This window comes from Coffea arabica, chromosome 5e (assembly GCF_036785885.1).
Source record: "Coffea arabica cultivar ET-39 chromosome 5e, Coffea Arabica ET-39 HiFi, whole genome shotgun sequence".
NCBI classification, from domain to species: Eukaryota; Viridiplantae; Streptophyta; class Magnoliopsida; order Gentianales; family Rubiaceae; genus Coffea; species Coffea arabica.
This window is the reverse complement of record NC_092318.1, coordinates 43,441,677-43,510,969: the sequence shown is the minus strand read 5'-3', so window position 1 is coordinate 43,510,969 and position 69,293 is coordinate 43,441,677. Positions and strand designations below refer to the sequence as shown.

Sequence of the window (69,293 nt, the reverse complement as noted above, 5' to 3'; positions counted from 1 at the left end):
AAAAAAATTCTGCTGCCGGGCTGTGTCATGTCAAACCAAAAAAAATTTGACTTTGCTTTTCGGTGCCGGGCTGACACGCCCCGGCACCCATAAGTATGCAATAGCCCACTGTCAGAGCCACAGATGACCGAACTTTCTTTTCCTCAGCAATAATCTAAGTAATTAGCCGCTTTCGGAGGAGAGGATACGAAGAAATCTAAGGATAATTCGAAATGGATTGAATCACCGTCAAATCACACGGATATATTATATATTTTAATCAAATAAGTGTACAGCTATTACTTTTACTGTTTTACATTGCAATAACACTACGACTGCAGAATTTCTGTACTACTTCAATCAAAATGTGCCACCCACTTACTGCATGCATGCTGGCTCATTGCTCGTGAAAACCTATGCTGAAGTCTTGAACAAAAAAAGGTCTACTTATACTTTCAGAAACCTCCCTTGAGGTGTCTAACATTTTCACTTGGTGTCCTTAAATTTTGAAAAATCTCGCTTAATTTCCCTGCTTTAAACTTTTTGTAACATTTGATACTCATTTCAGAAGATAATATTAAAAAACTCATTTTGGGAAAGAGAATCCAATTTCATTCCAAAATTACCCTTTTCATGTGATTTCTTAATTATCATAACACATCAAATTTATCTCTTAATTTTTGTAAATTGGTCGATGTAGTTCTTTAACAAAAGTTGACTGTAAGATTGAAAAACTCTTTAATGTTTTTGTGTCATTGGTTTGAACAAGAAATGCTAGTTACTTAAATTTATAAATGATTTACAATATTCTTAAAAATAACTAATAATAATTTACAACTACGAGAATACCTTTATGCACCGGCTTAAAAAAAACACAAAACAAGTTTATATATAATTTTATGATGCTGTATCCTTTTAGTTTTCAAACCATTGACTTGGAAAAATATTTGAAAAATAAAAAATATGTAAAAGATTTACAAAACTTCTTAAATTAACTTTAAACACTTCATAGTAAAAAAATATTATCATTATAACTTGCAAAAAATTCAAATAAACTTTAAAATATTAACTTTTGGTATTCAAAAAATACAATATATTTTATCCAATCAAAATAAACATTCATTCATTTTTTTGTTTTTGTTTGTTAATAATATGCTTGCTATTTTGGTAATAAAAAGAAAGACAGCAAAAAAGCAAATTTGGAATGAGAGTATATTTACTCTCCCAAAATGACTTCTTTAATATTACATTTTAAAAAGAATTGTAAATGATATAAAAAGCTTAAAGTAAAGGAGATAAGTGACATTTTCTAAAGTTTGAAAGTGACAAATGACACCTACCCTATTTGAGTACGGTCGAAAGTAAAAGTAGACAATATATTCCATGGTAAAACCCCAACCTTTATGTAAACCGGACAGCTTGCCAACTACTTTCCCACGAAGTTCGCCTGCACCCAGCGGACTACCCCTAACAAAACAAAAGACCCCCCGAGTTGCTGGGAATTACGCCATAATCGATCCATTGTGGACAATGATTGTTGTGTATAACTTCTTGTTTTTTTTTTTATTCTGTTGATTTTTTTTTTCTTTAGGGTGTCAAGCAGTAGATCCCGCAGATCTATTCCCCACTCTCCACAACTTGCTGGCAGCAAGATTCGAATCAAAGACCTAAAGCTCCATCTTCAGCAACCTTAACCACCCGTCCAAGCCTCGGAGGACTTGTATAACTTCTTGTTTTTTTGGTAATATATTGGATATTAATAGCAAGTTAGTAAGCAACTTGATTACAACAAATTAAAAAAAAAGTATTAGGAAGTCTGCTTCGCTTTTTTTTTTCTTTAAAGGAAATTTTGATTGTTACTTCTTATGAAAAATATAAATGCTCTGCTAATCCTTCTACTATATATTTGGAGCAACAGCCAATATGCTATAAAATCTGATATTAAATTGATCACAAATGTAAAAAATTAATAGGAATTTTAGAACAATACGGAAAGGCTCCCACTACTAAAATTTATAAGGAGTTTGCCCCAAATAACTCTTTAAATCGGCAATGAATATAATGATCCTGATCATGTGTAGGCCTCATATACATATGATTGGAGGTTAGAATTTATTTATTTTTTGATAAAAACATAAGCCAATATTATTAATAATCTAGCTGGAAATCATCCAGCACGATTTGTTTGACAAAGTAATCTGGTAGAAATACATGGAACATGTCACTGATATATTTGATCTGAAAAATCATAAGATTTGACAGAGTTACAAAATATAAAAGATTACACTATGAATCACAAAACATCAAATCTGACCAATTGAAATAACCGCTCTATAGATATTTGTGTATGTCTATTCCCTTAGATCTACTATGTTCAACCTCAAAACTGATGTTGAGATTTGACGAGAAGATCCAAGAAATTTTAGATCTAACATGTAGATCTGAAAAAAATTTTAGATCTGAGAAAACAAATAACAAAAAAAACAAAAAACTAAACAAACTCTCACTAGGATAATTTGGGAGAGGAGAAAACTCTCTCTAGGATATTTTAGGAGAGACTTTATTAAATAAAAATAAGAACAAAAAAAAGGGAGAACAAAGGAAGAGGAAGGGAGATCTTGTCTTGGTTTAAGGCCAAGATCTCCTTCCTATGAGGCGTCAACTACATATTTGGATTTACCCACTAAGTGCTCGAATATTTTCTATCAACTGACCAATCAAATCAAATATTATAGTTATTTTTCTCTCCTAAAATCAAATTTTTAAAAAAAATTTCTTTCTTCTAACAACTTTTATCTCTTCAATTGGCTTAATCTCCTGACCATATAAAGTAACAAAGCTTATTATATTTTACAATTGACATCTTGGTACATGTGATAATTCTTTATACGGTCGGATAATGTATATTCATCAAACTTTTTGTTCAACTCAAAAAAAAATTTTTAATCTGCTTTTCTATAGGATGTCCCTTCATAATGGATAATCCAACAAATATATGGAAGATAAAATTACACGCAAACGACTCGTACCCTTGCATTAAGAGTAAAATTCAAAGACTGTAGTACATTCTTCTCTAGTATAGGTTCGTCTAGTAGTTGTGTAAATATTATCGATTAATAAGAAGGAAAAACAATAAAAAGGGGGAGATATGAAACAGATGCACCGGTGCTAGACAGGCATGAATATTACCCCAAAAATGGGAGGCCAATGCGGATAACTGCTTAGGCCCTACCAAGAGCATCATCTGAAACATTTATGTCCTACCACAGCAGCTTCTAAGTATTTACTTGAAGAACTGAACCAGTAGGTCCTCTTGCAAAGGACACTGCTTCTTCTTTGACTAATTAATTTTACCTAGATTGAAAATTTCCACCATTTACTCTACCTTAGTTATGTGGTTTGACTTCTGCTGCGAAATATCAGAAACTAATCGAGATGGCAAAAATTAAAGCAGGCATCAACAAGCTGATGAGCAGTCCTGCAATGAATGAAAAGGCAGAAAATGAGCCCGCGATTGTGCTAAGTAACTTGCACTCAAAGAACAACCCTGATTGATCTCAACGAATGGAGCATTTTTTGGGTAAAGAAAAGCCAAAGATTGGTATTGATTGAACAGAGCTAGGTAAGTATAAATTTCAGACAATATGACCCTCAGGAACTATTTGATTCTTGTTCCACTGACTTCTACTGAAACTTGAGAAAATAGCTACATGAAAATGAGATTCTCATTGTGGATATTTTCACACGACCGAAGTTATAGAAGTTAGGAATCACATTACGAAATCAAAGCAGGCAGCACAATCTAGTGCTTGGCAAGCGGTAAAGGACTCTATGCTTTCGCAACAGAGACGTGTTATTCAGATAATAACAGTTCGGTAATATTTCTTGTGAATTGTGACCATAGTCCTCAACCATTAAAAGGAAATGGTAAAGAACTCTCTACCATATTTCAGTAAAGCCCGATTTGATGGGAGGTAAAATTTGAACCATTGACCTTTCACATTGAACCAGTGACTACTCGATCAAAGGCTCAATGACAATATTATGCATATATAAATAAAGTCAAATAAAAAAATAAAAATAGAATTGACCCCTACGGCCACGGAGCACTAGCAGGGGTATTTGGGTAGAGACAGACGAGGATAGGCGAAGGCTCCCCACTTCAAGCCTCCCTTCAACTTCATGGATTTTTCCTCTCGACAATGTCGTGGTCGTCAACGTGAACGGCAAAGTCTTTCCCCTTTTCGGTGGTGACCCGCTATTAATAATGGAGTGTTGTCGCTTTTAGTTGTCCGTGCAATGATGAAAAGTGAAGAGCAAATCATCTGGAATTAAGCCAAAACCTTATCGCTTGTTAAAAGGGATAATTTCAGAAATCTCCCCTAAGGTTTCCAATAATTTCATTTGGCTCCTCTAAGGTTTCAAAAATACACCTACGTTCCTTGTCTATTTAAAATAACAATACTAACCTTAATGTTTTTAATAAAACTCTCTTTTTGCCATATTTATGCAAAGGATGGATTTTATAATTTTTTTACCATTTTCCTTCTTATTCGTTTCTCTTATATTTCATTAGAAGTATAGAAGAACTATTAATATTATCCCTAATATCTATCCAAATTAAATATTAAACTAGTAATATTTTTTTGATAACTTTTAATATCTTCCAATTTTTTTTGTGGCTCCTTTTTTGGGTATCAAAATCAAGGATAAGTCAACAATGATTAAAAACAAATAACCCAAAATTATTACCAAGTTATGATAGTCCATAAACTTTAAAAGAAACAAAATAGCACTTTCTTCTCTATCTTAAAAAGAATTTATATTCCCAATAAAGTACTATAAAAAATACCCTATTATATTATAGCAAAATATTTATTGTTATAACTTGATACTCTTTTGTTTAGAAGAACAAATTGAACTTTGTAAGATAAGGGTATTTTAAGATATTCATTAAATTTTTTACTCTATTTTAAAGTTTGGTTACTCAAATATCAAATCAAGAGAGGTAAGTGTAATTTTTAAAATATCAAGGGACTAAGTGAAATAGTAAAAAACCTCAAGGGAGGTTTCTGAAATTATCCCCTGTTAAAAGGTCATTCCAAGTAAACTTTGAAAAAGAGTAAATGCAGTTTTGTTAATCAAACCTTGACCTTTAAGTGATTTTGGTAACCAAACTTTGGATGAAAATAAATCTAGTACATTATGTTATAATATTTAAGCACGTTTGGTATCCTTAATAGAATTTTTGAAAGGGTTAATCACAATTAATCCCCTTAAAGTATACCTCATTTCTCATTTTACCCCCTAACCAATTTTTTGTCTCACTTTATCCCCTATTGGACAAAATTATTCTGCTAATATTCTAAACTCTTATTTTTCTCTTTTATTTTTTTTCTTTCCGCTTTTGTGCTCTTTTATTTTCTTGGCCTCTTTTTTCTTTCTTTAATTCTTCTTCTTTCCCACAAAAAATCTTCATCTTAATGATTGAAATTAAAAAAGAGGAATTGCAAAGATCTATTTTCTCCTTAAATAGTTACAAAATATTCAAATCACTTTCCTAAAATACAATTTTTTTAGCCATTCAATTCTTTTAATTTTGGTTTTTCCTATTTTCTTTCTAGTTTCTCATTTTATTCTCAAGAAAATATCATAAGATGAAATTGTGACCTGATTAATAATCATCAATTGAAATTTGTGACACATTGCATCATACAAAAAATCAAAATTAGTTTTTGATGCCTTTTAAACCTTCACCCAGAAATGCAATTACAAATTCAAGATAAAAATTTCCATTGAGATGGAGTTTTTTATTAGGAAGGATGAAAGAGAGAACAAAGAAGAAAGAGAAAAAGAAATAAAAGAGAGAAAAAAAGATAAATGAAAAGTCAAAATAATGGAAGGGTAATTTTGTCCTATAGGGGTTAAGTGTGCAAAATTAAAGGTTGGGAGGTAAAGTGAGAATTGGCTATACCTTATGGGGACCCTTTTTCAAATTCCAACTAACAAAAAAATCATTTGCTATGTTTGTCCAACAACAAAATTTTTTTAAAATAATTTTCAAAAAAAAAAGGCTAACATGGTGCCTAGTTTAAGGAATAATAGAACGTGGATCACTTAGTTAAATATAAAATAACTTGTTCTAAGAAAATACTAAATGACACTAATCATACATGCTCAAAACTCCTCTCTCCTCTCCATACTCTCTTATAAAAAACCAAAGGAAAAAAAAACTTTGAGACCCTCATTTCAACCAAATGTTTATGGATTTAACCATGAAATCATAAAAAAAAATTGTGAAATATAGTTTCACATGAAGAGCTTGAAGTGACAATTTGAAAATCCTTCGATTAAGTATAAACATGAAACCTTTTTTACAATTTCATTGCTGCACATGTGACAACACGTGATTTGGGTGCTAGAAGCACTCAAGGGTCAAAGTTTAGATACCAAAATTGCATTTTACTCATTTTTTAAAATTTGTCCACATACAAAACCCAAGAAAAGCCCTTTCAAAGTTTTATTTGAAAATGAAAAAACAATGGTGACAGCATTGCATTCTCATGCCTCATGCTTATGTTTTAAAGTTTTTATTAAGTTGTGGTCACTTAGATTTTTCTACCGATCAATTTGTCTGAGAATTATATAACATGAACAATAATCTCTATTCAAATAGCTTCCGAACAAAATATAGTATACAATTAAAAGATGCTACCACTTAATTACTTAACATGAGTGCTGAATCAATATGCATGTGAATTAAGTAGTCGTGTAATGTTTCTTATAATTGGAGCACACTATCTTAAATTTTCTCATAGCTTGGAAATAATTTTTAAGAAATCATATTGCATAAGCAAAAGGATAAATACACATTTACATACTACGGAAACCACCGATGGCATTTAAGTTAAATTTGTTTCTATCCTAGCATTTAGTGTACGTAATAGACATTTTTTGAAAAGAGCGTGCTCTACTCAATAGACAGTCTATCTAAACTTTCGAAGGTATACCACTGCACATTATTTAGATTTAAAAGTAAGTGAAATTCTCTAGAGTTGGAACACACTCTCTGAATTTAAAAATATGTACAATTCTTTGGACGCTAAGTAGTAAAGTTTGAGCTCTTGATATGTAACTAAAGTTGTATTTTATATTTTGCATGGTGGCCAACTAACCTCAAGCAAATTGGTTGATGGTCGAGGTATTTAACCACTGCAATTCCAGTGGCCTTTCTTTCGACCTTTCCGGAACTTCCTTCTCGAGGGCCCACTGTCATGAACGCTTAGTCATTGGTGCTCAGAAAGGCGAAAAATCAAATGGACGAATTACCTAAACAAAGCCGGCATTTTAAGGGACTTAGAATCCGTTTGGATTGGCTGTGTATGTGAAAATTTTTTTTTGAGATTTTTATAAATTATTTTTATTTATATATTACTATAATATTGTATTTAAAAAACTTATTTTTACAAAGTAGGAAAATCCAAATGGAGAATGAAAGCCCGAAAAATCACGAGAAGTTACATAACTTTTGTTGATTATAAAATTAAGGGCAAAATGTATTTTATCCCCTTGTGGTTTAGCACTTTTTCACATAATCCTTTATAATTTCAAAAACTATACATAACTCTCTCATAATTTGGATTAAAGTATCAAACATTCCATAACGGAGTCAACTAAACTGTAAAAAATACCCCTATATAAAGTTGAAAATTACTCCCTCCGTTCCATTAAAAGTGTCCTATTTTTCATTTTTGTTATGAAACAATTAAAAGTATGGATGTCCCTTTGTATTTCCAAGAAGATTAATTCTTGATTTATGGCTACATTATGTATAGAAGTTACAATCCATAAATCTATTCATGTAGTGGAAGAACCGTTTCATAGGTTTTTTCATATTCTTGTAGTAGTGGGTGTTTAATAGGATTAATGTTCCTTTAATCTTGTAGTACCTATATATAGAGGTACATTGACACCCTTTTGAAAGACTTTTGTATCTTGTTGGAATACAAGAATATCATTCTCTATTGCTCTACTTTTCCTCTAATATCTCCATTCATACTATAGTAGTTTATTTTGTTTTACAACACGTTATCAGCACGAGTCTCTATTTTTGAGCAAAAGGTGAAAACGGAGCCTCTACCGTGAACAAAAGTGAAACACAAGGTTTTGCCAAAATTCTGCCCGTATTTCTTCAAGTAACTTCTGAGGTAAATCTCTGACCCACAAACTTATGTCAATTTCTTATGGCTAACATTTGAATGATCGAAAAATACAAGTGCCTATTGCTAAGCAACCATTAAACACAAACATATACTGTTTGACACCTTTGAGGTAATATTTCTTCTTTTAATTCTATTTATTTACATTTATAATTATTCGTTATAGATACTTATATTCTGATGCATTGAATTTTGGAGATGCTATTATAGAAAATCAATTATATTTGAGGATTCATTTGTCCTTTGAAATACTTAAAGAAAAAGATTCGACCACCTGAAGATGGTCGTTCTTTAACGAAAATATTTGACCACTAGAAGATGGTCATTATTTCAAAAGCATGGTATGATAAATTTACCTATGGCTACAAGAACATAATTCTGATATGTTTAGAATTATTTCTTAGTTGAAAATAATATTCTTTACATATTTCTCAAATATGCTCTTGTAGTAGCAATATTGAGAGAAATTTTGAGAAGTATTTTGTACTTATTGCATAGTAATTCTAGTCCATTCCTAGAAGTGAATGCGACTAAATTTTAATTTATTAGTTATGGTTGCTGCCATGACTATGATTTTGGTAAATATATATTTTACCATGACAAAAGAAAAAATTACCACTTGAAGTGGGATAATATTGATGAGGACAAGAAAATAAGAATCTTGAACATAAATGTCCCGAAATACATTTGACGAATCAAAATTATAATATCATCTTCACATGGCCAATTTTTTTAAACACCCTGAAGGTGTATGATGATTAATTTAATTAAATTTTTTCCTGAAGAAGAAATGGATGTTAAACATTTGGGATCAAAGGATTATGGTGATGATATTGTCCCATAAGAATTATGATGATAATGATATGTGTCTCATTAATAAATGCTACTATATATACTATTTTTCAACAAAAGAGACAAACACAATTAGTGGTAGTGCTTAAGTGATTGAAAGTTCCAGAAGAGCCACTACTATATTTCTCCCTGTAGGAGAAAAGTTTATTATAAATAAAGCACTACTTTTTACCATGTCTCGAAAGAATTATTGAATTTGAATATCCGTTGAAATGGATATCAAATTGAGACACTAAATGAGACAATAATTGAGATCATGTTTAGAAATCAAGTGAGATAAAGGTTAATTATATTATAATAACCATTCAAGAGAGAAATGGTTATCGATATAGTTGTCTTCATTCTCATTTTGATTTATAATTATCACTTGCAGTAAACCAGAAGTTTACTGATCCCAATGGATATATGATTTGGTAAAAGTGAAAATATTTGAGAGTCGACAAATATTCATACATACCCCTTTATATTATATATGGCTCCAAAAGAAATTTAGAATTTATGTCGGGTATGAATCACTTTTTACGATTAAATATCATAAAATATTTGATGGGTGATCTATTAAATGATTTATTTATTCTGATGAGTTACGATTCCCGACATTAGGGGAGGAAGAAATCAACCGAAAAGAAATCACCTGAAAAATTGGATTTCCTCGATCCTCATACAAAATAATATGAACTAAAAGTTCAAGAAATTCTTCATTTTCCTCTCGTGGTTTTGTACAATTAGCAAGATACATTAGTGCACAGGAAGAAATCAACCGAAAGGAAATCACCTGAAAAATTGGATTTCCTCGATCCTCATACAAAATAATATGAACCAAACGTTCAAGAAATTCTTCATTTGTAGAAAGTTATATTTATCGACTCCAGAAGAGTCATTAAATCAACTATTCCTGCAGGAAATATTCTGATTAAAATTAATGTCCCTGAAGGACATGCACAAGTGCTACAAATAAATTTAAGGCCGGCCTATCTAAATTAGGTATAAATTGATTTCAAATATTTCCGAAGATTAAATGTCATGACAAAATTTAACCTCTTGAAGAGGTCGGTCCTGAGGAGCCAACTCCTGAAGAGAATGAAATCATAGAAAATTTAATTGGAGCCAAATAAAATATAGCACTTGATATTATAGAAGTTGATGAGAATCATGAATCTAGATCGGTTGATGAATGTTGGTATAGAAATGATTGTTCAAAGTGGAAAGATACGATCCAATCTGAATTGGATTTATTGGTTAAAAGAAAAGTTTTTGGACTTGTAGTCCAAACACCTAAAGGTGTAAAGCAAGTAGCCCAAGAATTTTCACAAATATTTGGATACCAATAATCCAATATGTCCATGTATTTTTATCAAGAAAAATGGATCAAATTTTGTGATAATTGCTGTATATGTTAATTTAATTGGAACTCCTGAAGAGATTCAAAATAATGTTGAATATTTGAAGAAGGATTTTGAGATCAAAGATTTTGGAAAGACAAAATTCTGCCTTGGTTTACAAATTGAGCATTTGAAAGGTAGAATTTTTGTCCACCAAACTGCATATACCCGGAAGGTATTAAAGCGGTTTTATATGGATAAAACACATACATTAAGTACTCCAATGGTTGTCAGATCATTAGATCCTAATAAGGATCCTTTTAGATCGCAAGAGAAATATGAAGAGATACTTGGTCCTGAAGTACCATATTTCAGTGCAATTGGCGAAGAATATTGGAATGCGACGATTAAAAGATCTCAAATAATGTTTGCATCAGAGGGAGAAATTAATACACAAGAATAGTGTACTCTTTTTCCTTCACTAGGGTTTTTGTCCCGATGGATTTTTCCTGGTAAGGTTTTAACGAGGCATATTCTTTGTATAATGGACATCCAAGGGGGAGTGTTATGAAACAATTAAAAGTATGGATGTCCCTTTGTATTCCCAAGAAGATTAATTCTTGATTTATGGCTACATTATGTATAGAAGTTACAATCCATAAATCTATTCATGTAGTGGAAGAACCGTTTCATAGGTTTCTTCATATTCTTGTAGTAGTGGGTGTTTAATAGGATTAATGTTCTTTTAATCTTGTAGTACCTATATATAGAGGTACATTGACACCCTTTTGAAAGACTTTTGTATTTTGTTGGAATACAAGAATATCATTCTCCATTGCTCTACTTTTCCTCTAATATCTCCATTCATACTATAGTAGTTTATTTTGTTTTACAACAATTTTAGAATATTTCAAAATATTTATCCTGGTGAGAAATTAAAAATACTTTTTAGTCTCTTTTTTAATACAGTGCCTTCTTCTAATCAGATGTATGTTACCATTCAAATTTAAAATTGAATTTGAGGGGGTAAAATTGAAAAGAAATACACAAACATCATAATTAAACTACTATTCTTGCAAAATTGGATTCTCGGAACATGACTAAATAATTGGGACTGAGGAAGTAGTTATTAACCACGGAGAGTTGTGTATATATTTTAAAAATTATAAGGGGGTTATATAATAAAATATCAAATTATACGAGTGTTATATAGTAAACTATAAAATTATACGGGATTAAAGTGCCAGGAATATTATGTTTATATATTTTCATCACTTTATTTTACTTTTTAAACAAGGGTAATTTTGTCATTTTGAGTATCATTACGACGGTTACAGCTGAAATGTATTGACTGCTTGGCAAGTTCAATGAGAAGGTGGAGGACATAGCATTCGAAAGGGTGCATTGCTATCGGTGGATGCAGGGACAGGTTACTTGGGCTTTGATTGGTAATAATCCATGTTACTTGTTTTCTTCTTTTTTTACCATTGTTTACTGATATGTTCTTGCGAATTGGACAAAAAAGGATAATTACTTCACCGAAATTTTGTATGGGACTGTAAGATAAATATGAATCTCTATCTATGTAGTGGTTTAAGGTGTGACAGCTGTGTTTATCAAAAGAAGGGTACTGGAACTTGGTGTCGGTGAGGTGAGGAAAACTTCATAGTGGTGTGAAGTACAAACCATAAAAGAGTACTGGAACTTTGATTTTAAAAAGGTAGAATTGTAATTTTTTTTCCTATCTATAGTGTATATGCGGAATTATTTTTAATCTATTTCAAAAATCAATTTTGGTCTCCAATATATTCAATTTTACGTTAAAGTAGACAATTGACGGAATCTTTTCAATTTTAATCGAAACTAAATCACGTGAGATCACGTGCCGGCACCTAAAACCTCTTTTTCAATTTTTAAATTTCTAAAACATGTTTTTTCTAGTGGCTTGGCTTTCGACATGGACACTTCTGTCCCTTTAACCAGATCAATCTCCTCCTCGCCAATTCTTTTCCAATCAAAACTCTGAATTAGAGATCTCAAGACCAAATCCACCACCCGCTATGCTAGGTCAGAACCAGGGCAAGATCTCCTTCCTATCCCAAATGGAATCAGTTTTGATGGCTGAACCTGCAAGCCTTCGAATTTCTCTGGCTTGAAGGTTGTTGGATCATCCCAAATGTTTGGGTCCCTATGAACTGCCCATGCATTAACTAGCAAAATTGTGTCTCGTGGAATATTGTATCCCCCAATTTTACAGTCATCGAACGACTCGTGTGGCACCAGCATTGGTGCTGCTGGGTATAACTGAAGTGTTTTTGAAATAATATTATGAAGATAAGGAAGATTGGATAGATCATATTCATCGACCAATCGATCAATCCCTACTTCAGCATCCAATTCAGCTCGAGCTTTCTTTAGCACCTCGGGATGGTTGAGCAAAAGAGACAAGATCCATTTTATAGTCACCGATGAAGTGTCTATTCCAGCCGTAAGCATAACCTACCAATAATATACTAGTGGTTCAATTGAATGCTCATTCCAATTCAACGGTGAAGAATGGCTAATAGAGAAAGAATATACTTACCAATATAATCCCTTTGATGATTTGGTCCGTATAATCCCTTTGATTTCCAATTATTATCATCCGCTCTTCTCTCTCGGCTACTTGCTTGCTTGCTTATGAAGTAGTGCTGCTGCTGCTGCTCCTGCTGCTCCTGTTGTTTGAGTAGGAGAATTGAACTGGATCCGTCTCTGGCGTTGATTGCAGATTATCTCCATTACTAATGGAGGCAAGAACGAGACTTGGACTTGGAGGCCAAGCTGAGCTTTTTACTAGTGCTGTGGGTTCTGGAGATTTGAAGGCGGCGGCCAACAAGAGGAGTAATTTGAATTGTGAGATTACCCCTTTCATGTTTTTGTTTAATAAGACAAAAGGCAAGAAAAAGCTGAAAATATTTAAAAACGTGTTTTAGAAATTAAAAAATTGAAAAAGGGATTTTAGGTGTCGGCACGTGATCTCACGTGACTTAGTTCCAATTGAAATTGAAGAGATTCCGTCAATTGTCTACTTTAATGCAAAATTGAATAGATTGAGAACCAAAATTGATTTTCGAAATAGATTAAGGATAATTCTGCACATACACTATAGATTGGGGACCAAAATTATAATTCTCCCTTTTAAAAATTCAAGACATGTCCATGTCTTATTTGCTCGGGTAAGAAAATTTTACAGATCAAATTTTAGACTAGACAAAGGAGGAACTTGACATAAAAACTAACGCCATTTGTTAGTTTTATTACTACACCAAACTATTTATTTTGCCAATAGTCGCACCTGCGAGATGTATAAATGTTTTACTCAATTTCCAGTTCGCATTTTGAACAGCCTTCCTCGCAATTTCCTGGAAGTTTCCTTGAGTCGTTGTTGACTTCTTGTCAACGGCCAAGTCGTTTCTTTTCAATGCTGGTTCTCTACTAGTACTAGTCGATTGACTGTCTAGGCACATATTGGGCTAGGGCGTCTATTTTTATTTTTATTTTTATTTTATTATAACAGTAATATTTCTATAATCTAAACTATCTTAATTTAGGGGAAGAGGCAGCCAATTAGAGTGAAAACTCCATTAGGGGGAGCCACTAAAGGCAGCCATATATAGTGACAATTTGATGGGAGGTAAGAGCAGGCATATATAGTGATAATTTGGTAGGAGGTAAGGGTTGGCGCCACCAAGACTTAAGTGCTTAGCAATGACTATCATGCCAAGGGGCTGGTGGCCTAAGGACGTCTATTTGGATGGCCTATTTTTTGCCTGCTTTAAAAAAAATAAATGCTGTTTAAAATATCAATGATGGTAATATTTTGAAGCATCCAAAAGTTTTAAAAAATACAAAAAAATTACATTAAGTAGGATACCAGTAGTGCGTGGCGGAGATTGTTGTTTCTGAGGCGTGGGTGAGGGGATAGGGTTTCGACCATTGTATTATCCTTCCCTGCAACTTGTTGGATTTTTCCGCTCGTCATTGTCATTAACATCAACTTGTTGATAATGGAGGAGGTTTAAGGTGAGAGGAATCGTAAAAAAAAAAAAAAAAGAGTATATTTTATCTAAACTATCCATTTAATGTGGATATATACCCAAAAAAAATCTAACTTAAAAGGAAATACTCGATAATTTCACTTTAAAAGTTTGATAAGTTTATCCTGCAACTTAAATATATATAAAAAAAGCCTATCTTGCACCTATTATGCACTTTCCAGGAACAATTACATTAGCCTATAAAAATTACGATAACTACCCAAAAATAGGGAACCACACAAGTAATTACTCAGACCCTACAGAAAACAAACTGTCAAACAAACAACTTTTTCCACAACAGCTCCTTCTAAGTATCTACTTGATTGTGTCAATCATGTAGGCCCTCTTGCCAAGAAAATTTGCTCATTCTTGGCAAATTGATTGTATGATTCCGGAAAGCTCATTTTAGCAGATAACAAACCCTTTTTCCACAATATCTAGAAGATGGCCCCGGCCTCCAGCCTATCATCTTGGCCCTTTTCCCCCCTTTTTCAATTCTCAGAAATTCTGGCTGCTATGTAATGGACTATATATACAGTTTACTTGGTTCCATCTATGGTGGAAAGCTGACCTGCCTATGCACGGTGGGAAGAGCCAAGGAAATTAGGACAACACAGCACTGTGGGCCTGGGTGAAGAAAGGTTATTAAAAGTAGTGACCGGAACCTGGTAGAAGAAGTTTCACCATGTACCTTGTACTTTTAGGATAAATAACATATATGCCCCTCAACAACTTATGGACTTTTGTATGCACCCAAAAATTATCATTAATTCTGGAGTAGCTCCCCATGCCTGATTGGCGGGAAACAAGTTGCGTGCATTTGTATGCATTAAAGAATTATCATTAATTGGAGAGTAGCTCCCCATGCCTAATTAGCAGGAAACAAGCTGCAAAGAGCTGGAAGATTTGGAAAAATTGGTCAGATGCAATAATCCTTGGGACTATTGATTAAGCGCATTTAGTCCTATTGATTTAAGGACTATTAATCATAGGACTATTAATCCTAGGACTATTAATCATATTCAGCTTCGTTTTTCATAATGTGCGTGCAATCAAAAAATATATAATATTTATGATAATATATTTTAAATAAAATTTTTATTATTGAAACAAACTTTAATGTTTTAAATAATTTTCATAAAATAATTTATATTAGTAGTTATAATATTTAGGGGTAGTTATGTTAAAAACATATGCTTAAATAGTTAGAAGTAAAAGTAGCGATGAGTAGTTATAGATAGTTAAAGTAAAATTAATTTTTATAAGGATAAAAAATGTTCATAAAATGTTAACTCCAAATCCCTTCCTCAAACTTTATATATAGTATAGATAACAATGCACCTACATTCACTAAGTATTCTATTATACTAAAATGTATCTACATTTGCACAATCTTCACATTTGCTGTCCCTTCTTCTTTTTTTCCCTTTTTTTAAAAGTAATTTATCCAATTTTTGCCATTCAATTTTTTTAATTCTGTTCATTAGTTCAAAAGCGATTTTTCTTTATTGCATTTACCCTTGGTAAGTTAAAAGCCCATAAATGTATTTATGTGTACTTCAATCTTAAGGATTAAATTTAATTGTTAGTTCGCGTAGATGAGTAATTATATACATAAATAAATAAAAGGAATTAATTTGTATAAAAATTTTATTTTTCACAATAATTTATTGAAGAATTTTGGTTCATAAGGTTATAGTAATTTGGTAATTACAATACTTAGGGTAGTTATATTGGCAAAATGTGATTAAGCAATTAGAGGAAAAAATAAAAGTTTTTCCCTAAGGATAAAATTGAAAGTTTAGAAAATGATTTTAAAAAGTTTATACTAACAGCGATCCCTCTAAGTAAGTGCTCATAGATAGTGATTTTTTAATTGGAATCAAAATTGTAGATGAATAATTAGAAACATAATTAACATAGTGTTACAAAAAACCAGAATCATGACATAATTGACCTGGTAGATTTTAATTTTAATTTAAAAATTAGATAAGTAATCTTATACGTAACATGGTAACTTTCAAATCGATATCAAATTTGTAGATGAGTAATCATAAATATAATTAACATAATACACCAAGAAACTAGAATTGAGATTGTAGATAAAACAATCATAAACATAAATCACATAATACAAAAGTTTCAAAGATTGAACGTTTGAACTATTAAAATAACTAGATGGTTATGAATTTAAATTCTAACTCTGCAACTAGTTATACTGGACATGACAAACTATAAATCACAAATCAAAGTTTTTAAGGGACACAAAAATTGATAGTGGATCAATGAAAGAGATTATTGAAAAGATTAAGGTGGTGTTTTGTGTGGGGGGGAGGGCGCTATGCTCTTCGTTAAATGTACAATTTATTATCTAAAATTCACAATACAAGCAATATAAAATATTATTCTGTTTATGATATGTTTCCAAGGAACTTAAGAAAGTGAGTGTGTGTTTGTATACATTTATGTATGTGAAAATGTGTTTATATGTTTTAAAAAATCTTTTATGTGTGTTAAAATGTATTTGAAAAAGTTTATGTATTAAAATGTATTAATTAATATGTTGGGTCATATTTGGGTCATGGATTTGAGATTACCCAATATGATCCAATCTAAAATCAACCCAATCTAAAGTTGGACGGGTTGGGTATAACCCATTTAAGTGAAAATCCATTATTAACCCACCCAACCTGCCCAATTGCCAGCTATACACAAAAGAGTATTTATATTTTTTTATTATTATTTCAAGCTAAGGGGTGATATGTATCCATTATAAATAAATTTTTAAAATTAGCGATTATGTATTTCCAATAATGGAGTTTAATTATTTCTCAATCTATGCAATATTCAATGGAAGTTTTGGGGGACTAGTAGTTGCTGCCTTCTCAATGAAAATTTGAAGTTTGGTAGTTGCGGGTTAGATCGAAATTTTTTATTTTAAATGTTGACATCTTTGGATTGAAAATTCGGACTCTAAACTGAAAATTTAGAATTTAAATGATGGCGCCTTTAAATTAAAACTTTGTATTCTAAATGCTAGAGCCTTAGGATTGTTTGACTTATCATCAGCATATATATATATATATATATATAGACACACACACACGTTTATATATACATGTAAGTTTATCCTACTCTCGCATGACATTTTGTATATAAATCACATAATCTTAGAGAAATGGAGAATGAAATGAGATGAGTATTTCATGAAGCAAAAAAGTTATTAATTGCATCAGAATTTCCAGATTCCCTCGACTAGGAAGACATGGTATATGAACAACTGACGAAAGCAATAAGTTGTTAGTATTATGAATAAATATTTAATTAGAAATTGGATGAAAATTAGATTTTGCTTATGCATGTAAGAGTTAAGTCCCTACATTTAAAAAAATTTAATAGGGAAGAGGTAGGATTTAAGAAATAGTGGGTGGGTAGAGGAATTTGAATCTAAAATCTGTAATTCTTGGGCCTCAACCTTATGGTCCTTATCTGCCTATTATGCATTTTGAATGATAAATTATCATATATACACTACCATCTGATCTAAAAAGGAAAAAAAAAAAAGGTTCACGTATATTGTTTAAACATAAGTAATAATATTTTATTAAATTAAAAACATTAATTTAGTAAATAAATTTTTTATCCAAATCAAAAGGAAAAGACCCAATGAAAATTTGTACCATAATATAAATGGTAATTGTGACGAGTTTCAGTTGATGAAATATTACAAGAGTTAAAATGGATTTGTGTATTAACATGAGAAATCATTTACACAACAATTGAAAAGATTCCTTAATTTTCAAAATAAGAAGAAAGAAAGAGAAGGGGAAAAGTAAAAGAAAATACTGTAATAGTAAATGTGTCTAACAAATTTTAAAAATACTTAGTGGATTTACTTAACCCCATGAATAATTAAGTTTTAATATGCGTTTAGATTTAAATGAGTCCTTCGAATCCACTGACTCAAAACTCATATTAGAATTCAATTTAAATTTTGATTTCGACTTGCTTAACGAGTTAAATTAATAATTTTGATAAAATAATAAAATAATAATATTTTGAAAATCCTATATAATCGTTTGATTCTATTCATATCATAAATTAATAATGACTTTTACTGTCCTGTCTGGGACATTCTTTATTCATTTGACGACCCAACAGTTTATATTGGTATTTGCCGTTAGTCCCTTAAGATGATAACAGCCTCTGCCAGTTACCTTCCCTCAATTGGGTCCCAAAAACACGGACAAAGATGCTCATGCTGACTTGTACTTCTAGTGGGCATTCTGCCTACGGTGGGAAGTTCATCCCACTTTCCACCGTAGAAGCAACCCAGTTTACTTATCCTTTTTCGTGTGTCAGAAATTCTTTTTCCACAATATCTAGAAGATGGCCCCGCCTCCAGCCTGGCATTTTGTCCTTTTTTTCCCCCTTTTTCAAGTCTCAGAAATTCTGGCTGCTATATAATGGACTATATATACAGTTTACTTCCCCTTTTTCGTGTGTCAGAACCTGTAGTCATCGAAGTCTTTGCCGCACCATTTCCTGCAAATGTCCCCTGCTTCCTTTCATTAAGTCATCAAATTGGCAATACGGCATGATCGAGCAGAATAGTATGATGTCGTCAAAATAATTTGTGGAAATTTGAAAAAAAAAACAATAGGAATATTAAGAATCTATAAGTAGGTTGTAAATTTTACAAATTTGTAACTGGGGCATGGGTTATTACTTACGAAGTAAAGCAACTATTTATTTTATTGTTAAATAACTAAATTCAATTCTAATTTTACCTAATAATTTTAGTAATTTTAGAGATAGCCATGAGGGCAACAAGGATTAAGGCATCGAGAAGGAAGGGTGGGGGAGGAGAAGAGAGGGGGCACTTTCTCCCCGCAACCTTAAATGGAGTGAGGGATGGGGAAGAAAACCTTGCACTCTACCTTACCAATAATTTAAATGATATATATATATATATATATATATATATATATATATATATGTGGAATATAAAATAGATAACATAATAACCTTGCACTCTTGGTCACTTGTTCTTCTTTCAACACACGGAGTGCTTTGTTCAAGCTTTTTACACAATCGACAGTTCTTGGCAAGAATTTGTAACAAAGGACAGAATGAGATGATCCAAACCTGGACCTAACTAATACTACCAAAACTAGATCCGGGGACAGGATGGATCTATAGGAGTAAATTGATCCTGTTGAGTGTGGAAACATATTCGGATCTTGGCCTTAATCTTATAATTTATAAGCTTTTACATAAAATCTTGAATTTTTATAAAAATTTTCTTACACCAGATGCATATCAATTTTTTTGTTATAAAAAAAAGTTGCATATCAGTTTCATTTACTAAAATGCATAATTGAAATTTTAATTTAGTGTACTCAAAATTAAAATTAATGAAATAAAAAATTACACAAGGTATCTAACCCAAAGGCTAATGAAGTAGGTTTTCGTGCATAGCTCTTCTTTTCTTTTTTGTTTTGGGACAAACAAAGAACATGCATTTTCCTGATGAAATTTTTTTAACAGATGAATCATGCACTTAAAAAAAAAAAAAGTTAGCCGCATCAAGTGGGATAAATTTACACCACAAAATCAATGGTACGATGATCGAAATATAATACAAACTTTTATATTTTGGCAGAGTTTTGTAGTTCTCAACTTCTTGAAGATAACTTTTTCTCATTTCAAGTTACAATGATATCACATTCAACCTTGATTTTGTAAATTTTTGTAGTTGTATATTTAGATTTCTAAGGCCAAAAAATCTTGATCACTTTTTTTTGCCCTTTCAATACATAGAGTACTCTCTTCAAGCTTTTATAGGGAAAATTGTTCAAAACATCCCTCATATTTTGTAAAATAATTTTTTTTGTCCTTTACTTTTAAAAGTGTAATTTTACGTCTCTTACAAATTCATATTGATCAAATTTGGTTCCTACCTAGGTTTCCTACTAATTTTTAGTCAGAATCCATTACGTGCCTTGCATGTGATTATTTTTTAAGGGCAAAATTGTCAAATCAAATTTTATATAATTTGACTCATAGTCCCTCACATTTCGCAAAATGAAATTTTTCGTCCCTCATATTTCACAGAATAAATTTTTTCATCCCTCGCATTTTATAAAATAAATTTTTTTATCCCTCATTGACTATGTATATGAATAGTTTTTTTTTAATCCACGTATATATCTATTTGATTTTACCTGAATAATACGAATAGCATATAACATATCTCTATTTGATTTCACCTCAACAAGTTAATTGTAATTGTCCACATGCTATTCAATAGATATATACATGGGTTTAAAACTAACAATTTTATTTTAAACCCATGAATATATTTATTTGATTCCACCATGTGAATTTGTTCAATATTTGTGGCCTTTTCTCTTTTAGTAATAATTCATTTATTGAACGATTTTTCCCTTTTTACATAATGGACATTTTTTGGCAAGAAATTCGGATATTATTATAGGTGCAAAAGTTTTGTTATCAATTATTTAGAGAAGATAAATGTTTGGACTACTAGCTTGCTAAATTCCAGAGCTTACCATGATGTTATACTTTATAATCAACGATCATGAAGATCCCCTTCTCCCTGATTAATTCAGATATACAGTTCTCTAAAAAGAACAAGAAAATTTTTGAGTTTAAAAATGTCTTCAAGGGCCAAATGAAATAGAGTAATATTAATAGGAAAAATGGAATAGTCAATTAGCAAAAATTCGTTTGACATATTAATGAGATAATGGTCAAAAGCTTGAAGATCGAAAGTGCTTTTCTGTAATAATATTTGATGTACCTAAATTAATTATACGTTTGCAAATTCGTAGAGTAATATGAAATTGGCTAGTAATAGGACCTTGTGGGTTTCCTGGATCTAAACAAAGGGCTGTAGTGGGGCTCATTCTTGGGCAGAATGAGTTGATCCAAATCGGGATCTCAAAACCACCAAAATTGGATCTACGTGCACGATGGGTGTTTAAGAGTAAATTGATATGCAAATTCATCGGACCGAATCCGGATTTATTTAGTAACATGCTTAATTAAGCCCACCAAATTGGACGACTACGTGCTTATGTGCTCTTCTTCCCCATCAAATGGGAAGGTATTGAGACACTTTTTTTTCTTATTCTGCATCCTCTTTCTCCTTTCTTAAAATAATGTATTTGAGACATAATTATCCTGACACTTTTTTTGGTTTGATACACTCAAAATTTAAAAATCGACAGAAAAGAAAAAAAAACTACCACATATTGATATTTAGGTACATTACCTATTTGAAAACTAATGAAGTGGGTTCTTCATATCACATTGATATTTCTCCACATATTGTAGTAAATATTTTATTTTTTTTGCCAATGGGAAGAATCGTAGATGAGCTTACAGTTGCGTAAATATTGATTGACTGAGGAAGATTTTTCTTTTCCTACTTACCTATTGTGCTATGAACTTTATTAAGCAACGTGCAGAGTGGTGAGTTTGATATATTCTTGAATTCTATGAGGCCTTTAATTGGACTATTTTGTCGTTTGGTATTTGTCGAATGAGACGCAATGAGTGGTGAGTAATTCGACATACACACCAATTGACCTAAAATTTATTTATCAAAAAAATTTTAAAAAGTAATTAAGATACATCATGTTGTACCCAAAAAATATAAAATTACTACTGTATACTTCATGAACATTTCATTCAGCGCAAGAAAGTTGTATTTGATAAATAGTTGAATATGAGAAAAGTCTTTTTCATCTTTAACATTGATGATGCACATATTACAAAAATAAATGCAAAAAGAAACGTTGATTAAAAGTTGAGGATACCATTATGTAGAATCCAACATTAATCGGCTAATTGTTTAGTTTCCTCACCGACTTCAAATTTGTCAAACTAAGTTTCCAATGGATTATTATGCTGCCTTTATTGAACAACGTTATTGGTAGATAACTGGAATTTTTAGAGATTCTCTCGTCACTTGATAGGTAATGGACTGCCTTGGACAATTAGCCAAGGAAATTTGGAAATGGGCACTCGACAAAGGAAAGAAGTGGTGCTATTTGCGTGGTAGTCTAAGCTCGCTCGACACGAAGTTGCAAGGATTAAGCGCAAGGAAAATTGACTTCGAGTCGCAAGTGACAAATGCAGAAAGATCAGGTACTAAGAAAAGGAAAATGGAGGTTGGGAACTGGTTTGAGGCGGTAGCAAAAGTAGAGGATGAATTCGGTGAATTGGAAACGAGCATACAAGAGGGTGGATTTCTAGAAAATGCATTTAGCGGTGGGGATAGAGTGGCGAAAATGGACAAGATTGTAGACGAATTGATGGGGAAAAGTGAGAAATTTGGTGAGCTTTGCCTTGACGATTTTGAGAGCAGAGGTGAGCCGCGAGTGAGAACAAAATTATTTGGAGAAATGTTTCACAAAGGTCTGGAAACAATCACGGCATGGTTGGACACCGATAGCATCTCAAACATTGGGATTTACGGGATGGGCGGTGTGGGTAAGACTACATTGGCGAATCACATCTATAATCATTTCCTCGAGAAAACTCAATTCACGGTTTATTGGATTACTGTCTCTCAAGAATTCAGCATCAGAAAGCTGCAAGATGACATTGCTAAACGCCTTAGGCTTGATCTGTCACATGAGAATGATGAGGATAGCAGGGCAGCCATTTTGTCCAGGGCATTGGTGGAGCAGTCTGTCCTCATACTCGATGATGTTTGGCAAGAACTTTTTTTTGAAAAGATTGGAATTCCTCTCGGTGCAAACAAATGCAGAGTGATTTTTACCACTCGCTCACGACAAGTGTGTACAGAAATGGATTGTCAAAGAGAACTTGAAGTGAAAACTTTGGATAAAAATGAATCATGGGATTTGTTCAAATCCACACTCCGTCTTAAGAAGGAGCTTCCAGCAGATGTAGAAAAGGTTGCCGAGTCCGTCACAGAAAGGTGTGGTGGTTTGCCTCTTGGTATTGTCGTAATGGCTGGGAGCATGATAGGTGTGACCGACATCGAAGAGTGGAGAAATGCATTGGTAGACTTGAATAGAGTAGAGCACGGTAAGATGGAAGAAAAGGTGTTTCGCATCCTGGAACGGAGTTTCAATCGCCTGGATAAATATGAAAGGAATTGCTTCTTGTATTGCTGTCTTTATCCGGAAGATCGGAAAATAAGAAGAGAGGGACTAATAGACCTCTTTATTGGGGCAGAGCTGATGTCAAAACGGGGCTCAAGGTCAGAAGCATTTGATGAAGGTCACACAATATTAAACAAACTGATTAGAGTTTGTTTGCTGGAAAAAACTAAAGACTGTGTGAAGATGCATGATTTGGTCAGAGATATGGCATTAAGGATCACAACGCATGGAAACTCCAAACCAGAGAGCAGCAGAGATGATGTACCACGATTCTTGGTGAAAAGCTTAGGACAGGAAGATTCAAAAGTAACAACACTGGAACAAGAAGAGTGGACAGAAGATCTCCATGCGGTTTCCTTCTATTCACAAGATTCCAAAGAAATAGAAATTCCACCAGCCTGGTCACCAAATTGTCCTAAGCTCTCAACCTTGCTTCTCTCTGATGTTTACATAGAAGAAATCCCAGATTCATTCTTTCGGCACATGTGTGGACTTAAAGTTTTGAATCTATATGGATGCTTTGGTATAACAGAGTTGCCTAATTCTGTTTCAGATATGGTGAATCTCACTGCTTTGATTTTGGGGGATTGTAGACACCTCCAATCCGTGCCACCACTGGGAAAGCTCAAGCAATTGAGGGATTTGGACCTATCCAACACTGAGATTGAGGATTTTCCTGAAGGTTGGGAGTCACTGGTCAACCTCGAAAGGCTTAACTTGAACAAGTGTTCAAGTTTAAGACGAAAGATAATAATACCAAAAGGGACATTTTTCCAATTGCACCGTCTTCAACTGCTATTATTGCCACCCTATGGTAGGGTACAAGTTAATGATCCAGAAGTGTTGAACCAGTTAGAAAGTTTTAAAGGACATTTGTCTTTTACGGACTTCTATAAAATTACTCGATGGCCAAAATACTATCATGTTTATATCACTGACATCTTACCTGAGGATCCGAGATATGAATTTGATGATTATTATGGGGACCAGGGGAAACAACTGTATTTCCATCATTGTAAGCTTGGCAGAGGATCGAACAATCTGCCAGATGATATGGAAAGTCTGGTAATCGAGGATTGTGAGGGCATAGGCATTAGGTCCTTGTCAGATGTTTTTAAGAATTTTATAAATTTAAACCACTTATCTAGATTGGATATTAAGGATTCGGTTAGAATAGAGTTCCTCTGTCAATTGTCCTCTGCTTCTCCACGCGATCAGTTGGAAGACTCGTCTTTCAGTCCACTCCGTGGTCTCCAAGTGCTAAGCCTCAAGAGGTTGCCAAATCTGGTTGGTCTTTTTTACGGAGAATCAGAACTATATTTGCTTCCAGCTGGCACCTTTTCTTCCCTTAGAGAATTGAGCATTTCTGGATGTGACAACATGAAGCAGCTATTCACGGTGCAGTTGCTGCAGAGCCTTCAAAATCTTGAAAACTTAGACGTTTTCCATTGTGGAGGACTGGAGGAGATAGCAGCAGATGGCAATGGAGTAGGGCAAGGAGAAGGAGAAGGCAGCCAATTGACTTCAAGTGAAGGAGCCACAGCCAATGTCATCATCCTTCCGAAATTGAGGCAGTTGAATCTGTATTGCCTGCCACAACTGAAGAACGTTTGCAAGGCAGCCATGATCTGCGATTCAATTGAGGATATTGTAATATTTTATTGTCCAAATTTAAAGAGGCTGCATTCGTTTCTTTCCACCATCGACGGACCACCATATTTGCTTCCAGCTGGCACCTTTTCTTCCCTCAAAAAATTGAGCATTTCTGGATATCATGACATGAAGCAGCTATTCACGGTGCAGTTGCTGCAGAGCCTTCAAAATCTTGAGGAATTAGAAGTTGAAGATTGTGAAGGACTGGAGGAGATAGTAGCAGATGGCAATGGAGTAGGACAAGGAGGAGGAGAAGGCACCCAATTGACTTCAAGTGAAGGAGCCACCACCACTGTCATCCTTCCGAAATTACGGAGGTTGATTTTGAAAAACCTGCCACAACTGAAGAGCATTTGCAAGGCAGCCATGATCTGCGATTCAATCTCTGAGATTACAGTGTTCGGTTGTCTAAATTTAAAGAGGCTACCTTTGTTTCTTTCCACCATCGACGGACCACCATCTCTTCCCAGCACTCTTCATAAAATCTGGGGAGATAAAGAATGGTGGGAATCATTAGAGTGGGACAATCCTACTGCCAAAAATGCCCTTGACCCAATTTTTTCCACACAGCGATGGGGTAATTGGAGACCGGTTCTCATGTATGTGTTTTCTCCCCTTTATTTTGAGGTTTTTTTCCCCAAAAATTTTACTTCTCTGAAGAGGCTTTCTAGATAAAGTTACAGGGTTTATATGTTTGCAAATGTTTAAATTCCAAATTTCATATTGAGAGCCACAATAAGTTGGAAGGAAGTAGAATTACAATGTAATTTCCGTGATCGTACTAATCAAGTGTTGTTTGTCAATATTTCTCAGGTAGCCACAAAACTGCTGCAGCAAGAGAGGTGATGTTGCAAAAACAAGTGTTAATTGAAGCCTTGTCCACCAGCGCCAAATTTCATTTCAGTACATACTTCTTCCTTAGCTGAATTACAGTTGCTGTTTTTCATCATGTGTAGCTTTCTATTCCTACATAGATGATGTTTTTTCTACACTTGATTGTAACTGGAGCAGTGATACAGTTTTCTGTGACTATTCCTTGATACATTTCCATTATGCTCTGAAAAAATGCAAGTGCCAAAATGGCAGGTCAGGGAATACGGGATGGTACTCAAATTTGATGTAGTCAACCGTTCTGTTGAGTTATTGAAAAAAAGGGTACGAAAACATTCTCCTTGTCCTCTCCTTGTCCAATTAACAATGATGTAGGAATTTGTCATAGTAAACAATTGCTGGAAAGGTTTCTTGGATGGAGTTCATGTGAGAAAGATGCAAGATCAGGCAGCAGCACTTACTGATCAGAGTCGGAACTTCAATTAGCTTCTGCTTGTTAATGAGGAGAATGGGAAGGAGAACCACAGCTGATGACAACATTGATTGTAACATTGATTTATTACTGAAAAGAGCACCAAGAAACCTTAAACGATCAATATCAATATAGTTGCTGGCCAAGAATAGGTTTCTGGGCCAAAAACTTGCATTACATGTTCCAAAATACTCTAATTGGATGACAAATTTTGTGACAATGTGAGCGTCTAAATTTTTCTTTTCTTTTTTTTTTCTGCGTCTTAGTTAACAGTATGTTGGATCATCACTCTCTATATCGAGTAATGAGGTGGCAATATTTTAATGAATAAATACTAACATTTCTTTAATGTAACTTTTAGTGATACAGTTTTTTGTGACTATTCCTTGATTACCAACAAAAATGTTTTGGGGTATTATGCCAAAATTTTTGGTTTAATGTTTAACATTTATATTCACTTTAGGATGCGTAAAATCAGATGGCTGCTTGTAATTTGGACCCAGCCCACAAAAGAAAAGAAGGTTTGCTTGTGTTTTAGTTTTTCCATGTCCTTTTTTTTTTTTTTACTCTTATAGATTTGATGACTTGGTAAAAATAACAAAAGTCAACAACAATTTGTCTACCAATAGACATAAAAATTACAGAAAACCCTACTTATCAAGTAAAATGACTGCGTCAAAATGGCACAAATTGGAATCATACTTAATTAAGTGAAATATTCAAACTTGGTAGATATTAGGGATATCCCAAGTACTGAAGGCGTGGTCATAACCTCTGGGTTCTTATGTTGTAAGGATACGCCTTTGGTGAGACAGCATTACTAAGCCTCTCACTAAATGGCTTTTCTTATGGCTAGTTTGGGACTTTGGAGGACTGATGCCTTTCTTTCAATTGGGAGCTCAGTAAAATGAGGTAATTTGGAATGATTGTAGTGTTACATGTAAAATTACACCATAAAAGAGTAAGAAAAATAATTAAATCCTTTATCCTACTTTATATGTCAATTTCTATTTTATTCTCTATTTTTTTCCACATAACTTGTGAATACACGGCATGGTTTATTCACATATTAAGTACAAAGTGTCGCATGTAAAGTTATACGACAAAATAATTAGATGTGCATTGTGATAGAATGTGAGATGATAAGTCTAGAATCCAAACTACTCTCTAAATCCTAAAGAGAAAAACTAAGAATGCAAATAAGTAAAACGTCATCATATTTTTTTGTCTTGTATTACCAAATAAGGCAAAGAGGTCATGCACTAAAAATTGGTTTTTCCTTTTCCTCTAAACAGAGTAAGCTTATGTATCATATTATTGCAGTCCAATCCCCTGAACAAATGCACCCTGGGTGTAGAGCGGCTGGCCGAGGGATGTCCTCTTTAGGACCTTTAGTCGCGTGGTCGACTCTCACTTTGTTAACAATCGGATAACCCACTGAAGGAAAAAAAAAAATCCTCTGAACAAAAATGGTTTAACAAATAATTTTTCTTAATCATATTATTGCAGTCCAATCCCCTGAAAGTTATTGGCATGATATAGATGACTGGGCATCCCAAAGCTGACAAGAATTAAATTTATCCAGTTTCCAAATTAAATTGTGCATTTTTTTAAACAAAATAAGCTTCCATTTTCCATTATGCTCTGAAAAATGCAAGTGCCAAAATGCTCTGAATATGGAATAGCACTCAAATTTGATGTAGTCAACCAATCTGCTAGGTTATTTAAAAAAGGGTACGAAGACTGGTAACATCCTCCTCCTCTCCTTGTCCAATTAACAATGACGTAGGAATATGTTATAGTAAACAATTCGATTGAGGGGTGTAGTTTGCTGCAAATTTGCACCTAATTCGAGAATTGTTTGCTCTGTTCTTGACAGATGAAAATATGTGTTGGAAGGCCATAAATATGATGCCGCAGAAAGGGCTGTAGAGCTATCGGTGAATCCAGGGACAAGTTACTTCTGAAGGCATTGAGTAGCCGAGCATCTGACATAAAGGAGACAGTGGAGAGAGCCGAACTATACAGGCGAAAGAATAGGAAAACAGAGGTTAAACATTGGCTGGAGAATTTAGAGAATGAATTCATTGCGTTGCAAAGAAGGGTATTATTTAGAGAGGCATTGGAAACGTTTCTTGGTTGGAGTTCATGTGAAGAGTATTATACAAAAAGACCCCTTCTAATTGTTTATTTTGTCTATTGGTATCCACTACAATAAAATCAGAATAATTATATTATGGTCTCTGCTACATAAAGTTGAAAAACTGAAATAGCCTCCCAAAAAAATGAGATTTTGACCATAAGGGATTATCTGAATAATATCACTTCTTTGGCGTTTTATTCTTCTAATAAATATCCCTATTTTTTAAAATTTTTTAAAATATCTCAAAATATATTCTAGAAACTTTTCTACTCTTAAATATCTCAAAAACTTTTCTAAAAATATCCCAAAATATAATCTAAAAACTCTGCTACAGCAAAATTTTTTAAAAACAGCTAATCCAAACGGATGTATTGAGTTTGGACTCGTAGTCAATGGATTATCTTTTTTACTTGTTTATTTTTAATTACAATTGTTACCAAACTAAAAGTGGGTGTATGTATATATTTACTTCTCACAAATTAACGTGTATAGAAATAAGATTTTTCTACACCCAGCAGATTTTTTTTTTTTTTTTGGCCAACGAAGGCCTGTTTACAATTTAGTGGGGTAATAATAAATTTTTAGAAAAGCACCCCGGCATAAATTGACAAATTTCTTTGGCGAGTGGGGCACGTACTTCTCTGGAGGTTTCCTCCTTTCCCGCGCAACGTAAATTAGAATATTAAGCTCTTTATTTCTTCTACCTTTGCCTTCCCCGTTTCTTTCTTTCGTCGAAACAACCAAAAGGGGAAAGAGACGCATTATCAAATATCATCAGACTCCATGTTATGGCCAGCTCACCAAATTTTTTGTTTCATAAAAAAGAAGGGAAAATTCAGCACGGGATTGGAGAAAAGAGATGCAGAAAGATTCTTTGTTTAAAGAATTATGTGATTTGTTTGTGAACAATTCTGTGATTATTTTCTCTTAACAAGAAATATCTTTAGTTTTTCTTTGTTTGTACGCAGTCATATGTCACGCTTACGCCAAAAGCAACCATTGTCTGATCACAATTATACCTGGCAATTGGGTCGGTTAATATTGGGTTTTTACTTAAATGGGTTATACCCAACCCGTTCAACTTTAGATTGGGTTGATTTTGGATTGGGTCATAGTGGGTTATCTTAAACCCATTACCCAAATATGACCCAACATATTAATTAATACATTTTAATACATCAACTTTTTCACATACATTTTAACATACAAAAAAGATTTTTTTCACACATATAAACACATTTTCACATACATAATTGTGTTTTCACACACACAAACACACACTCACTTCTTAAGTTACTTGAAAACACATCATAAATAGAATAATATTTTATATTGCTTGTATTATGAATTTTAGATAATAAATTGTACATTTAAATAGATTAGCTAAAAAAATTGTTTAATTTATACTTTTTAATACTACTAATTGATTGAAACTTATTTTTGTCACAACTTATTAACACTTTTACTATTTATATCTGCTTTATTGCAAATTGTAATATTCTATGTATTTAAATTATTGAATGCTAGATTATATTATACTTGAAAATGTAAGTAAGAGGCATATAATTTGTTGTGTATTAATATTGAAATTATAGAAAATAAGTTTGTACTTTAGTCCTTATATTCTCAAAAATTTTAAATGTGTTAATAAGTTCCACATTTAAAACCCAAAGATACAGAAACCACAATTAATTGGCTGCTGTCCAATGCTAAATTGGTCAACAGTAGTTACATATTTTAAGACAAGAAGAATGCCATATGCTTAGTCTAACTATTATGTAGGAGTATTCTATTTGAAGTCTGCCATCCCAAAATCTTTAATGACTAATTGCACAGATAATTAAAGCAAAAACTATGACAGAATTCAATGAAACAATAGTCAAATTCACTTCATTACTAACTTGATCCAATGAAATTAAAGATTTTTTACGGTCATGGTTGGACATATATTTCAATTGTCTCTCATAAGTCTTGCTCATCAACCAAAGAGTTACTTTCTTGTGAATATGGCAAATATACCTAGTTATCAATAAAAAAATGTCATTTCGAATTGTTTTTCTTAGTTTCTTTCTGCAGATATTCATCTAATGTCTTGACAAAAAGTAACACGCATGTATCTGAGCGAAGGAAGCCGAGACTGTTTTATAGTTTAAATCATAGCCGCCAGTAGTCAAACGATGAATTCAATTGCCTCATGCAAATTGATTTTTCAAATTTTGAATTGAGTTTTTATTTCAAATTTCTTTTTCTTTTAAATAAAAATTAAAAAATTGATTGAAAATATATATATGAGAATTGTGAATACAAATTAATCAATACATTATTAAAATATGTCCAAATACAAATAGTTGAGCATATATGTATTGAATTTTATATTTATTATTTTGAATTACTTTTAAACAAGTTGGGTATTGAGTACCCAAATAAAAAACCCAACCCGCCCAATGAATAAGTTGGGTTGCTCTTACCCAACCCAACAAAACCCATAATCCACTTGAGCCAACCCATCCTTTAAAATTAATGGGCAGATTGGACGGGTTGTTGGGTTTTGAATTTTTTTGCCAGCTCTAATTACAATCAAGTCTCAAAATATACGAAAATGCTCAAAACATTACGTGAAATATATTTCTAAGGGGGGTTAATCTATGACAGCAGATGGCATGTAGTAGTAGTATAATTAAAACCAATGAATATTTAATATACTTTCTCTTTTCTAAGTTTAATATGCTTTTTAGTTCATAATTTACTCAAATTATAAAGTGAAAATAGTTTTCTCTATTTGAATTTAGAGACTTTACAAGAATAAACTTCCAAAACAAACTTTTAGTATATCAAAATTCTTGTAAATGGTAGCAATTATGAATCTGAATTGTTTGGAGGTCATTATTCAGCATGAAGGCGGCTGGAAGGTGAAGCAGAGCATTAGTTGGCTTAATGTGGGAGATGACTCTGCCACCTTTTTTTGCGTGTTTGATGACCACAAAGCTTATACCATCTTTTGCTAGTTACGCAACTTTTACATTGACTGACTTTAGCAAGTCATGAATACTATTGCAATAAATTCATATCCCCGTCTGAGAGCGCCAGAATAGTTGGCCACCACAGATATTTTTAGAGTGGAAGATTAAGAGTTCAAATAGGCGTGTTATTCAGATAATAACAATACAATAACATTTCTTGTGAATTGTGACAATAGTCCTCAACCATTAAAAGGAAATGGTAACGCTCCAATAGGTTGCAGTACCCAACGTGATTGCAGTCCAATCGCATAAGCATTGGGATGTTATAGATGAATGGACATCCCAAAGCTGATACCAATTCAATTGATTAGTGTTTTCAGTTTAATTGTGAATTGGTGATCAAAAGAAGCCTTCATTTGCATTATGCTCTGAAGACGGGACTGTTTTTTAAAAACTAGTTTTTAAATATAATAAAATTTTTAAAAAATACTCTAAAAGGTAATCTAAAAATTAGTTTAAATTTTTTTAAAATTTTTAAAAATATCTCAAAATATATTCTAAAAACTCTTCTACTCTTAAATATCCCAAAATATTTTCTGAAAATATCCCAAAAATATAATCTAAAAACTCTGCTATAGTAAAGTTTTTCAAAAATATTCCCAAAAATAGCTAATCCAAACAGAGTCACTATAGATGAGGAAAGTGGAACTAGTGATCAATTTTTGATACAGCAACCATTTTCCTGGGAGTTTCCTTTAGTCGCTGTTGACTTGTTGTCAACGGCCAAGTCATTTTTCCAAAAGAAATTCATCGAAAGGCGCCTTACTTGGTTGCTATTTTTCTCAAAAAAAATTTATGTTTTTTTATAAACATATTTATTAAATATCTTTTAAGTTTACATATATCAAATTCTTACAATATATTTTTTTACAAAAATTTTGAAAATGACAATCCAAATTTTATATTTTCCCAAGAACTTGGTGTAGGTGAGGTGAGGAAATTTTAATCGTATGAAGTCCATACCATAAAAGAGTATTGGAACTTTAATTGAAAAAAATTCAAGGCAAGTCCATGTCTTTTATTTGCTCAAGTAAGAAAATTTTGCAGATCAATTTTAGACTAGACAAAAGGAGGAACTCATTTGTCTAGTACAGGTAATTTTGCAGCAAGTTGACATCAATCTAGAATACTAAACCCTATGTGTTTGGATTGCCATTTTTCAAAGAAAAATTGTTATATTTTTTATGAACATATTTTTAAATTATTTTTTATTTCACATATATAAAATAATTATAATAATAACTTTTTATAAAAAAAAAAAGTCTTAGAAATTCTAGAAGATAGCAGATAGCAAGGCCTTTCTCCACAATATCTAGAAGATGGCCCCGGCCCTCCACCCTTATCATTTTGTCCATTTTCCCCCCCTTTTTCAAGTCTTAGAAATTCTTCCCCTTAGACCTTAGTCACCAAAGTGTTGCCGCACCATTTCCTGGAAATGTCTCCCCTGCTTCCTTAAGGAGCTTTCGTTGAGTCATCAAAATGGCCATATGGCATGGCATGATGTCGTCAAAATAATTTGGGAAAATTAAAAGAAAAAAAGATTAGATAAACAATCTGTAAGGAGTTTGTAAATTTTACAAGATTTGTAACTGGGGCATGGATTATTACTCACGAATTAAAGCAACTACGTAATGATTTTATTGCTAAATGACTGAATTACCCTCTTAACAATGTGCACCTTGTTGAATAGAAACATGCACATTAATGAATAATAATGTGTGTTTTGATAAATATAAGTATTTATTCAAATGCACACATATGATATATATGCACATACAAGTGTACTTATGTGCACATAAGGATTAATTTGTAAATTTATCATGAAACCAAAATTTTTAATATAATATATACCATTTACAAATTTCCTAAAACTTACCCCCTACAAATTGGATGATAATCGAGGTATTTAATCAAGTACAATTCCACTAGCCTTTCTCTGGACACTCCCGGAACTTCCTTCACGAGGGCCCGTTACCATGAACCCGTAAGGCCATTGGTGGTCTGCTCTGCTGTTAGTTCAACTTTTACCATCCGTTCCTCAACACTCAACAATCATAAGACATAATCTTGGCAGAGTCTCAAGGTTTTCAGCTTCCTCAAGTTTTCTAGTCAGTTTCAGGTATAATGAGATCATATCCATCGGAATTTAGTAACTGTTGATTCAATTATAATTTATTCATCAAAACTCAACTATCATAGTTCTTGTAGTAGCAAAACCGAGATCAAAATATAATACTAACTTTTTGTCGTTTGGCAGAGTTTAAGAGTTCTCAGCTTCTTCAAGTCTTCAAGATAACTTGTCCTAATTTCAAGGTGCAATGATATCACACTTGATCTTTTTTTGGAAAAATATCACACTTGATCTTGAATTTGTAAATATTTGTAGTTGTTTCTCATTTTATAATATTATGTTTAGCTTTGTGAGGCCCAAACATCTTGGTCACTTGTTCTTCTTTCAATACATGGAGTGCTCTGTTCAAGTTTTCTACATAATTCACACATTTCTTAGCAAGAATTTCCAGCAGAGGGCAGAATGAGATGATCCCAACCTGGACCTAACTAATCACAACAAAACTAGACCCAGACACAGGATGGATCCATAGGAATAAATTGATATTCAAATGGGTCAACCCTATCGAGTGTGGGAACATATACGGATCTTGGCCTTAGTCTTATAACTAAGAAGCTTTTATGGAAAATCTTAAATTTTTATAAAAGTTTTCTTACATCAAACGGATATCAATTTTTTTGTTATCAAAAAAAGATGCATATCAGTTTCATTTACTAAAATGCTTAATTGAATCAGCATAATTGGACAACTTCATGTTTATACGGTCTTCTTTCTACCAAATTAAATGTTTTAGAGCACGTTATGAGTTTATGTACGTATGAGATGAGGAGAGTAGCCTAGTGTAGTGCTGTAGCATCCTTCCTTTGAATTTTTTCTTTCAAAAAAGCAAAAGAAAAAAAAAGGAAAAATTGTTGACATATTTTTATCTAGGTAGGGTGTTTTGAGACATTTTCTTCTTCTTCTTCTTCTTTTCGGAATTAAATATTACATGAGGAGAGAGTTTCTACTAACTCAATAGCAGCACAGACAAATGAGAATTCGTAGGGTAATGTATAGAAGTGTTCGGTGAAATTAATGAAACACCAAAATTTGTGGGTTTAGATATTCTATGATCAATTCAGTGCTTCAAAAAATTGTTTTTCTTCTAATTTTTTCAAAATCAATCTTCGAAAGTTTTTGTCATTTCTTCAAATATTGAATGAAGTATTCAGTCAGAAGAATTCTAGATTAGCTAATAGCTGAACAATTATTGAATTGAGTGAAAAATATTTTCTTTTTCTGGTTATTAATCTTTACTAAACTATGTGTTGACTAAGTTCCGCTGGCAACTTTTGATGTTTCTCTTCAATTTTAATTTTCGGATTTGCTTCAATTTGCTTTATGCACCTAAGCTTGATATATATTTAAATTCTAGATGCTACCATTTTGGGGAAAAGCTCTGGCAGAAAAGACGGGGGAAAAGGTGATAGAAAAGACGGTAGAGTTCGCATTAGAAAATTGCACGGGAAGGAGTCACATGGACAACGTGCAATCGCTAAAAAGGAATTGGCAAGAATTGAGTTGCAAAGCATTTGACGTAGAACAAGAAGTCAATAGGGAAGAAATGTCAGGTAAAAAGAAAAGGAAAAGTGAAGTTGACAATTGGTTGAAGGACGTTAAAAAGTTAAGTCCTGAAATTGATGCATTGGAAACAAGAGGATCATCTTTGAGGCTTCCACTAAAGGAGGATCCTGTAGGAAAGCTGCAATTTCAGGTGAAAGACCTTGTTGATCAGAGCCGTCATTTCGATGGGCTTGTGCTCGATACTTGTGACAACATCGGAGAGCCATGCCTGCCAACCAAATTGTTTGGAGTAAAGTTCGATGAAGCTTTGAAGAGAATTTGGCCATGCTTGGTGACCGATGATATATCAAGCATTGGGATTTATGGTATGGGTGGAGTTGGCAAGACCACACTGGCGAGGCACATTGAGTACCATCTTTTAGAAAAGAACAATTATCGGGTGCTTTGGGTTACAGTATCTCAAGACTTCAGTGTCACCAGCTTGCAGGATAAGATTGCCAATGTCTTGGACATTAATCTATCCAGTAGGGACGAGGAAGACGCCAGGGCAAGAATATTGCGTGACGCATTCAGGAAAATGCTGAAATTAATAGTACTCATATTGGATGATGTTTGGGAAGAATTTTGTTTAGACAGGGTAGGGATTCCACTTCATCCAAACAAGTGCAGATTGATTTTGACTACACGCTCACTGGAAGTGTGCAACAGGATACAATGTCAAAGAAAGTTTGCTTTGCAAACTCTGGACACAGGCGAAGCTTGGGATTTGTTCAAGTATAAACTTGGCAGCGAGCCCTTGCTTCAAGGAGATTTGGAAAGTATTGCCAAGTCCATTGTGGAAGAGTGTGATGGTTTGCCTCTTGGCATTATCACAGTGGCTGGAAGCATGAGAGGTGTGAGAGACATTTGTGAGTGGAGAAATGCATTGGAACAATTGAAAACATGTTCAATAGGGTATCATGAGATGGAACGAGATGTGTTTCGCATCCTGGAATGGAGTTTCAATCGCTTGAATGAATGCCAAAGGAATTGCTTCTTGTATTGCTCTCTTTACCCGGAAGATAGTAAATTAAAAATAAAGGAACTAATAGACCTCTTTATTTGGGCAGAGCTGATGCAAGAACGGAACTCATGGTCACAAGAATTTGATCAAGGTCACACGATATTAAACAAACTGATAAAAGTTTGCTTGCTAGAAGAAACTAGAGATTATGAAGGGGATGACTGTGTGAAGATGCATGATTTGGTCAGAGATATGGCATTAAGAATCACGGACGGAAAATCCAACCTACAGATGAACGGGGATGTACCACGGTTCTTGGTGAAAAGCATAGGAAAGGGAAATTCTAAAGTAACACTGGAACCAAAAAAATGGACAGAAGATCTCCATGCAGTCTCCTTTCATTCATTTTCATATCCACAACTAGAAATAAAAGTTCCGCCAGCCTGGTCACCAAATTGTCCTAAGCTCTCAACCTTGCTTCTTTCTGATGTTTCCATAGAAGAAATCCCAGATTCATTCTTTCGGCACATGTGTGGACTTAAAGTTTTGAATCTATCTCGGTGCGAAGGTATAACAGAGCTGCCTAATTCTGTTTCAGACTTGGTGAATCTCACTGCTTTGATTTTGAAGGATTGTAGACGCCTCCGATCTGTGCCACCACTGGGAAAGCTCAAGCAATTGAGGGATTTGGACTTATCAGACACTAAGATTGAGGATTTACCTGAGGGTTGGGAGTCACTGGTCAATCTTGAAAGACTTGACTTGAACCAGTGTCCAAATTTAAAGAGGCTGCCTCTGTTTCTTTCCACCATCAACGGGTCACCATCTCTTCCCAGCACTCTTCATAAAATCAGGGGAGATAAAGAATGGTGGGAATCATTAGAGTGGGACAATCCTAGTGCCAAAAATGCCCTTGACCCATTGTTTTCCACGCTGTGGTGGGATAATTGGAGACCACTTGTTTGATCAAAATCCTGACTGGTTCTCATGTACGTGTTTTCTCCCCTTTCTTTGAGGTTTCTCCCCCCCCCCCCCCCCCCCCCCCCCCAAAATGATCTACTTCTCCACTAGCATAGAATTTGCTATTGTGCTCAAGGTTTTTTTTTTTTTTTTTTAACTATCTTGAGGTGCAGAACTGCTAACACCTTTTGAGTTGTTCTGATGGGAAAATAGATTTAAGTACATTAGTTTCTCTTTCTTTCTTATTTATTTTTGAGTTCAACGTCGTTCTAATTTCTTTATGAGCTCTCTGTTTTCTCCTATTTCTAGTGAGGCTCAAGTTTTCTTCTGCTGACAACCTTCCCCATAGCGCTGAACTACGAACTGTACCATTTCTTATATTCATCCATACAATCTGCTGCATATAACTATTTAATATTTTTTAATTTTTTCTTATTTCTATAAATTTAAATATTTTATTTTCTATCTCTTTCCTCCTCCTTGTTTGTTTCTGAATTTAGTGTCTTTATTAATTTCTTCCATAAATGAGCTGATCTCTATGTTTTTTTTTTTTTTTTTCATTTTTTCATTTCTTGCTGTTGAAAGTTGTCTTGTTTTCCCCTTCTCTGAAGATGCTTTCTACGTATGTTACAGGGTGTACATGTTTGCAAATGTTTAAATTCCAAATTTCATATTGAGAGCCACGATAAGTTGGAAGGAAGGAAGTAGAATAACAATGTAATTTCCATGATCGTAGTTGCGTTAGTATCATGGATGAGTTTGCTTTTTGTTTCTAACTATACTAATCAAGTGCTGCAAGAAAGGTGATGTTGCAAAAACAAGTGTTAATTGAAGGCTTGCCCACCAACGCCAAATTTCATTTCAGTACAGTTGCTGTTTTTCCTAAACTTGATTGTAACTGGAGCAGTGATAACAGTTTTTTGTGACTATTCCTTGATTATCGACAAAACTGGTTGGGGTAATATGACAAAATTTTTGGTCATATTTGACAGGTCGTCAGCCTGTGCAATAATAATAATAAATATAGAACCTAGATACCACTAAAAGCAGTCAATAATCAATCCTAGGTACTGGAGCAGGGACTCTAGGTGTGCAATGGGTTACTTGATTCACCCTGTTCCCGAAGAGTTTGCTTAACCCGATATACCAGAATTAATTAATAGACAAAAATTACTAAATAGTAGACAGTGGCAAGTAGGGTCGTCTCCTCAGGGACTGGGGATATATGTCTCTTTAAAAAGTCCAATTGATAAGGGGGGATTTCACTGGAATGAAACTAAAAATGATTAAACAATTTAATTAAAAATAAATGAATCACTAGCACAAGTAAAACAGGAATTAAATCAAGAATAAATAAATTCTAGCCAAGGATACAACTACTCAGGCACAGTCCAATCATCCAATCATTGATGCAAGAGAGGTTCGCTTAATGTATTAATAGGCTAGTTATAGTCTGACGACCAATTTTTCCTTAAATTATAGATGACCAATGTACGACCATTAATCACCTCTAACCAGAAAAGTACTCCTAGGTACGACCGTAGGAATTAATTTTCCAATTGCATTAATAACTAGAAAAACCTAGCCCTAACCAATAACACGCTACGAGGGTTATTTAAATTAGATTGCACGTTCCCCTAATGTGTAAACACACCAGTTGCCACTAACTTTAATCAATCAAACAATTACGGATTTAATTGACTAAATTGGCATGAGATTAATAAATCACATTGAACATCGGGCCCTTGACATCCAATTAATAAAATAATCCCATGAAAATTCAAGCAGATAACGTGCAAATATTAATAAATAAAGGAACACGTGAAAACTAATTAGATCTCACAGATTTTCGGGACTGCGCCGTCGAGTTGACTCTTGACTAGATGGAAGATTTAGCCACGCCGCATAATTAAATCACCACACGAATTAATGGATTGCAAAGGCATAGCGTTTTCTATTAAGAAACAAGGAATAAAAGGTGTTTTTCCCGTTGGGGAATTTTGTCGAACACCTGGCGTGTGTCAGAGGCCAGTCAAAAGAAGGAAAAAGTAAAGCTACACTAAAAGAAAAACTAGAGATGTCCCTACTACTCTACGTTATCCCTATTTAAGCAACAAAAGAAAGATGACTAAAGCCTATCTAGGTGGTCCCCACACATGTGGACAAAGCCTTCAAAGTACTTCTTGCCCCAAGTCTCTTTCCGTAGCTTTCTTTTAAGAGCCCAAATGACTAGATGGTTTCCACTAGCTTGTGGTCCCCCACCAATTCAAGGGCCCAAGAATTAAAGCCCTTAGAAGTCTCCCTATTTTCCATAAAGTCCTTCCTTTTTGATGGTTTTCTGCTTCATTCCTGAAATTAAGTCCAGATACCAAATATGAGTAAATATCAGCAATTAACACAATATTTATCAGGGATAAAAGGGAAATCAATAATAAAATTACTAACAAATTGTACCCTATCAATTCCCCCCACACCTGAATCATGCTTGCCCTCAAGCATGGGGACAACCCAACTCAATAATGGCTAGCTTTCACATTATCATTGCCAGCAGTGCTTATACCCAAATCAAGATTTAGCGGCTAAATGTCAAGTCATATCTCACTCGGTTAGCTTCTAAGTTCATAGACCTGTCCAATTCATGGCTAATTCGCTTAGGAAATCCAAATACTAACTAGCAATAGTCAGTAATTAAGTCAACTGGCAACCAAAATCTCAACAATACGAACCAAGGATCGGCAGGCTAACATGATCATAAACTCACATATTCTGCACTTCTGATTTTCTTTTTTTTTCTTCTGTTTTTGTTTTTGTTTTTTTTTTTTTTTTTTTTTGCATGAATAATGCTTAGTCCCCGAGCTATTCAAGTCTTTTGACGTGAACGCTGACATTTTTAGATGAAAGAGCCCAGTTACTCGACCTTTCATAGCTCCAGGACTTTTTTACTCATAGATATCGCTACTTTTTGACGCGAGAGCCGACACTTGTGGTGAAGGCTCCCGGTTACTAGGTAGCGACACTAGCGGAGTACAGCCATATGTTATTCACCATAAAACACCAAAACACCAAGTAATTACAGATCATAGCCCGCGTCATGTCCTAAATATGGAGAACTAAGGTAAACAGGAGACCAAACTACACAACAATGCCGGTAAAATATTTATATTGCCTAAACAAGTTAGCCATAAATTGCACCAAGTCGTTAATACTCAAAATATTCACCAAAAAAGCATGCTTTTACTTGCCACTGCAACTCAACTCATAGTACAAACCACCATTAACAAGAAAAAAAGTGAGCTGCCAAAAATATTCACCAAGATAGAAGCAAGGGAAAGACACTCAAAAGGGATAAAGGAGCAACACCTAAACAGAAAACAAGAGGAAAAATAATAAAGAAACGAGAACTAGCACCCAAACTGAGACCCCCCCCACACCTAAACGACACATTGCCCCCAATGTGAAAATATAATAGCAGGAAAACGGAGAGGGGCAACGGTACTTCCCTGAAATCGTCAAGACAAGGGTGGATTAGGCGGAAACCGAGGTGGGAACCCGGCTTGCTGCATAAATGCCGCTAGATTCTGCGCCATATTGTGAATGTTAACGCCCATGTGTTTCTGCCGAATCTCAAGCCGCTCGACTGTGTTGCGTAGCTGGTTCCATTCCTCATCCGTATGGCCTGAATCGGGGGGCACGGAGGAAGAAGGACCGGGATCACCGTCCTCAGTGGAAGCTCGGGCAGAAGATGACCGAGGGGGGTTCTAGAGGCCCCGGGGGGACAACCCCCCAACCATTGTCGCCCTCCCGAACTAAGCCCATTTTCTCCAAGCTTGGAATATCCAAAGGCTCCATTTGACAGGCAATATGCAAGTTGTGGTTAGAAATATCAAGGACATGCAAATTAATAGCCAAGTGAGTAATGTAAGACCCAAGAATCAAGGGGCGTTTCTTCTTAGGCAAAATGGACTTGAATTGAGACGCGAGCCAACACCCAAGATTAACCTTAATATTGTTTTGCATGCACCATATAAAGAAAAACTCCGGCTTAGACAAAACGCCCGAACTATCTCGCCTACCCGAGAAACTGTAAGCCAAAAAACGGTGGATATAGCGAGAGGCCGGGTCCTTCAGATAGGACCCCTTTGATAGACGAGGGTCATAGTTTTTTCTGTCTACAGACATATCATCCCAAAGAAAGCGATAGCGAGAGAAAAACGGCTGGACATAGTCACATGCACTCTCGGCATACTCCCTAAACTCAGCATAAGCGGGTTCAATGAAACCAAAGGCCAGATTGAAGTCGGTTATGGAATGGTGGAATTCCTGGCCCATTAAACGGAAGCGGATGACATCAGGGGTGGAAACTGTGTAACCAGTGGGAAGGTCGAATTCAAATGTGGCATAGAATTCCCTAACTAACTCAACAAAGGCTGGGAGGTCAGTTATACGAGAATAGGGGCGCCACCCGATTGCTTCAATCAAATCGTGAAAGGGGACGCTAATATTTAGAAGGCCCAAGGTGGCGGGGTCCCGATAACGACAAGGAATAATCCGTCGTTCACAAGCCGCTTCATAGCGCCGCTTGTCGGCTGCTCGGGTGAAGTCCAAATGACCCCCAAAATGTGCAGGGTCAGAGATATGGACGCCTCTTTGTCGCCCAAGACGAGCCCGCCTCCCAGAGGAGGAAGGATCATGCGAGGGGTCAGAGGCGGGAATGGAATGCTGGGGTGGAGGGGGCTGAGGGGTCCTAGGGGGCCTAGACTTAGAAGAAGATCGAGGCTTCACCATGGTGACCAACAGGCAAACCCAAAATAACCAAGTAGCAATATAAGTGTCACGGGCGCCCCCAAAGTCAAGTATAAGCGTCACGGGCGCCCCCAAATTCAACCAGCAATCTCAACAATAAATGGTGAGAATTTAGAGACAGTTCAGCACAGAGAATGAAGAAATGGAAAGCAATACTGCCACCAGTACCACTGGTGCACAGACAGGAAAGCAATGCAAGCACCTTTAGGCTATAACAATCCTCACAAGATAGCAAATGCAAATAATAAAGAGCAACAGTCCCAATAGAATTCAATATAAGAGCAAAACAGCCCAAACGTGCAATACTACTCCAAATAATCCAAGTAGGTTAATTGGGCACAATCAATCCGCAATTAGCAAAGGAAGGGACACAATAGCCCTCCAATTCAACAAAATAACACAATGACACAACTCCACCAATCAAAATAAATGGAATTGGACAGTCAATTGCACTACTCCACCAACCAAAAGTTCTCGCAACAGCAGATTAGAATTCGAGCAACAACTCAATCACAAAAACATGAACGTTCAAACAAGCAGGCATCTGACCAAATATAAGCAACAAATACGGTCAAAAGCCCCCCAACCAGTACCACTGGTTATCACACAAGGAAGACTTGAATCAGACGACCAACCAAAACCACCAAGAAATCCAAACAATCACTAAACAGCCCCCGAAATTAGAAATTGACAAAAGTATCTCCCTTATGCATAACCGTAGACAGCGGGACAGTGCTGGGGCGCAATGGAGCGGCTGGCGGCTGGCGGCGGCTCTGGTGGGGTGAACGAGGGAGGACAGGGCCGAGCTGGGAGTGGCGGGAGCGCTGGTGGAAAGCTTGGCGATTGTGCTGATGCGGTGGTGGAGAGAGCAGATCTGGCGGGGGGGAGGCGCGGCGAGCTTGGCGGCGATGGAAGCGGGTCAGCGGCGGGCGGCTGGCTCTGCGGAGTACAGGCACCTCGTGGCTGTGGGCAACGTGGAGAGAGGGACCGTGAGCTGGTGGAGCGCGGGGTTTGACGGCCAGGCGCGCTGATGTCGGCGCGCGAGGGTGGGCAGCCGCGCTTCGTGGAGAAAACCAAGGCGTCAGTTTGGGCAGAGCTGGTGGCGCTGGTTGATGCGCGCGCGGGTAGCCGGCGATGGTGGCCTGGGGCGCGGAGCAGCTGGCGACAGCGGCGGCGCGCGAAAGCGCAGGTGGTGGTTATGGCGAGAGGCGCGCGGCTGGTGGGCAGCAACGGCTGCCGCGTCCGCCGTGGGCAGCGTCGACGAGCGGCAGGGAGGAGGTGGCGCGTGAGACAGTGGCCGCGGCTATTGTGGGTCTTCGGAGCTTCTGGCGGCGGTGGATGAAGAAGAAAAGAAGAAAGGGAGAAACAGAGGAAGCGGGGAAGAAGAAGAAAAAGGGAAGAAAGAAAGAAGGAAAGAAAAGAAAGAAAAGAAGAAAAGAAGAAAAGAAGAAAAAGAAAGAAAAAGAGTTTTTTTTTTTTATAATTCCAACAACAATACTTACCTAGATCTAAAATCTAATTTTTTTTTTTTATATATATTAAATTTTAGGAATAAGAATAAAAATTTTCTTTTCTTTTTTTCGTTTAATTAAAGTAAAAAAAAATTTTTTTTTTTTTTTAAGATTAGGCCGTCAAACACCGCGTGGGCATGCCAAGATTATAAAGCATCCACTGACCTCAGGAGACACAAACACTGCGTGGGCACGCCAAGATTGGTCTTCGTCCTCTGACCTCAGGAGACACAAACACTGCGTGGGCATGCCAAGATCTCACTTCCTGATTGCAGTGAAGGAAATATTAACACAGATACTACCCAACGAGTAGATGACCCAATGCAAAAGAAAAACAACTAGAAATAACAAAACTAATATTCGGGTTGCCTCCCAAACTAGCGTCTTTCTTTAGTGTCTTTGGCTAGACATAGCCCATAATTTGCTTAAACCAAGCAAATTGGGTCCTCCAAATGCATCATCTCTACCCGATCAACTGGAACCTCATCATAATATGGCTTGAGGCGATGACCATTCACCACAAATTTCTTCTCCGTCTTTAGACCCTGGATCTCCACTGCACCATAATCAAAGACATTAGTTACCATAAAGGGACCGATCCACCGAGAACGTAACTTACCCGGAAATAACTTCAATTTGGAGTGGTACAGTAGAACTTTTTGTCCACATTCAAACGTCTTCCTTGAGATCTGTTGGTCATGAAAAATTTTATTTTTCTCCTTATAAATTACCGCATTCTCATAAGCTTCATTGCGAATCTCCTCCAACTCCTGTAATTGTAACTTCCTTTGGATTCCGCCTTCCTCAATATCCATATTGCATTGCTTAACCGCCCAAAATGCTTTATGCTCGAACTCTACTGGAAGATGACACGGCTTACCAAATACCAACCTATAGGGAGACATTCCTATAGGTGTCTTGTATGCCGTCCGATAGGCCCAGAGTGCATCTTCCAACCGTTGACTCCAATCTTTTCTATCGGGGCGCACCATTTTCTCCAAGATGGACTTTATCTCCCGATTTGACACCTCCGCTTGACCATTGGTCTGGGGGTGATACGATGTCGAGACTCTATGGAGTACACCATACTTGCGAAATAAGGCAGCTACGGTTTTGTTGCAGAAGTGCGTTCCCCTGTCACTGACAATAGCTCTTGGCATTCCAAATCGCACAAAAATATTAGATCTGATAAAATCTGCAACCACTTTCGAGTCATTAGTTCGAGTGGCCTTAGCCTCCACCCATTTAGACACATAATCAACTGCCAGCAAAATATACAGAAAACCAAATGAAGTAGGAAAAGGCCCCATGAAATCTATACCCCAGACATCAAAAATTTCTACAAAAATCATCGGGACTTGGGGCATATGATCTTTACGGGCTATATTACCTACCCTTTGACAGCGATCACATGACTTACAAAACACATAGGCATCCTTAAACAATGAAGGCCAATAAAATCCACTTTCTAAAACCTTATGAGCAGTTCTCTTGGGTCCAAAATGACATCCACAGGCAAAAGTATGACAAAAAGCTAAAATCGATTGAAATTCCATTTCACTTACACATCTCCTCATCACCTGATCTGCACATCTCTTCCATAAATACGGGTCATCCCAGATAAAATACTTGGCGTCGCTCTTCAATTTATCCCTCTTCGATTTTTGCCAACCTGCAGGAAAATTACCAGTTACCAAATAATTGACTAAGTCAGCATACCAAGGCAACTGAGAATTTAAAGAAAATAAATGCTCTTCAGGGAATGCATCCCTCAATGGTTCATTATCCTCTCCAACGGGTATACGACTCAGATGGTCAGCTACTAAATTCTCCGAGCCTCTTTTATCCCTTATTTCCAGGTCAAATTCCTGTAGTAGCAATATCCACCGGATGAGCCTCGGCTTTGCATCTTTCTTGGTCATCAGGTACCTTAATGCTGCATGATCAGAAAATACAATCACTTTAGCACCTAACAGATATGACCTGAACTTTTCTAGAGCAAAAATTACTGCAAGAAGCTCCTTCTCAGTGGTGGAGTAATTCAACTGGGCTCCATTCAATGCTCGGGATGCATAATAGATGACGTGAGCTGCCTTCCCTACTCTTTGCCCCAGTACAGCCCCAACAGCATGATCACTGGCATCGCACATGATCTCAAATGGCAAACTCCAATCGGGGGGTTGGATGATTGGGGGTGAAGTCAACAATTCCCTCAACTTGTCAAAGGCTCTCTCACACTTGTCATCAAACTCGAAGGCTACATCCTTTTGCAAGAGTTGGAACAACGGGGCCCCAATTTTTGAAAAATCCTTGATGAACCTTCGATAAAAACCTGCATGCCCAAGAAAAGAACGCACCTCCCGCACATTTGCGGGGTGAGGTAATGCAGAAATAACGTCTATTTTGGCCTTGTCAACTTCAATGCCCTTAGACGACACAATATGACCCAGAACTATCCCGTGCTCAACCATAAAATGACATTTTTTCCAATTAAGCACGAGATTAGTCTCTATACACCTTATCAGGATCAATTTCAGGTTATCTAGACATGTGTCAAAACTATCACCATACACACTGAAATCATCCATAAAGACTTCAATAATTTTCTCCACGTATTCAGAAAAAATACTTACCATACATCTTTGGAAAGTCGCGGGTGCATTGCACAACCCAAATGGCATTCGTCTATAAGCAAAGGTCCCGAACGGGCACGTGAAAGTTGTCTTTTCTTGATCCTCTGGGGCAATTGCTATCTGAAAGTATCCTGAAAATCCATCCAAAAAGCAATAATAAGCTCTACCAGCTAAACGTTCAACCATCTGATCAATGAAAGGGAGAGGGAAATGGTCCTTTTTGGTGACGGCGTTTAGTCTACGGTAGTCTATACATTGTCTCCATCCAGTGGGCTTACGCACTGGAACAAGCTCACCCGTTTGATTGGCCTCCACCGTCACTCCTGCCTTCTTTGGGACTACCTGGACCGGGCTCACCCAAGAGCTATCAGAGATTGCAAAAATAATCTCCACATCCAACAATTTTAAAATTTCTTTCTTTACAACTTCCATCATGAGGGGATTGAGCCTCCTTTGAGCCTGCCGTACAGGTTTGGCATCCTCTTCTAGTCTGATCCGATGCATACAGACGGTCGGGCTGATTCCCTTAATGTCTGCAATTGTCCATCATATCGCCTCTTTATGCTCTCTAAGGACCCGGATCAGTTTCTCCTCCTGGATTTTTGACAGTGCCGATGAGATAATCACCGGGAGTGTCTCATTATCACCTAGATATGCGTATTTCAGGTGCTCTGGTAGAGGTTTCAACTCCAGTACAGGTGCCTGCACCACAGATGGCAATACCCTCTGGTGAGGCTCAGGAGTAAAAATAGGTAAGATTTCATACCTTTTCGTGGTGGTCTGCAATGAGTGTAATGCACCTATTGTGCATTTTAAATCCTCACTCCACTCCACCTGAGGAGTTGTCTCCAACTCGAGGTGCTTGGTTAAAGCCACCTCCAGCTCATCCCTGCCATCAGTTTCAAACACTTCCTGCACTACAGGGTCAATAGCACTCACAGAAAAAACTGAGCTAAAGTTGGAGTTCGAGGGGTACTTCATAGTATCAAAAATATTAAAATGCACAATTTCCCCATCAAACTCCATGGACAGAATACTCTTATTAACATCAATTTTCGTCTGTGCTGTGCTCATAAAAGGTCTACCCAATAACAGAGGTGAGGGATCAGGGGAGTGATCATCATCCATATCAAGTACATAAAAATCAGCTGGAAACACCAAATCATTAACTTTTACCAACACATCTTCAACCAACCCATCAGGATATGCATTAGTTCGGTCAGCTAATTGAATGATTATTCCAGTTTCCTTTAATGGACCTAATTTTAGACAAGCATAGATAGACTTAGGCATGACATTTATTGATGCTCCCAGATCCAACATGGCCCTTCTGATCACAGTATTACCTATCTTACAGGGAATAGTAAACATACCTGGGTCCCCGCACTTTGGTGGGAGCTTTCTCTGCAGGACCGCAGACACATTTTCCCCAATTATGACCCGTTCATCTCCCCTCAATCGCCTTCGGTTTACACACAAGTCCCTTAGGAACTTGGCATATTTTGGTACTTGTTTGATGGCGTCCAAGAGGGGGATATTTATCTCAACCTTGCGAAAAACCTCCAAAATCTCCTTCTCCTTATCCTGTTTCTTTGATTTTTCCAACCTGCTAGGAAAAGGAGGCGGGTTAGTTTTAACTGTAATTATTGGGTCAGGAAGTACCTTTGGATCTGCACCATTGCTGTCATCCCTTTCGAGCTCATTTTCGATCTTCTCCTCATCCTTGTCCTTGGGAATTACAGGTTCAGGCCCCTGAATTTCTTTCCCACTCCTTAGGATCATTGCACTCACGTTCTTCGGATTCAACTCCGGTTGAGATGGCAGCTTCCCTTGGTTCTGGGACTCCAAACGGTTCATTCTGGTGGCCAATTGACCTATCTGATTCCTTATGTCCTGCATCTCGGAGTCCGTCTTTTGCTGATTTTGCATGATAGCTGCCTCCGTCCTTTGCTGATTCTGCGCCATGGTTGTCATCATTTGTTTCAGCATCTCATCCGTAGATGAACCAGATTGAGGGGGCGGAGGTGGTCGGGGTTGGTATTGCTGCTGGTACCCTGGTGGCTTATTCAGCACAAAGTTAGACTGCCTGTTCGGCGTGAAGTTGGGTTGCCTATTCCCTCCATAACTGAGGTTGGGATGATCTCTCCACCCGGGGTTGTAGGTGCTTGAGTAAGGGTCGTACTGCTTCCTTGGCGCGGGCGCGTGGTCAGCCATGTTCACCTGTTCCGCAGTTTCTTCCTGAATCATTGGGCACATGTCTGCAGAGTGACCTATACCAGTGCAAATCCCGCATACCCTGGCTTGTGATGCATTTCTCACAGCCTGTTGCCTAACGAACGCAGTCAACTCATTTAGCTGCTGCTGCACAGAGGGTGTCTCTATCTCATTCACCCTACGTATTGGGACATCCTCTCTTGTACCGAATTGCTGTGAATTCTCTGCCATCCCCTCTATTAACTCCCGTGCTTCCTGAGGGGTTTTGTTCACCAGTGCCCCTCCACTTGCAGCATCAATGATGCTTCTGTCTCTAAAAATGAGCCCCTCATAGAAATATTGTATGATCAACTGCTCACTTATTTGGTGATGGGGGCACCTGCGCAACAAGCTCTTATACCGTTCCCAATACTCGTAAAGTGACTCCCCGGGATGCTGCTTGATCCCACAAATTTCTTTCCTTAGACTCGCAGCCCTGGACGCAGGAAAATATTTATCCAGAATTTTTTTCTTCAATTGGCCCCACGTGGTGATGCTACCTGGTGACAGGTAGTACAGCCAGTCCTTCGCAGAATCTTTCAAGGAGAAGGGGAATGCCCTCATTTTTATCTGCTCTTCTGTGATTCCCGGGGGTTTCATACTGTTGCAAACGACATCAAACTCCTGCAGATGCTTATACGGCTCTTCACCTGGTAAACCATGAAAAGAGGGTAAAAGCTGAATCAGACCAGATTTTAGTTCAAATGGAATGTTGTCATTTAAAGCGGGGAAAGTAATGCACAAAGGCTGCTGAGTTAAATCAGGAGCAGCCAACTCCCTTAATGTTTGTGCATTAGCCGTGGTGAACTCCTCCTGGTCAGAGTCACTCGAAGTGTTACCAAACGAATCAGTTGGTTCAACTTCTGACTCGGGTCTTTGAGATGTAGCACTAGAGTGCTCTTCTCTGAGCTGTCTGGTTTCCTTTCTCGTTCTACGCGCGGTCTTCTCTACCTCAGGATCAAAAACCAAATCACCTGTGCGACAAGATCGAGGCATACACTAAAAGAAAATTAGAAAATTAGGACAAAATTTGAATTTAAAAAGAAACAAATAATAACGCCAGTCCCCGGCAACGGCGCCAAAAATTGACAGGTCGTCAGCCTGTGCAATAATAATAATAAATATAGAACCTAGATACCACTAAAAGCAGTCAATAATCAATCCTAGGTACTGGAGCAGGGACTCTAGGTGTGCAATGGGTTACTTGATTCACCCTGTTCCCGAAGAGTTTGCTTAACCCGATATACCAGAATTAATTAATAGACAAAAATTACTAAATAGTAGACAGTGGCAAGTAGGGTCGTCTCCTCAGGGACTGGGGATATATGTCTCTTTAAAAAGTCCAATTGATAAGGGGGGATTTCACTGGAATGAAACTAAAAATGATTAAACAATTTAATTAAAAATAAATGAATCACTAGCACAAGTAAAATAGGAATTAAATCAAGAATAAATAAATTCTAGCCAAGGATACAACTACTCAGGCACAGTCCAATCATCCAATCATTGATGCAAGAGAGGTTCGCTTAATGTATTAATAGGCTAGTTATAGTCTGACGACCAATTTTTCCTTAAATTATAGATGACCAAGGTACGACCATTAATCACCTCTAACCAGAAAAGTACTCCTAGGTACGACCGTAGGAATTAATTTTCCAATTGCATTAATAACTAGAAAAACCTAGCCCTAACCAATAACACGCTACGAGGGTTATTTAAATTAGATTGCACGTTCCCCTAATGTGTAAACACACCAGTTGCCACTAACTTTAATCAATCAAACAATTACGGATTTAATTGACTAAATTGGCATGAGATTAATAAATCACATTGAACATCGGGCCCTTGACATCCAATTAATAAAATAATCCCATGAAAATTCAAGCAGATAACGTGCAAATATTAATAAATAAAGGAACACGTGAAAACTAATTAGATCTCACAGATTTTCGGGACTGCGCCGTCGAGTTGACCCTTGACTAGATGGAAGATTTAGCCACGCCGCATAATTAAATCACCACACGAATTAATGGATTGCAAAGGCATAGCGTTTTCTATTAAGAAGCAAGGAATAAAAGGTGTTTTTCCCGTTGGGGAATTTTGTCGAACACCTGGCGTGTGTCAGAGGCCAGTCAAAAGAAGGAAAAAGTAAAGCTACACTAAAAGAAAAACTAGAGATGTTCCTGCTACTCTACGTTATCCCTATTTAAGCAACAAAAGAAAGATGACTAAAGTCTATCTAGGTGGTCCCCACACATGTGGACAAAGCCTTCAAAGTACTTCTTGCCCCAAGTCTCTTTCCGTAGCTTTCTTTTAAGAGCCCAAATGACTAGATGCTTTCCACTAGCTTGTGGTCCCCCACCAATTCAAGGGCCCAAGAATTAAAGCCCTTAGAAGTCTCCCTATTTTCCATAAAGTCCTTCCTTTTTTATGGTTTTCTGCTTCATTCCTGAAATTAAGTCCAGATACCAAATATGAGTAAATATCAGCAATTAACACAATATTTATCAGGGATAAAAGGGAAATCAATACTAAAATTACTAACAAATTGTACCCTATCAATATTGTACTCCAAGAATGTTTTCTCACTCTATCAATTTAAACCATTCTACGTATGTGCTTTTTCCTGATTTCCATTTCAAGCAATTATATATCCAGTTCCACTGATAATTCTTTAGCTAAATCCTTTTTATTAGGGTTAGGATTGTACGTGCATGTTAAAGAAGGATCAGAATAATATTTGATTCCCTTCTAGAGTTAAATATCTACATTTAGAGTAAATGAATAGAAGAAGCTTTGACATCAACTTTTCTATGTGACTTGAGCCTTTTATCTCTGACTTCTTTTGCAGCGATTATTTATAAATATATCAAACTTGTATGGAATGATTTTTTTCCTTTTTCAGAAACAAATGCATTTAACAAAAAAAAAAATCAGATGTAGTTTTGTCTTGCAAGAGCCATGCACTGTATATGTCATCTGATATGGTATTGGCTTTTGTTGTGAAAAATCAAAGCAAGCATCAACTTGCTAATCTGCAGTCCTGTAATTTATGAAGAAGCAAAATCGAGGTTAACAACTTTCAATCAAGGAACAATCATAACTAATTATTCTCCAGTTTATAGTTTGATTGATTTCAGTTTGAGCCTAATTCAGTGTCTTCACACCACAAAGAACTCAGTCATATGCAACCAATAAAGGAACAAAGGACAAACAGAAATTGGCCTAGGGTAGGAAATATAATGTCAGTTGGTGTACGATGAGGTGAAGGAAGGAATGTGGTTTCAGATAAGGGCAAATTCCACTTTATTTATCTCCATGTGGTTTAGCATTTTTTTACATAATCCCCCTATAATTTCAAAAGCTATACATAACCCCCTTATGGTTTGGATTAAAGTGTTAAAGTGACGGGAATGATCATTCATAACGGCGTCACCTAAAATGTTAAAATTACCCTTATGTAAAGTTGGAAATTATGCATGAACCAAGGGAGGTTATGTGTATATTTTAAAAATTATAAGAGGGTTGTATGGTAAAGTATTAAACCATAAGGGGGTTATATGGTAAAATACAAAAATTATACGGGGTTAATGTGTCGTGTTTTTATAAGGGTAAATTTGACATTTTTAGAAGTTCCGTTACGAGTGGCTATTTTCGTCACTTTAACACTTTAATCCAAACCATGAGCAGGTTATGTATAGCTTTTGAAACTATAGGGGGGGTTATGTAAAAAAGGTAAATCACAGGGGGGCAAAATGTAATTTGCCCTTCATATAATGTAACCACATATCAGCTGGTGATTAACAAATATCACAACGTCAGGACATCCGTTTTTTTCATTGTTTTAAGGGGTCAAAGTCATCTTTAAGTGCCTGATGACGTAGAAAGAAGGATAATATCTGCTAAAAAAAGGATTACTCAATTTAGTGAACTTAACTGAATGCTAGTTGATTTCATTTCCATGGGTATCAAATTGAGCATGGCACTTAATCCAGTTTCGAATTTGAAATTCAATTTTTGTATACATGACCTACAACTATATTTGTTAGTGTAAAAAATTCTCTATATTACATAAAAACTTAATTTAAAAAAAAAAAACAATCATTCAAACAATCATTATCTCTACACCAAACCCACAAAATCTACATATTCTAGTCCCTAAGTCCATAACTTTGTGTCATACTAAAATTTGTCAAGAAATAGAGAACTTATCAGGCAAGAAGAATGATAGATATTTTATACGCAATTGTATGTGATAGAAACAAAGCAAAAGATAGTCTACCTCTTTTTTTTTTTTTTAATATATATTCCCACGTTATGTATACTCTATCATATAGACATAAAAATTACAGAAACCCAACTTATCAAGTAAAATGATGGTGTCAAAATGGCCCAAATTGGGGTCATACTTAATTATGTGAAATATTCAAACTTGGTATATTTTAGGGAAATCTCAAGTACTGAAGGCGTGGTCTTAACCTCTGAGTTCTTATATACTAAGGATACCCCTTTGGTGGGACAGCATTACTAAGCCCCTCACCAAGTGGCCTTTCTTATGGGTAGTTTGGGACTTTGGAGGAGGCATGCCTTTCTTTCAATTGGGAGCACAGAAAATTGAGGTAATTTTGAATGATTGTAGTGTTACATGTAAAATTACACCATAAAAGAGTAAGAAAAAGATGCTAATTTACAGATTATAAATCCTTTATCCTACTTTCTATGTCAGTTCTCTGTTTTATTCACAAATTAAGTTCAAAGTGTCGCATGTAAAATTATGTGACAAAATAATTAGATGAACGTCGTGATAGAAAGTAAAAGATGGTAAGTCTAGAGCCCAAACTATTCTCTAAATCCTAAAGAGAAAAACTATGAATGGAAATAAGTAAAACGTCATCATATTTTCTGTCTTCTATTACTAAGCCAGACAAAGAAGTCATGCACTAAAAATTGGTTTTTCCTTTTCCACTAATTAATTATTGGGTTTGACTAATAGGTACCTCAAGTGTTAATTTTGATACTAACAAATATTAGTACTAATAAAAATGAAACTGAATATTAGTACTAAACTTAAATAATCAGTGTCCAAGTCCATAATGGAAATAAAGATTCCATTCCAAATGATCGACAAAATTTTCAAGCTCGGCCCACTTTACATCCAAATGACCGGCAAAACTTCAAGCTGGCCCACAATATTTGGTCATAACACTAAAAACCAAATATGAGTAAAATCCAGCTCTTAGCACAATATTTGGTCATAATCTAAGGGAAATATTCACAAATAAAACACACAATTAGTTCTCTAACATCTAATCTTGTATCAACTGATATAGGCTGCGAAATCTTAACAATTTCAGTACCCTTCATTTTGTAGTGTGGGTCTCACCTCTACTTATGCCAAGTTTCTTCCCAAGGCTTTCTCACCAGTTTTCCATGATTTTCATCGTCAACGTCAACATCTTAAAGAGAATTGCCTTCTCCCCCTATAAGTCTATCATTCCCTTTTATCCATCACCAGTTTTTCTGATGCTTGTGAGGTACTCAGCATTTTCAATTGAACAGTATACCAAAACTTTAAGGAATAGTTTATATTGTCAATAGATCTTTCCTGTTACAGTTTTATATAGTACTTGACACACATAAACCAGCAACGAGGCACGTGCTTTGCAGGTCAAGAGGGCACAGTTACTCTCGTTAATTCTTTATATTTTGAAATCTAACATTCTTTGGTCGGATTGTATTAGATGGCAGGTGCAATTTGGAAGGCCGTGGATATGATGCTGCAAATCATTGTGAACATCATTGCGAAGGTTATATCCGAAGTGGCAAGACTGCTTGGCAAGTTTAAAGAGAAGGTAGAGGACATAGCAGTTGAAAGGGCTGCAGATGTATCGGTGGATACGGGGACAAGTTACTTGGTTTGGAGATCAGACATTGACAGGTTGTCAGTCTGTGCAATAATAAATACCTGCTCAAACTAAAAATAATTTCTGTAGATAGTGGTGAGCAGGGTCGAATCCACAGGGATTGGGAGTAATTCTTTCTTTTCAAGTTCACAGTGACAAGAGGGTGTTTTTGTGCAGAAAGTGACAATCAAATAAATTCAAATAAAATCTAAGAAACTACTAAAAATTAAATAACAAATTACTAAAATCAAATGAATGATAATTAAGAATCTAGCCAAAGAATAACTTCAGCAATGGTGCACCTAATTGATCATTGAATCAAAGGCAATTCCAATTATTTGTCAATAAATAGGTTATAACTACCAAACAAGCGATGGCAGTCAACCCCTCCTTACTGTGTCGGTGATCAAGGTACGCCCGTTAATCACTGCTCTAATTGAGAAATAATCCTAGGTACGCCCGTAGAATTTAATTCCCCAATTGCCTTACGTATTAGAGGAGCCCTATTCTAACCAAATAACGCACTACCAGGGTTATTTTAGATTAGCCCGCGTATTCCCCTGACACAAACCTAATCATGCCAGTTGCTACTATTTTAGAGCAATTAAACAATTACGGATTTAATGCCCTAATTGACAATAGATTATCCAATCAACTAATTATCTGGATTCAATACAATCAATTAATTAAATAACCATAAGCATAGCAACCAAGAAATATGCGGATACCAATAAATAAAAGGAATAGATTAAATTAAAACGATCTCACAATTTTTAGGTGAACCAGAGCCTTCGTTGCTCCTTGACTAGAGTGGTGAAATTAGTTCATACTTGATGAACAAAACCCACAGGAAGTTAGAGAGAAAACCGCAGCCATTAATTGGTAAATGGATGAACTCAATTCGATGGAATACTGACCAAAAGAGAAGCTACAGGAAGTGCTTGAGTCTTTTTTATTGTTTCTCCTAACATACGAGGAGAAGAAAACTACAAACGAGAAGCAAGGGAAAAGAAAAGTCAAAGTTCCATGCTACGCTACAAGACGAAAAATTAAAGAAGACAAAAAGGTAGTGCTCCTTCCCTGCAATCTCAATTCCTATTCTATCTAAATGCTCTCCAATGTGCGGCGGCTCCCCTTCCGGAGAGGAAGAAGAAGACCCTGAGGTTTGCTTTCTTTTCCCTTTTTCTAGTTGCTGTCTTCGGTCAAAATTACCAATAAGGTCTTGCATTTTCTTGTTCCAAGAATGCCCTTGATTGCCTGCTATTTGAACTCTTTCCTGATAATCGTCAAATTGGCACTTATTATGGTATTTTCGTTCTACTCCCTGAAATATATGCAAAATACTAAAAATGAGTAGAATTTAATAAGTAACCCACATTGGGTCAGGTAATTGGGGAAATTAATAATAAAATAAATGATAAAATCGCAACCTATCAATTTCCCCCACACCTAAATCATGCTTGTCCTCAAGCATAAGAACAGTAAACAAACACCAATATTTGACAATGGCTATCGCTCTATCCAACAAATTGCCAAGATACCAAGAAAAATAATAATCAAGCATCAATGGTCAAGTCCAAGAAGCATCACTCCGGTTAGCTTCCAAACCACAAGATCCTATAATTTCATGTTAACTAATCTAAGAAGAAGGAATAACGCATAACATTTATCAGTAAATGGTCCAACTATTAACCAAAATCTCAACATTAAATCCATAAATCGGCAAGCTGACTTTTATTATACACTAACACAACCTTCACTTTTTTTTCACATTTTTTTCTACTTTTCTCTCTCTTTTTTTTTATTCTCTTTTTTTCAATAGTAACAAAAGACTTAGTCGCTAGCCATTTGAGCCTTTTGACGCGAACTCCAACATTGGCCAGATGAAGGAGCCCGGTTACTCAGCTTCTATCGCCACGTGACCACGTACTCATAGCAATTACTACTTTTTGACGCGAGAATCGACACTTTTGGTGAAGATCCCCGGTTACTCGGTAGTAAATACTAGTGGAGTACAGTCAACTCTTATTCACAACCAAATAATATCAAAAATTCAAAATAACACAAAAATCAAAAGGAACTTGCATCAGCTAGCCTCATTTTCAAACATGGAGAACTAAAGTTAATAACCGGACCAATTCACATGAAAATGCCAATAATCATTCCCTATGCCTAGGAAAGTTAACAAAAAATTATAAGAGTAAAACAATCATCGATATTCACCAAAGAGATATTTTTGGACTCAACCACATTAACTTGATACCCTTTTATTATTAAAATTGGCAATAGTAGAAATAGAGGCAATAATCCAACATCAAACCTTGGCATGCACTTACGAGCCAATCACTAAAAAGAAAAAAAAATGAATGAAAGACACTAGCACCATAACTGCTCCCCCTACACCTAAATCCTACATTGTCCTCAATGGAGGTAATAAAGTAATGAAAGCGAAGAGAACAATGAAACTTCCCTGTTGAACAGCTAAGGGATAGGAGGGAACAGTGGAGGCCATCGATGGGGGAGGCGCAGAAGAAGAGGGCTCGGGTCTTACCATTTTCTCCAAATGTCATTTCAATCAACAAGAGACAAAAATTGCCCACAGGTAATGTAAACAGCAAATTCAAAGCAATAACAATTTAATAGCCACCGATGCCTCCCAAATATCAATAGAAAGCGACACCACTCGCCCACTCAAAATCTCTCTAAATATCTCCAATTGTACAAGAACAACTCAGTCACACATGCCTAGCAGTCAATCAAGTATCCAACCAAGTAGAACTGACACATGCAAGGGGAAATATTCCAACCAGTATCATTAGTGCACAAAAGATGAATAAATTATAAGCCAAATACCTCAACCAGTACCACTGGTGCACATGCAGAAAAGAAGTAAATCACGCGGCCAAACCAAACAATAAAATGCACACCTAAGGCACCCAAAGGCCGTAAAGGTACCCCAATGAACTAAGTAATTGAGATGAACAAGACAAAATACTCCCACACAAGGCAATTAGAGGCAACTCACTTCAATAAGCAAATGCAAAGTCACATTCATATCCTAATTCAGCAAATGGACGCAGAAAATGACCCACCATACCCGAGCACAGCTCCCAACAATGCAACAAAACAACAACTCGAACAACTAAGAGCGGTGCTAGTGGCTAATCAAAATAACAAATTCAGCAATTGGACACAACTCCACCCAAAATCTCAACAACTGTCTCCAATTGGACAGTCAATTACACAGTTCAACCGACTAAAAACAGCAAATGACCCAAGAGAGGGGGAATTCCAGCAATCACAGTGCAGAATTCGGGCAACACTTTAAGCACAAGAGCCCAGTAGTCAATTAGGCAGTCAAGCACTTAAGATTAAGAAATTTGAGGCCAACTACTGCTACCAGTACCACTGGTAAATGCTCAAGGAAAAAGTAAATCAAATGGCCAACCAAAGCCACTAAAAAATACAAACAGCACCAGACAATACTCCAAGAGCCTAAACAACCGACAGTTATATCAGACTAGGCAAATCAGCTGCAGGACATAACCCAACCCACTGGCTCCAGTAACACAGATGCAATCCAAACAAATTTACTCAATGAAATCGCAATCATCAAAATCCCATCAACATCAAGAAATTGGAATCGGGGACCAGAAAATTAATAAAGAAAAACCTGGCACCAGGGAGGTTGGGCTGAGCTGATGGTGTGGGCGGCTGGTGGCGTCGTATGGAGAGAGGCGCGGCGAGCCTTGGCCGCGAGCTGGTGGTGGAGTGATTGGGTAGGAGGAGCTGCGCGCAGGTGAAGATTCGGCCGTGGGCTGTGGGTGAAGTGGAGAGAGAGCAGAGGGAGCTTGGTGGCAACCTTGGTCTCTGTCGGCATCTGTGGCGGCGCGCGAAGAGCTGGTGGACAGGCGCGCGTCGCGCTTGGGCGGCGGGACAGAGGCTACTGCCGCGCGCCTGTGGGCTTGTGGCTGCGCGAGGAAGGAGCTGCGTGTGGAAGGAAGATGGGCAGCGGCGGCAGCGATGGAGCTTCAGCAGCGGTGGGCGGCGAGGTTCGAAGTGGATGGCTGGCTGGTCCTTCGTGCGAGACGCGAGGTGGCGGCATGAGTGAGGTGGGCGGCGCGAGTGGGCGGGATTCGGACAACAGAGAGAGAGCAGGGGAGAAGGAAGAAAGAAAGAAGAAAGAAAGAAAAATAAAGAAAAGAAAAAGAAGGAAAAAGCAAAAATTTTTTTTTTTTTTTTTGTAAAATTGAGCTACGGTGAGAAATATATTTTTTTTCTTTTTTTTTGGTTTTTTTTTTACGGAAATCAATTTTTTTTTAATTTTTTTTTTTTTTTTAGAATCCTTACCTTTCCTGCAAACGTGACGCGGGCACGTCATGAGGGCAAGAGAGCTCCCAGAAGTTTCTGATCGTGAGCTTCCTGCATGTCACCACGCGGGCGCGTCATGAGGGCAAGAGAGCTCCCACAAGTTTCTGATCGTGGGCTTCCTGCACGTCACCACGCGGGCGCGTCATGACTGAAGGACACCTATAAATCAGCAAAAACGAAAACTGAAACCCAAAATCAGTCGAATTCAAGGAAAAACATATTTAAACTAACAAATAAAATCAAACAAACAACTAAAAGAAATTGGGTTGCCTCCCAATGAGCGCCTTTCTTTAATGTCTTTGGCTAGACATTATCACGTTTTGTTCATGGAGGATAAAATCTTGTAACTTGTCTTAATGCTTCATCCTCTATATAGTCCTGATAACCCTCGTAAATAGAATAATCCTTGAGCACACGAGCTACGGTCTTCCCTGGACTAGTGAATGGCATCAAACAAGTCGATGATAATTTGCATCCTCCATTCACTCTTCCCTCACTTGCATTTATTGGTACAAGATATCTTGCCATCGCCACTCTTAATTTATTCCTGTCATGAAATTCAAAATTGTCTGGTATAATAAAGTCAATTTCATTAACAGGAATTGAAGAGTAAGAGTCAGGAGAATAGTGATGAAGGAGTGGAGGAGATGTCACCGCATTTGGAGATTGTTCACTGGATTCTTTCACGTGAATGGGTTGCGGTTGGGGTTCCATTTCTTCCTTTTTGGCTTCTTTTTCAACTGCATCTGTAGATTCCTCATTTTGACACTCTTGCAGCTCCTCATCACTAGTCAAGCAAATTGCACTCTCATTTTCTTCTAGATCAACAATGATTTTCGAGGGCAATTCTTCCATTTGAGAAGCCAATCGATTCATTCTGGATGTCAATAGACATAGTTGATCCGCCAGATAACTCATTGCATCCTTCATCATCTCATTCCTCATTTGTGTCTCCTGTTGGGATTTGTATGTATTAATAAATAATTCACCCAATTCCTGAAAAGACATACCTGACAGGGACGATGGTTGTTGAGACTCTTGCTGTTGAAAATCCATTGGCCCGGTCGCATAATCAAAATTGGAATTATCCCACCATCCTTGATCATACCCGTTTGAATAAGGGTCATACTGCATTTGATATTGGGGTGAAAAATCTTCAAAAGTATCAATTAGCATCTCATTCCTCATTTGTGCCTCCTGTTGGGATTTGTATGTATTAATAAATAATTCACCCAATTCCTGAAAAGACATACCTGACAGGGACGATGGTTGTTGGGACGATGGTTGTTGAGACTCTTGCTGTTGAAAATCCATTGGCCCGGTCGCATAATCAAAATTGGAATTATCCCACCATCCTTGATCATACCCGTTCGAATAAGGGTCATACTGCATTTGATATTGGGGTGGAAAATCTGACAGGGACGATGGTTGTTGAGACTCTTGCTGTTGAAAATCCATTGGCCCGGTCGCATAATCAAAATTGAAATTATCCCACCATCCTTGATCATACCCGTTTGAATAAGGGTCATACTGCATTTGATATCGGGGTGAAAAATCTCCAAAAGTATCAATTGGAGCACTCAGATTATCTTGAAATGCGGGGCATGTGTCAGTTGAATAACCTGAGTCAGAATAAGCTCCACAATTTGTAACAGCCCATTGGTCATTAGGAAAAACATGAGTCTCATAACCCCATTCAGGAACAAAATCCAGTCTATCATCAAAATATGGAATGTTAGCAGCCATGAAAAATAAGAGAAAAATAAATTGAAAATGAAAACAAGGTGAACTCAAAAAGAAACAAATTAATCTGGCACCAGTCCCCGGCAACGGCGCCAAAAATTGACAGGTTGTCAGCCTGTGCAATAATAAATACCTGCTCAAACTAAAAATAATTTCTGTAGATAGTGGTGAGTAGGGTCGAATCCACAGGGACTGGGAGTAATTGTTTCTTTTCAAGTTCACAGTGACAAGGGGGTGTTTTTGTGCAGAAAGTGACAATCAAATAAATTCAAATAAAATCTAAGAAACTACTAAAAATTAAATAACAAATTACTAAAATCAAATGAATGATAATTAAGAATCTAGCCAAAGAATAACTTCAGCAATGGTGCACCTAATTGATCATTGAAGTAAAGGCAATTCCAATTATTTGTCAATAAATAGGTTATAACTACCAAACAAGCGATGGCAGTCAACCCCTCCTTACTGTGTCGGTGATCAAGGTACGCCCGTTAATCACTGCTCTAATTGAGAAATAATCCTAGGTACGCCCGTAGAATTTAATTCCCCAATTGCCTTACGTATTAGAGGAGCCCTATTCTAAACAAATAACGCACTACCAGGGTTATTTTAGATTAGCCCGCGTATTCCCCTGACACAAACCTAATCATGCCAGTTGCCACTATTTTAGAGCAATTAAACAATTACGGATTTAATGCCCTAATTGACAATAGATTATCCAATCAACTAATTATCTGGATCCAATACAATCAATTAATTAAATAACCATAAGCATAGCAACCAAGAAATATGCGGATACCAATAAATAAAAGGAAAAAATTAAATTAAAACGATCTCACAATTTTTAGGTGAACCAGAGCTTTCGTTGCTCCTTGACTAGAGTGGTGAAATTAGTTCATACTTGATGAACAAAACCCACAGGAAGTTAGAGAGAAAACCGCAGCCATTAATTGGTAAATGGATGAACTCAATTCGATGGAATACTGACCAAAAGAGAAGCTACAGGAAGTGCTTGAGTCTTTTTTATTGTTTCTCCTAACATACGAGGAGAAGAAAACTACAAACGAGAAGCAAGGGAAAAGAAAAGTCAAAGTTCCATGCTACGCTACAAGACGAAAAATTAAAGAAGACAAAAAGGTAGTGCTCCTTCCCTGCAATCTCAATTCCTATTCTATCTAAATGCTCTCCAATGTGCGGCGGCTCCCCTTCCGGAGAGGAAGAAGAAGACCCTGAGGTTTGCTTTCTTTTCCCTTTTTCTAGTTGCTGTCTTCGGTCAAAATTACCAATAAGGTCTTGCATTTTCTTGTTCCAAGAATGCCCTTGATTGCCTGCTATTTGAACTCTTTCCTGATAATCGTCAAATTGGCACTTATTATGGTATTTTCGTTCTACTCCCTGAAATATATGCAAAATACTAAAAATGAGTAGAATTTAATAATTAACCCACATTGGGTCAGGTAATTGGGGAAATTAATAATAAAATAAATGATAAAATCGCAACCTATCAGACATGCAATTGCTGGCTAGGAATTTCAAGGCGTTGAGCAGCAGAGCATCTGACTTAGAGGAGACAGTGGAAAGAGCTGAGCTATCAGGACGACAGAAGGGGAAATCAGAGGTGAAGAATTGGTTGGAGGATGTTGGAAAATTAGAGAATGATTTCATTGCATTGCAGAGAAGGGTACAACAGGAGAAGTTTTGGAAACTTTTCTTGGTTGGAGGCCATGCGAGAAAGATGCAAGATCAGGTGGTCCAATTTACTGAGCAAAGCCGGCATTTTGACGGGCTTTTGCTGGAAAATCAGCAGAATTTGGAGAACCACAGTTGATGATAAAATTGATTAGACAGCAGCATTATTTGGATGGGACTGATCTCCTTCGGGATCTTTTTTGATTGCCTGCTATTTGAACTCTTTCCTGATAATCGTCAAATTGGCACTTATTATGGTATTTTCGTTCTACTCCCTGAAATATATGCAAAATACTAAAAATGAGTAGAATTTAATAATTAACCCACATTGGGTCAGGTAATTGGGGAAATTAATAATAAAATAAATGATAAAATCGCAACCTATCAGACATGCAATTGCTGGCTAGGAATTTCAAGGCGTTGAGCAGCAGAGCATCTGACTTAGAGGAGACAGTGGAAAGAGCTGAGCTATCAGGACGACAGAAGGGGAAATCAGAGGTGAAGAATTGGTTGGAGGATGTTGGAAAATTAGAGAATGATTTCATTGCATTGCAGAGAAGGGTACAACAGGAGAAGTTTTGGAAACTTTTCTTGGTTGGAGGCCATGCGAGAAAGATGCAAGATCAGGTGGTCCAATTTACTGAGCAAAGCCGGCATTTTGACGGGCTTTTGCTGGAAAATCAGCAGAATTTGGAGAACCACAGTTGATGATAAAATTGATTAGACAGCAGCATTATTTGGATGGGACTGATCTCCTTCGGGATCTTTTTTTCCCCCTTTTTTTATTACTCTGTATTCTGTAAGACTCTAAGTGGTTGAGCCAGAGGGAAGAGAATTAAAAATAAAATTGAGGTGAAATCTAAGGCCTGAGATTGCAAGAAATAGTGAACTTCATTTATGCAAATCTTTTTAGTCTTTTGATTGATAGTATAAATGTTAATTGCTTTCCCTTTTCTTTTCTCATGGTCTAATACATAGTCTGGTAGTAATAAAGTTACAATCTTCCCCATCTTACCACTTAATATAATCCTTCCTCCAGCTTGACATCTACTTAAAACCACTAATGTCGTATCCCCTGATATCTAGATGACACAACTGTTAGTGACATTAATTAAGTGATAGTTTCTGGTTCAGATTCTTAAACTATCCCTTTTCCTCTTCTTTCTTGGAAGGTTTATAGTTTCTTTGTTTTTTTTTTTTTTTTTATGGAATCAGAAAAAACAAAGATTAAAAAATTTTACTCAAATTTCACTTATTAATGATTCCGCTTCTAAAATTTGAAAAGCCTTCCCTGCAACTTCCTGGATTTTCCTCTCCTCATTTTTGTCAACGGGCAAGTCTTTTCCCTTTCGGTGGTGGTCCTCTGCTTTTAATGGAGTTGCTTTAATTGTCCAATCAATGTAGAAATTGAAAAGCAGTTCTGACTTAAGCTTTGATAATTTCATCCAAACTTTGAGAAAGTCTTTTAGATGCAATTTTCCTGGATGTTTCCTTTCGTCAATGTGAACACCAAGCCCTTGTAATGCTGGTCCCATGCTAATAATGGAGTAGCTTTTATTATCCATTAAAACTTTCCCAAAAGAAAGATGTATGTTTACAAACTTTCGACTGATTCCTTCATAATGAGTCTGATTTCCAAAACCTTCCCCGTGATCTCCCAATTTTTACTCTCTCTCACCAGTGTTGATCATGTTCTCATTCATTCGTGTCTCTACATGAACAGGTATTGAAAACTAGCCCACAAAGTAGAAGCCAGAAAAGCAATTATTGGCGGGTTTGGCAGCTTATCATCTTTCTCAACTTCTTCCACTTCAAGCATACAAATAAGAGCTGAGATTTTTGTTTTCAACATTTCAAGGTAACCAAAAATTGGTTAGTCTTTTTTTCTTTATTTTTTTTCTGGCTTTTTGTTCATTTTGTCTCGTCTTATTGCTTTTATTTTTGTTGCATACTTGCTTAATATTGAAAAATCATTTTGTGTATATTGTTGCATGAACGGTTCGGAATTAAGGATATCTGAAATTGCATAAAAAGAAGTATGTGGTCAGTTGCATATCATTGACTTAAAAGAAAGTCTCGTTTACTTGTCTTTTTGCAATTTTTACTTGCCATCACATAAATTATTAATATCACTTGAGCTGTTGGCTTATGGAATCAAAGATTGGCTTTTGTTATTGCACTGCAGAACTGAAAATTTCAAAAGAATTCATACGTGTATATTGTTTGAAATGATAATCAGGAGTTGTTAATGCCAAGAGGTGGCTCAACCTTTTTTTTTTAATAATAGCTTTTCATTAATTAGCATCTAAGTTGGACTAAAAGAGAGAACTCTCATATACTTACATCAGTTATATTAACTATACACTCCATTACAAAAATGAAGAAACTTGTACCAGTGAAATACAAAAAAAAAAAAAAAAAAACTAGCTAAAACAAGATAGAAAGAATCAGGTACTCCATTTTAAGCTGCAAAGCATCCGTTCCATCACAAGGGTCCAATTCTCCTTGATTAAGGGTACCTTGGTCCAAGAGGTACTGATCATCTGTACAGCATCAACCACAAGGTGAACTATAGCTGCTGAAGTTAGCTTGTAATATTTTGAAATAGGATGAATTACTTATTATCCCCTGTGATTTTACCTAATGTCAAATGACTCCCCTAAAGTTTTAAAATAGTCACATAAGCCCCATGTGATTTTTATGTAATGTGAAAATGGATGAAATGCACTATTATTTATGACATTTATACCAAACATGCTTTAAAAGCACCTATGATAAAATATTAATATTCACATAACCCCCTTATGATTTGTATAAATAATTACTTTACTCCCTATATTTTAATATAAGGTGATTAAGCTATTGATTGATTTAACATTTAAGTAAGAGCACTATTAATATTTCAATTAACGACGTCACATAGGCTATTTTCTGTTAAGTTTTCACTTCACATAAAATCATGAAAGGTGAAGTATATATATTAAAAAGTTAGGAGGTCATGTGACAATAGACGAAACAACAGATAGTTACATGTAATTTATCCTTTGAAATATCTACCCGTTCCCAGCCTGTCATATGTAGTAAATTGATTTGGGCCAAGTACGACTGGGAGTTTAGTAGAATTGTGCGGTTATTGTAAATTTTACGTGAAGTAAAAAGTGAGCCTCTTTTACTAGTACCAGCTTTTTTTTGGTGATAATTGGTTGTTTCTTTAGCTAGGTTTTGGTGGCAAAAATTTTTGAAAGCCACTGACCTAAAAGTTTTTTTTTTTGGCAAGTAGTAAATCAATCAGGTAGGAAAATCAAGTGCTTGGCAAGTAGTAAAGGACACTCTGCTTTTGCAACAGAGACGTGTCATTCAGATAATAAGTGTATAGTACCCAAATTATTGGCAGTCCAATCCCATGAAAATTATTGGCATGTGATAGATGAATGGACATCGTATAGCTGACAAGAAATAAATTGATTCTTGTTTCCAGTTTAATTGTGAATTTGGAATCAAATAAGCCTTCATTTCGATTATGCACTAAAAAATATAAAGTGCCAAAAAGGCAGATCAAGGAATAGGGACTCTCCTTTTCTTTTCAAAAAGGAAAAAAAAAAAAAAAAAAAAGGGAGTAGGGACTAGTATTCAAAATTGATACAGCAACCAATCCTTTAAATTGAAAAAGGGATCAAAAAGTATTTTTGTCAAATGTCTTCCAAAGACTTTCTAGCTGTTCACTGATAACTTTCCACCTCCTCTCCTCGTCCAATTAACAAGATCACTGTTCATTTACAACGACAAGTGAAGCTATGCTTGTTAATCAGGAGAATATAATAGAGATAACATAATATGATTATATATATATATATATATATTTGAAATTGTGGTAAAATAATGTAATCTTTCTTTTTTAATTATCTTTGGCTTTCTTTTTATTTATTGGGTAAAAGGATATGTTTCTACGTTAGATTACCTTTTTTTTTACCTACGGCATGTTATAAAAAAAGACAATGATAGTTGATTTAGATTGTATCTAAAATTAAATATGGAGAAATGAATTCACAAAGATCAAAGTAATTTTTAAACTTTATTTGAGGTTGAATTATTGGTTAAAAATTCAAAAAAAATTAGTAAATTTATTATCAGCATTGTATACATATAAATAAAGTCAAATAAAAAAATAAAAATAGAAGTGGACCCCCACGCAAGCACCTGCCGGGGTAGCTGGGCCGAGGGACAAGAGGGGAAGCCTTCCCGCTTCAAGCCCACTAGTCGCCTTCCCGAAATAATTTCACTTCCAAAATTTGAAAAGCCTCCCCTGCAGCTTCCTGGATTTTTCCTCTCGACAATTCGTCAACGTCAATGGCCAAGTCTTTTTCCTTTCGGCGGTGGTAGCTTTTAAATTTTATTTGTCAAAAGCAAATCATCTGCAACATCTATGCACTACCACAGCTCCTTCTAAGTGCCCACTCGAACGACTAAACTGGCAGTTCATCCTGCAAAGAAAGTATTTGCTCCCCCCTTAGACTAATTGATCTTATGTTGTTAGAAGGCTCATTCCAACTCAATTTTGAAAAATTTGTTCACTAACAAAACCCAAGAAAAGCCCTCTTATGTTTTAAAGTTATTAAGTTGTGATCGCTTTGATTTTTTTTTTCTACCGATCAATTTGTCTAAGAATTATTACCCTGGATGAACGGGTAATCTCTATTCGAACAGTTTGCGAACAAAGTATAGTATATTATTAAAAGTTACAACCACTAATTACTTAACATGAGTGCTGAATCAACATGCATGTGAGTCAAGTAGTCGTGTAATTTTTCTTATAATTAGAGCACAATATCTTAAAATTTCTCTTAGCTTGAAAATAGCTTTTGAGAAATCATATTGCATAAGCAAAAGGACATAGACAAATACATACTATGGAAACCCATAGTATTTAAATTAAATTAATCAAAATATCATTCTATCCTAGCATTTAGCATTTAGCATTTAGTAATAATGGAGGTATTTAACCATTGCAATTCCAGTATACTTTCTGACATTCCTTGACGAGGGCCCGCTATCATGAACCCTTAAAGTCATTGGTGGTTTTGATGTTAGTTCAACTTTTGGTCTTTTACCATATTTAAAAAAAAAAAAAGAAAAAAAAACTTTTAGTCTTTTGCGATCCTTTTCTCAGCACTTAACAGTCACAATACATGCTTTTGGTAGAGTTTTTAGCTTCTTCAAGTTTTCTTGTCAATCTCAGGCATAAATATTGTGTTTTGAACTTCTTTGTTAAGCAATGTGCAGACTAAGTTTGGTATATTCTAAATTCTATGAGGTCCTTAATTGGACTATTTGTGGAATGAGACTTAATGAGTCCTTAATTCATGTATCCTTTATGAAGATTTCATTCAGCCAAGAAAGTTATCATATTATAGAACTTGTATTTGATAAATAGTTGAATATGATAACAAGTCTTTTTCATCTTAATATTGAGGATGCGCATATTCAAAAATAAATGCAAAAAAAAAAAAAATCGAAGAATACAGTATTAATTCCTTTGCATCATTGAAACGTTGATTAAAAGTTGAGGATACCATTATGTAGAATCCAACATTAAACAGCTAATTGTTTAGTGTACTAACCGGGTTCAGATTTGTCAAACTATTAAGTTTGGAAATGCCCTGTTTCAAAATTTTCCAAAGGAACATCAAGATTCTTCTGCTGCCTTTATTGAATTAGACTTCTTAGAGATTCTTTTGTCACTTAAACAGGTAAGGGAGTTCACTAGAAATTAACAATGGAGGCACTTGGGAATTTGGCATTAGACAGAGGAAGGAGGTACGTGAATTTGGATGATAATCTAAGGTCGCTCGAAACCAAGTTGCGGAGATTAGTCGGCAGAAAAACTGACCTCGAGTCGCAAGTGACAGATGCAGAAAGATCAGGTACTAAGAAAAGGAAAAGGGAGGTTGAGATTTGGTTTGAGGAGGTAGCAACAGTAGAAAATGAATTCGGTGCATTGAAAAAGAGCATACAAGAGGGTGGATTTCTAGAAAATGCAATTAGCAGTGGGGATAGAGTGGCGAAAATGGATGCAATTGTAGAGCAACTGATGGAGCAAAGTAATCATTTTGATGGGCTTTTGCTTGAGGCTTTTGAGAGCAGAGGTGAGCCACGAGTGACTACAAAATTATTTGGAGAAATGTTTGACAGAGGTTTGAAAGCAATCTGGGCGTGGTTGGTCATCGATAGCATCTCAAACATTGGGATTTATGGGATGGGCGGTGTGGGTAAGACTACATTGGCGAAACACATCCATAATCATCTCCTTGAGAGAACTCAATTCAAGGTTTATTGGATTACTGTCTCTCAAGAATTCAGCATGAAAAGGCTGCAAGATGACATTGCGAAACGCCTAAGGCTTGATCTGTCACATGAGGACGATGAGGATAGCAGGGCAGCCATTTTGTCCAGGGCATTGGTGAAGCAGTCCGTCCTCATACTCGATGATGTTTGGCAAGAGTTTTCTTTTGCAAAGATTGGAATTCCTCTTGGTGCAAACAAATGCAGAGTGATCTTGACTACTCGATCACTGGTATTATGCAACAGGATTAGCTGTCAAAGGGTATTTGAAGCTAAAACTTTGGCTACAAATGAAGCTTGGGATTTGTTTAATCATACACTTGACACTAAGACAGTGCTTCGTGGAGATCTGGAAAATATTGCCAAGTCCGCTGCGAAAAGGTGTTCTGGTTTGCCTCTTGGTATTATCACAGTGGCTGGGAGCATGAAAGGTGAGACGGACATCCGTGTGTGGAGATATGCATTGAAGCAATTGAAAGCATGTTCAGTAGGGCATGATGAGATGGGACGAGATGTGTTTCCCATCTTGGAATGGAGTTTCAATCGCCTGAAAGAATGTGAAAGGAATTGCTTCTTGTATTGCTGTCTTTTCCCAGAAGATAGTGATATAAAAAGAAAGGAACTAATAGACCTGTTTATTGGGGCAGAGCTGATGTCAAAACGGGAATCATGGTCAGAAGAATTTGATGAAGGTCACACGATATTAAACAAACTGATAAG

At 36.1% G+C, this 69,293-nt stretch overlaps 5 protein-coding genes across 7 annotated transcripts in view; 3 read left to right on the top strand and 2 right to left on the bottom strand.

The window, feature by feature from the left end:
• Positions 1 to 12,430: 12,430 nt before the first annotated feature.
• Positions 12,431 to 12,868, bottom strand: LOC113687446 (cytochrome P450 81Q32-like). The gene has a single exon (XM_072049740.1). The coding sequence runs from the start codon at positions 12,866 to 12,868 to the stop codon at positions 12,431 to 12,433; it is 438 nt and encodes a 145-aa protein (XP_071905841.1).
• Positions 12,869 to 22,348: 9,480 nt separating this feature from the next.
• LOC113687812 (probable disease resistance protein At5g47250) lies at positions 22,349 to 26,788 on the top strand. The gene is made up of 2 exons (XM_027205338.2): positions 22,349 to 25,864; positions 26,079 to 26,788. Exons 1-2 carry the CDS (start codon positions 22,458 to 22,460, stop codon positions 26,080 to 26,082), a joined length of 3,411 nt encoding a protein of 1,136 aa, XP_027061139.2. The 5' UTR covers positions 22,349 to 22,457; the 3' UTR covers positions 26,083 to 26,788.
• A 6,893-nt stretch (positions 26,789 to 33,681) lies between these two features.
• On the top strand, positions 33,682 to 37,334 carry LOC113687810 (disease resistance protein RFL1-like). Of its 2 annotated transcripts, XM_027205334.2 has the most exons (3): positions 33,682 to 33,850; positions 33,989 to 34,044; positions 35,217 to 37,334. In XM_027205334.2, the coding sequence occupies exon 3, from the start codon at positions 35,217 to 35,219 to the stop codon at positions 37,332 to 37,334; it is 2,118 nt and encodes a 705-aa protein (XP_027061135.1). In that variant the 5' UTR covers positions 33,682 to 33,850; positions 33,989 to 34,044. The 2 variants fall into 2 exon arrangements, with proteins under 2 accessions (XP_027061135.1, XP_027061136.1); XM_027205335.2 differs by lacking the exon at positions 33,989 to 34,044.
• A 9,487-nt stretch (positions 37,335 to 46,821) lies between these two features.
• Positions 46,822 to 49,524, bottom strand: LOC140007046 (uncharacterized). Its single transcript, XM_072049739.1, has one exon. It carries the CDS (start codon positions 49,522 to 49,524, stop codon positions 46,822 to 46,824), a length of 2,703 nt encoding a protein of 900 aa, XP_071905840.1.
• A 14,303-nt stretch (positions 49,525 to 63,827) lies between these two features.
• LOC113687809 (probable disease resistance protein At4g27220) overlaps positions 63,828 to 69,293 on the top strand; it is an 8,331-nt gene continuing 2,865 nt past the window's right edge. For both annotated transcript variants that reach the window (XM_027205333.2, XM_027205332.2), the window contains exons 1-2: positions 63,828 to 64,092; positions 67,982 to 69,293. The exon at positions 67,982 to 69,293 is cut by the window's right edge. In XM_027205333.2, the coding sequence (XP_027061134.1) occupies positions 68,008 to 69,293 (1,286 nt within the window). In that variant the 5' untranslated portion in view covers positions 63,828 to 64,092; positions 67,982 to 68,007. The remainder of the gene's footprint in view (positions 64,093 to 67,981) is intronic.

Coding starts and splice junctions, on each gene's coding strand:
- LOC113687446 (XM_072049740.1), bottom strand. CDS start 12,868: ATGCTTACGGCTGGAATAGACACTTCATCGGTGACTATAAAATGGATC.
- LOC113687810 (XM_027205335.2), top strand. CDS start 35,217: ATGCTACCATTTTGGGGAAAAGCTCTGGCAGAAAAGACGGGGGAAAAG.
- LOC140007046 (XM_072049739.1), bottom strand. CDS start 49,524: ATGCCTCGATCTTGTCGCACAGGTGATTTGGTTTTTGATCCTGAGGTA.
- LOC113687812 (XM_027205338.2), top strand. CDS start 22,458: ATGGACTGCCTTGGACAATTAGCCAAGGAAATTTGGAAATGGGCACTC.